The sequence below is a fragment of the Sarcophilus harrisii genome, chromosome 2, assembly GCF_902635505.1.
Source record: "Sarcophilus harrisii chromosome 2, mSarHar1.11, whole genome shotgun sequence".
Taxonomy (NCBI): domain Eukaryota; kingdom Metazoa; phylum Chordata; class Mammalia; order Dasyuromorphia; family Dasyuridae; genus Sarcophilus; species Sarcophilus harrisii.
In genome coordinates, this window is record NC_045427.1 from 141,051,324 (window position 1) to 141,123,412 (window position 72,089).

The following is a 72,089-nucleotide window of genomic DNA, read 5'->3' on the forward strand; positions in this document are numbered from 1 at the left end:
CCTCTTCCCTCTAATTACATTTGTAAGGGAAAATGCAAAGCAGTATGATAAAAAAAAAAGAAACTGAATTCACATCTTAAAAATGTTTACTTCAATGGTTACACTTCACTGGTTCTGTAATCTTATTGATGTATTTATTCTCTCCATTATTGCAGATCATAATTCATCCACCCTTTCTCATATTGTTCTATTATGGTCTTTTTTTTTATAGCTCTTATATAGAGGATCTACTCAGTATGCTAGAAACTTTCCCCTAGGTTTTTTTTTTTAAAACATTCTATGACTATCAGTGCAACACTTGGGCTGTTTTGTTGATTTATTACCACCACTCTGGTGGACATTCTTTTCTATTTCAGATATAGTTCCTATCTCAGATATATAATCTTATATTAATACTAATCCACTAGATCGGCTTTTCAACTGAATGACATAGCCTGGACAATCAGCATTTTTCATGCAGTTAGTTTTTCCTGTATGGATTGTTATTTCAATCTTTTAAGTTTATGGTTCTTTTTGAGGTCTTTCAATATTTGGGGCTTGGTATATTCCATGTATAAGCATTAGCATCTTGAGGACTTCACTATCAATTGGAGGTGATTGATTGAACTTGGGGGAATGAGCTCTGTGACTTGAGATTCCTCAACTGCATAAGAAAGCAATTGGATGAGGTGACCTTCAAGGTCTCTTTTCGCTATTAATTTATAAACTCATGGTAATGCTGCTTTTTCATTTGAACTCTACATAAGACATCCATTATGACATTGGAGCCCATATATGTCGTCACTTGTTTAATTTTTGAACAATAATCTGAGGATCATTGAATTAAGTTATTTACTTTCATTACTTCTTGTAATTCTTAGATGATTGTAACATGTATGAGATGCCTTATTTGAGGTAAGACTTTAACGTTGCATATTGTTTTATCAAATCATTTGATTTATCATTTTTTTTAATCAACAAGCAATAAATACCATAATCTGTTTCACATTTCATTATAACCACTAAGATATGGTCAGTTGTAGAAAATTGTAAATGCTAGATTGTTTCTTTTTCAATTTTATCATCAGGTATACCATCAATATATGTATAGAAGGACCTTCTCCTGAAGGTCCTTAGTGGTTCATTGTTCCTTAGCTTCACAATATTTTTGCTCATTTCATCACATCTTTTATTGTGTAGAGTATATGTGTACAGTATATGTATCTCATTTTTATAGAGATGAGAAAGGCATATAGTTTGGTAGTTACAGCTTGTCCTCTTGATTATCTTTTTTGGTAAAAATATATTTTTTTCAACTCTTTTGCTCCCTATCAAGAAATTGATTCCTAATAATAGTAACCGATATTTATATAGCTCTTTAAGGTCTAAAGAAGCACTTTATAAACCTAATTTCATTTGAGCCTTACTTAACCCTATGAGAAAAGTATGACAGATGAGAAAGGTATGAGAGATAATCTCTTTTTATAAATAAATAAAATGAATCTCAGGTAAAGTTATTTGTCCATAGTTTCATAGTAATTGTAAAAGGTGGTATTTGAATCCAAGATTCTCAACTCCAAATCTAGCTCTCTGCCATGTCACACTGTTTCGCTTGAGGATTTCTAAGATTGTGGGGTTCACAATTATGGAGAGGCCTTGGTGGAATTCCTCTCTGCGTACCTGGTCTGATCCAGCTGCTCACCCCAATTTTGTGGCTTTTAAAATGTCATTTCAAGTTCTGGGATTGAAGTATTAAATCTTAAATGTGTTTCTTCTTGCCATAGATCATAGAAAGGCTAAGCTAGGATAACTAAGTGCTATGTTTTTCTAAATGCATGTATATTTCTAAATGTGCCTCTGGTATTTAGAGTGGTTATGTCTTCTCTTTTATGGATCTATGGTACTAAATTGTTATATGGTACAGGACTGAAATTCTTATAAACACATAGAAGTATATCTTATATGGTTAGAAGGACTGATGAGGTTACTTTTGAGTATCTGGCTTAAAAAACTTATAAATATTGTAATGAAAAATAGATTCAAATAAGAATTTTTAAAGAGATTGTATGTGAAACTATACACTTTATTATTTTAAATATATTTTAAAAGGGTATACCAATTTTCAGAAGGTGATTTAAAAAATATCATTTCCTTTCTCCTTCTGAACTTTATTTCCTCTTTTGTGTACTTTTCTGCATTTAATGACATGTTTACCAAGTACCTGTAATGTGCAAAGCACTGTGATAGATGCTAGGAATATACACAATTGATGTAATTTCTGGTTATAAGAAATATACATTCTTTTGCATGTGTGTGCGTGTGTTTATATAATACTGATTCATGTATAAAAGAAAATCAGGACAGAACATTAACAACTAGGAAGGCATCCTGTAGGAAATGGCACTTGAGCTGAGTTTTTAAAGAAAAAGAATTCTGAAAGCTAGACCAAGGAGTACATTCCAAACATGATGCTGAAAGGGTAGGTAGGGGGCATGTTGTAGAGGTCCTTAGTTTAGAAATATTTTATCCTAGAGACAACAGGTTAGCCACTGAAAGTTTTTGAGCCAAGTAGTGACATGATTGGACCTAAGAAAAGATTATTTTGGTAGCCTACAGAATTTCTCTTGAAAGAGAGGATCTATTTTGCTTTTTGTTTTGTATCCCTTGCACTTACCCCTATGCCTGATAGTAGTGCTTATTAAAGGCTTGCTTGGCTGACTCTTTTCCTCTGCCTCAGTCTCTATATTCAATCAGTTAACAAGTCTTACCAGTTTAACTTCCATTACATTTTAAACATCAGTCCTTTCCTCTGCACACTCGCACTATTACCTCATCTTCCATCACCTTTGTCCTGTTCTAATGGAACAGAATTTGGGAGATAAATGAGGTTAGGTATTCCGTATTTCAAGAGAAATTCTAATAGGTCAAGTATGATTCCAAGGTTATCAGCATGGATTATTTGGAAGGAAAGTGGTATCTTCCTGAGAAATAATGAAGTTTAGAGGATTGTTTGGGTGTTGGTAAGGATGAAAGATGAGATTGAGATGCTTATGAGTCATACAAAAGGAGGTATCCAGCAATTAGTTGCAATTAGAAATTAAAGATTCAAATATCTGAGATTCATGTATAAGGCTGTGAGTTGAACTCAATAGGAGTTGATTTGCTCTCCGAGAGACTAGGGAGAACAAGAGCAGAGTTCCATCCAAGAATCAGGAAATGGATGATCCACTAAAAGAAATTGAGGTAAGAGAACTGTGTCTAAAAGAGGGGGCAACTGTTTTAATGCTGCCAAAAACTCAAGAATGACAAAGACTTAGCATTTAATAGAGCTCTAGAAGATGGAACTACACCATATTTCTCAGGACCTTGTTATTTTGCTTGATTATATAAACCTTCAAACCTGTTTGGTAACTCTTGCCCCTGGGGTCCTACCCTTCCTCTGACTGGAAGTGAAGGGCAGGCAGTGGAGAGCTCCTTTCACAACCTCCAAGGAGGATGTACCAAGGCAGCCATCCCTTTGTTTCCCCTACTGCTGCACTCCTTCCCTTATCCCCTTCCAACTTCCTTTTATGTGTTTTCTTCTACCATTATATTATAAACTCTTAGAGGGTAGATAGATTTTTTTTGCCTGCCTTTATAGTTCCCCAATGACAGTGCCTGTCATTTCATAGGCCCTTAATGTCTATATTACATTACAGTGTACATTATAATCTTAACTGTAAGAAGTGGGTGGTGAGGGATGGAGAAAGCGAAAATAGATAAACTTTCTAGTTTTGAAGTCGGTAAAAGAGAATGATAAAGGATATTAATTTCAGGGCAAGATTCTGAAGAAGAGAAAGAGGACAATGGGTACAGAGAGACTGGATTTTGTAATGGGTCTCTTCCTCCTTGTGAGGATGTATGAAAATTCTTTGAGGTAGAGTTGGGGAAAAATAGGAGCTTAGGATAGATGGCTTCTATTTCCTTTCTAAAATAGAAGGGGATGAAGTTTGCTCAGAGAGCAATTTAAAGAGTTGTTGGGGTCCTTAGAAAAGATTTAGAACAGCCATTAAGGAAGGAGAGGCAAGGAAAGGTAAAAGTTTTGCTGTGCAGCAATGAGGACCCAAGGAACAGCTTGGTGGATAAACTGCTGGACTTGGAGTAAGACGTGAGTTTGAATCTGGCCTGAGACATTTACTATTTGGATGACCCTTTTTGCCTCAGTTTCCTCATTTACAAAATGATGGAGAAAGAAATGGCAAACAACTCTAGTATTTTTGCCAGGAAAACCCCAAATGGGGTCATGGAGCTGGATATGACTGAAACTGAACAAGAACCTGATAAAAATAAGGTAACACAAATTTCCATAGGATTTGTCATTTCCTCCAGCTGTGTTCCACTGCTTGGAAATATTAGTAGAATAAATGGTAGGGATGACTAAGAGCTGAGAACCAGTAGAGCATCAACTTAATAATTGTTACCAGTGTCATTATTTACATAGCTATAGTCAGCCTATTGTTTTGTTTTTTTTTCTTTGCATCACTTCACATTTTCTCCTATTTGTCTAGATATTTAGCACTTATAATGGCACAATCATATTCAATTACAATTACAAACCACAATTTGTTAAAATAATTTCCAAGTTGTTGGCCATAATCTAATTTGTTTCCCCCACTGAACCTGAGATTTAGAATGAATCTCATAAACTGAGACCATATCTCCTACCTGACAAAAAAATCTCTTCAGTATCTCTGGCAAGTGGGCATCCAGCCTTTGCTTAAAAACATAGGAGAATTTTCCAATTCTTAAATTCTGAGGGAATTTTCCAGTTTTGGGTAGCTCTGATCTTAAATAACTTTTAATTCTATCAAGCCTAAATTGGTCTAAAGATCTACCCCATTACTACTAATGCTATTACTACCAATGTAGATCTCAGTCTCCTATGTCAATATCCTTACAATCTTTGTAATGATATTCCTGGATCAAAGGATATAATTTTTTTTTTAATTGTATGTCAGAGAATCATGGAATTTCAGATTTGGGAGGCACCTCATTGGTAATCTATTTGAATCCATAAGTACTTTTTTTTTTTTTAATATAGTATGTTTTAGTGTTTTCAGAGTTTCTGCTTGAAAATATCCAAGGAGAATAAGTCTTGAGGTAGTCTATTCCGCTCTGAATCAAACTTTTGTCATTAATAAGTTTCATTTTCGTATTGTGGAAATTGATCTTTTTGAAGCTTCTCCCTACTGCTTCTGGTTCTGTCCTTTGGAGATAATGGAACAAGTCTGTACCCTTTTCTAGATAACAGTCCTTCATATATTTGAAGCTAACTAATATATTGCTCTCTTTTCTTCTCCATGCTATACATTCCCAGCTTTTGCAACAACTCATGTGACATGATATTGAAGCTCTTCAGCATTTATACTACTTTCAAAAAATGGTTACACCATTTCCCAACTCCAGCAGCAGTGTAATGGTCCGCCTGTTTCTTCCAAGTCCCTGAAGCATTGGATTTTACTATTATAATTTATTATTGACAATGTAATGTTTTTAAAGTTATATTTCAAAGTAATTTTAATTTTTATTTACCTGGTTGAGTTTGTGATGAATTTTTCAGGTGGCTGATTATGTCGCTTTCCCTTCCTGTCAAATTGACCATTTATATTCTCCAATTAATAAATTTTATTCACATAAACTTGTCATCTCTTCTCTGGGTATAAGTTTTCTATTCTATAAAAAGAGGGGATTTAACTAGATGACTTCTTGCTTAAAAGCTTATGATCCTGCCAGATTTCAGATGCCAGACTTTTATTAGAAACATTTAAAATTTTTCTCTAGTCTTCTTAAAATCTAGATCGCACTTTGTTGAGAATGTCTTTTTTTATAATCAAATTTATGTTTTGTCTCCCAAAACTTGAGGTTAAAATTTTTCCACATCTCTGTAATGGTGATATATACACATATTCCACAATTAATTATTTTATGGACTTCATTCTATATTAATTTTTCTATTGGAAATGTATATGATGGGAGATATGTATTTACTCTTCTTTTTGCTACTGCTAACCAAAAGCAGTATACTATTCTGAAAACTATTGTTTTCAAGGCTTCTGATAGTCCTAATAATTTGGGAAGTTTTTGTAAATTGATGTTTTGTAGAGGGAAACTAAGGAAATATATTCTCTTTTGACTGCTCACTCTTCCATTTTCTCAGAGGTCTCCTTTCAAGTATTTGTGCACACCATAGGTTATGAGTTATAGGAGACTTTGCCAGGAGACTTTGGGGGAGAAAATGCAGAATTACATCTTATGGGGATACCTTGAGTCAGATTCACAACAAAGTATATGTAAAAAAAACCTAAAAGGGACAGCAATTTATATGGATCTGTGTTGGGTAATTGGCATAGTGGGTAAAGTGCTGGGCCCAGTCAGGAAGATTTGAATTCAAATTCAGCCTCAGGCATTTATTAGCTATGTGACCCTCAAGAAGTCACTTAATCTCTGTCTGCCTCAGTTTTCTCATGTGTAAAATGGAAATAACAGCAACTCACTAGGTTGTGAGGATCAAATGAGAAATTTGTAAAGTGCTTAGCATAGTGCCTGACATGAAGTATGTCCTTAATAAATGCCTATTTCCTACTCCTCCAGCCATTTGTTTAAGACCATTTTAAAATGTCTGTGGGGGTCTGTTTTCCCACATGGACTTTTTGGGAGTCAACAGAATGATAGATCTGATGGAAATTTTCCTTAAATTATTACATTCCTACATTACTCTTTGGCATAACGTCGTTGATGTTGGATGACAGATGCCTTGCTACTGAAAACTTTCCCACACACACTACATAAATAGGGTTTCTCTCCAGTATGAGTTCTTTGATGCCTAGTAAGGGATGAACAGTCAAAGAAGGCTTTCCCACATTCATCACATTCATAAGGCTTCTCTCCAGTATGAATTCTCTGATGTACAGTAAGGGATGAATGTATAGAGAAGGCTTTCCCACATTCATCACATTCATAGGGTTTTTCTCCAGTATGAATTCTCTCATGTACAGTAAGAGATGACTGGTTAGAGAAGGCTTTCCCACATTCATCACATTCATAGGGCTTTTCTCCAGTATGAATTCTCTCATGTTCGGTAAGAGATGAAGGGTTAAAGAAAGCTTTCCCACATTCATAACATTTATAGGGACTTTCTCCAGTATGAGTCATGTGATGCCTCATAAGTCCACTTCTACGGCTAAAGGCCTTCCCACATTCGTCACATTCATAGGGTTTCTCTCCAGTATGTGTTAGCTGATGTCGAGTTAGGTTACTTTTTAAGCTGAAGGCCTTTCCACATTCATCACATTCATAGGGTTTCTCTCCAGTATGAATTCTGTCATGTTCAGTAAGAGATGAATGTTTAGAGAAGGCTTTCCCACATTCATTACATTTATAGCGCTTCTCTCCCTTATGAATCCTCTGATGTCGGGTAAGGGATGGGCGGTCAAAGAATTTTTTTCCACATTCTTTACATTCATGGTCTCTTTCTTTAATGGGGCTTTCTGGGAGACTGACTGACAACTGCTTGAAGGTATTCTTATGGGAAAAGGATTTTTCCCATTTTCCCCTGTCAGAGTTTTCCTGATGCTTCTCCAATCTACTCTCAGACAGAAGAATTTCTCCAAATGTAGGGTCTAGAGGAACTAATATCCTTGGTGATTCTGCTTCTTCAGCAATGTTCTCATTTTGAGTTGATTGTTGGGTTTCAGGCCTATTCTCCCAGTCTGGAACCAAGAAAAAAAAAAAAAAGTGTTATTTAAAAAAAAAATTGCTGTATTGGGAAGAAGACAATGAAACAGAAAATAATGCCCACTAGTTATTCATAGTATTGTCACCTCTAAAAAGTTTTCTACTCTGGCAAAAGGTTAAGAAATGGGAGCTGAATAGCAAATAGAAGAGATAGGGTGGCTATATCATCAAATAAAATGAACAGAGAATTATAAAATGCCTATAGGAATGTGACAAGAGTCACTAGAGTGTTGTTTTAAGTGCAGGGGATGGCGATAAATACGAATAAAAGTAAAAAAACAGAAGGTAGAGAAAATGACCTTGTAAGTAAGGAAAGAAGAAAGCATGAAGAGAAGAAATGGCAGGTAGGTAAGAATACACATAAAGAAGGATAGCCCTTGCCTCCAAAGCTGAAAGAGAGCTTTCTCTCATTAAACTGTTGTGCTGTTTCTCCCACTGAGTTTTACAGATCTAGTTTTTACTTACCTGGAGAAGAATTTTTTAGAACCTCTCTCTCTTTGGCTTTCTGCAGAGTGAACATCCATGGCTCTTTTCCTTGCTCCAATTTGAAGATCACATCTGGTTTAGATATAGGAAATCCTATTTGGGGAAGAAGAAAATAACACAGCTGTTTCTTATGGGGACAAAGAACTGTCCCAGATTCTTCAACAGAATTCACTTGCACTAACTTACTAGTACTTCACTACTTGTCTTTCTGTAAACATAATTATTGATGCTTTTTGTATCAACAAAACCACCACATGAAAATGCCTACAACGTTCTGTACCTGTAGTCTCCTATCTAGCCCCTATGGAGGAGGGATATATATTTCTTTGTATTTTGAGAATAAGAATGTTTTAGGTAGTTAATTTAAATTCAGTGACCTTTTAACGTAATTTTCATTTATGTAACTGAATTCTTTGTGCATACTATTTTCTAGGTTCTATTTTTTTCATTATCATTTCATGTACGCTGTTTTAGTTTCTATGAATTCCTCATATCATTTCTTAGAGAGTACATTCAATTACATTCATATACCACATTTTGTTCAACCATTCCCCATTCAGTGGACACCCACCTTATTTCAGGTTGTTTTTTTACAGAAAGTCCTGTTAGGAATACTTTTACATGGCATCTTTCTGTCACTGATTACTTTGGGATTATATATCCAGTCCTGGAATCACCAAGTCAGTGTTGAAAAGGCTGTGGGAAGTCAGAGACACTAGTTGGTGGAGATGTAAATTAAACTGTTTTTGAAAACAATTTGGAATTATAGGAGGAAAAGTCACTAAGATCAGCTTTTCTTGGTACTGTTGGTTCCATTCATAACCTCACTAAACAGTGTTTCTGATTTTCCCAAACCCTCGTACCACCGACAATTTCTGGTTTTTTTTTTTTTTTTAATCTCCTTTACTAATTTGATGGCTGTAAATTGAAACTTCAGAGGTATTATTCTCATTTATAATAGAGGCATGTTTTCTACATGGTGGTTGTTCATCTATATTTCTTCCAAAAACTGTTCAAATCCCTTGATACACTTGTAAGTTTTTTCATTCATATTACATGTCTGGATCACTTTTCCCCTTATGGAAACCAGCCCAGAACTTTGCTATTCAGCTGTAGAGGGTGTAATTAGGTAGTTATTCCAACCCCTACCTCCACCCCGCAGCTGGTACCAATAAAATAGGGTACATTATGACCCAAAACATTGCCCAACCCTGCCCTGCCTATCCCTCCTCTCCTCCAATATGAACATTCATTCTGACACAGAGAATTAATACAAGGTAATAAAATCACAACTTTCATATATATACTGATTTGCTTAAGTCTTTCATCTTCCCCAGAAATGTCCAGTCCTGATGCAGACATAATGTCTCCTCTTTCCATACAAAGACTCATTCTCTCTAGCCACTTTTGTAAACCTGGGGCCTTTAGACAGATTCTCTCCTAAACTTTTCCATATTCTCTCATTCAAGTTCTGCTGTTTATCTTATAAATGGAGAAAAAAAATAACTTGCTTGATCTGCCAGTGGATGGCAGAACAGGTTCTATAACTATTGGCCAACTGCCACCTATGGGTCAGGCAATCAAGCTAAAGCAGTCCTGGGGGAGAGATGAGGTAGCATGTGCTAGCACTGCAACTCTATTTTCTTCATCCACTAGTCCAGTAACTATACCAGATATTAACACCACATCCTCATGAACTAAGTATTTTTTTTGGCTGAAGTAATTGAAGTAAGTGACTTGCTCTGGGTCACACAGCTAGGAAGTGCTAAGTATCTGAGACCAGATTTGAAGTCAGGTCCTCCTGACTTCAGGGCTGGTGCTCTCTCTACTGTGCCATCTAGCTGCCCTATGAACTAGTTTTTTTTTTTTTTTTTTTTTTTTTCCCTTTTAAATATTTTTTTTTTTTTTTTTTTTTTTTTTCATTTTAAAAAGCAATGTATTTTACATCTTCTTTTAACAAGAAAAAAATAATAAAAATGTAATGATGTCATGTTTAAGGGTTCCATTTTAAAATGTAACAGGAAATATTTTCCTGTTTTTCTCCAGACCATTAACTCCCCCATATTGTACAGGTGCTATATTTCTGACTACTCAATGGAGATTTTCTTTTTTAAATAACTTTTTATTGACAGAACCCATGCCAGGGTAATTTTTTTACAACATTATCCCTTGCACTCACTTCTGTTCCGATTTTTCCCTTCCCTCCCTCCACCCCCTCCCCCAGATGGCAAGCAGTCCTATACATGTTAAATAGTGAACTAGTTTTTAACAAGATACTTGGACTATTTATCAGTGTTAGGGAAAAGTCTGACTACTCTTTTACAGATCAGAGTAGTTAACAACTGTAGTACAGCACAATTGTCTTTCTGTCTTAAACAAGCATTTTTTTCTCCCCTTTGCTAATGTCTAGAGTAGAGTTTAAGGAACCTTGTATTCTTGAGTCCCAGAAAGGAAACAAAACACATTACACATGTCCTGTGATTTATTTTTAATTTTTTTTAGTATTTAGACAGTATCTCCATCTTTTTACCTAACATGAGAACACCTATTTCATCTGTCAACTCTTCCCTCACTTTCCTTCTTTACTTTTGCTCTCTCCTCTGCCCTATTCTTTATTTTCTTCTTGTTTATTCATCATCATTATTCATCCAGGACTTTTTCTTTTCTTTTTTTTTTTTTTTTTTTTTTAATACTTAGTCCTCTGTGTTTTCTTTTTTCTTTGCTTCTTCTCCACTACTCTCCACTACTTCTCCACTACTCCACTACTCCACTATTCACCAAGATACCTTTCTTTTAAAACAACAACCCCCTACCTTGCATCAGTTCATGCTTTCAACCCAGATCTTTATAGGGACTCTATCTAACAATGCTTTTCCTTGAAATATAATTTTTTTCTGTCCTAAAAAGCTTTTGGGCAGGCATTGGAAATTTTAAGAATTGTAGATTCAGATTCTTGTTGTAGGGACATTATTTAGTCCCATCTCTTTAAGAGCTCAGTCTGGGAAAAGGGTACTACCCAAATCTCCTATCAAAGTAAAGGTAGTGCTGTCCACAAGTAGATGCTCACACTGGAAGCTTGGTTCTGGTCTAGATTAGCACAGGCACATCATGGGGACCTCCCTTGTTCTCGCTAGTGGTAGCTTCTCTTGCATCTATTCATCAGGATATCATGTGTTACCTAGAGTATGGCCTCAGCAACAATGATGGGCTGGGTAACTCAAGTTTCTCTATTAAAAAAATTCAAATGCTCAAATAATTAAATAAATGCAAATTAAGATAATTGTGAAATACAACCTTAACCCTATTACTTAATAATGATGTTTGTTGGTATGCCTTACAATGCTCTTGCTAAAATACCAACCTATACCTGCTGGGCCTCATTTCAAGAGCTCCAGACTTAATTTTTCATCCTTTAACCTCTTGGTTGGCTCCAGCTCCTCTAGAGATATTCATAGGAAGTCATTTAAATAGTTTAATTTAAATAGTTTCCCTTAGACAAGTCTGCAGCTCCACCATTTACCCCAAAACCCAAAACAAACACTCCTCCCCACCCCATCAAGTAGCTGATGTTAATATAATTATATCTTTTATCTGCCTATGCCAAACACTCTAAAGTGAGCAGAAAAGGGGAAATTGCCTTCCTAGGAAATGCTAATTCCACCCTGGACACATATACACAGACTCACCAGCACTTTACTACTAGGGTTTGAGATCAGTTTGTGTTATGTCCTGCCCAACCTTCTGTTCCTCAGCCTTCTCCTTTCTATGTGGAGATTACAAGGAAATCAGAATACTTTCATATATAAAATCTGATTAGGGTTTCCATTGCAGCCCTGGACTATTGACTAGCATCCATGAATCAGAGAGATGGCAAAATCCAGAACAATGTCTAAATCATTGCTGTCTCTGCTGTCTGTTGCTGGGAAGAGAGTTTCTCAAATACTTATATCCTAAGCTTTTCAATGAATTAGGGTGAGAGTTTCTTGCATTCTTAAGTCCGAATTCTTACCTTGCTTCAAAGCACAGAATTACTCTCTCCTAACTAAGTTAGGAGACTAACCAAGACTAGTACCCCAAAGTCCTTTATTCTATATGTACTAAGTAACTGCTCCAAGTATTGTCTTTACAAGCCAGGATTTAATATCCCATAAGATACCTGCACTGGGTTACCAACTTCAGGAAATTTATAGGCTGGAGAATTAACTTACAATCATAGAAAATTGCTTCCATGAGCAATTTATGTGCCTTACATTGGAGTTTTCAATCCTAGTATTTTTGTTCTATAAGAGAAGAGAAAAAGAGAATCTTGGTCTCACATTTAGGTTTCAAACATTCACTTTCCAAAGTTCAAGATGGTGGAAGAGTAGCTAAAGAGCTATTCATCTGAAAAAAAGATCTGAAAGATTTAGTAGCCTGAAAACTCAGGATAAACCAATAATGCGATCTAGCCACCATGAAAAATAATCTGAAGTTAATAATAATAATAATAAGTTGATAATAATAATAATAATAGATAATCTTGCTGTTTTTTGTCCTAGTCAGGCCACATCTGGAAGGATATAATTCAGGAAGGATAGGAGGACAACCAAGATAGTAAAAGGCCTTGCATTTACATCATATGGCTGATTAAAAGAAATAAGGATCTTTGCTTGAAGAAGAACATATTTGGGCATTGGGGAAAGGGAGTGGAGAGAAGGAATACTGATGTGGTAGCTGATGTCAAGTTTTTGATGGGCTTCCCCATGGAAGAGAGCATGGCTGCATGCACAGATGGAAGGAGGCAAAAAAAGCAAATTTAGGCTCAAGATAAGAAAAACCTTCCTAACAAGAGCTCTCCCAAAACACACTGGAAAACCATGGAAAGTGGTTAGCCTTCCTCAGTGAAGATCTTCAAGCAAAAGATGAATGACAAAATGTGGCAAGAATTTTCTGAGTAGCTTCCAACTCTGAGATTCTGTGAATCAAATAATGTTAGAGCTGAAGAGAACTAAGAGACCATTTAATTCAACTCTCATCACTGGAAAGAAAGCTTAAGGTAGGAGAAGGGTCACATGGTTAATGATTAATAGGATGACACTTGACCTCATGCCTCCTGACTCTTTCCCCTATACTAAGCTGCCTCCTATCCAAAAAGGATATGAGAGGAAAGCCCAGAAGTTATGGTAACTTCTGAAGAAGACTCAGGCTTATCTTTCTAGAGAGCAGATGTGAGCTTAGCTCTTAGCTTAGGTGAAAGACCTTTAGAAGAAGAGGACAAGGGAGTTACAGAATCAGGTACAGCATAGCAATGCTTCTTAGCTTCATCTTAAGATATACATCATTTTCACCCATTAAGAAGAAGAAATTCTTTTTCCATGGATAAAAAAGATCTGAGATCTCTGATCCAAATCCTGAATCAAAATTCAGGTAAAAAATTCAGTCCATTTTTTTTTTTTTTTTTTTAAAGTTTACAGTTTACAATTTTCTTTGATACACTGACAACTACTATACTGCTGATGCCGGCCCAAGGCAACCCAGTTTCTCCTGTACCTTACATGGCTTATTTCTTTTTAGGTACCACTTGTCTTTACTTTCTTCACTCTATTTGCCATACTTATTATCACTTAGGCCATATTATTTTTCTGCTTAGTCTGGTTTCTAGATTAGTATATGTCCATTCTATTTGAGATCTAAGCTCTATTTGGAAATTACTTTGCTATTTCAATTACTTTTGTTCCCTTCATCTGGTCCCAGAGCAAACATTAGGACCTCATGATCACTTCACAGTTCCACAGAAAGCAGTTTCTACAAATATCTGTTACATGATGATCCTTTAGATACACAGTTACAATGAAATATAAATAATTCCAAACCTAGCTCTGCATTCACTACTACGTTATTTAGCAGGGAAGAAAATTTTCTTAATTTAAGATAAATTCTGAATCATAGGGAGGAGACTTTCTTACCCAATGAAATGAGGTTTCTATAGTTCTCCAGCATCACATCCTTGTACAGGTTCCTCTGAGCAGGGTTCAATTGTCCCCACTCCTCCTGGGTGAAGTTTACAGCCACATCCTTGAATGTCACTGATTCCTGAAACAAGAACACATTTTTCTTTATTCTTCCTATCTAATGAGGAAGAGTGAAAATAAAAGTATTTGAAAGGATTGATGGGATGGATAGAGTAGTTCTGATGATAATTAACAACTCTGAGTAAAAGAGAAGCTGAAGCATTTGACCTGAGGTAGGCAGGTATCTTGTCTATGTTAATATGATTATTACTAAACTCCAATGAGGATGGCACTAGTCAAGCAAAGCCCATCTTTCATCCACAAGGAGGGCAGAGAGAAGTTCCATGATAGTGAAGGGAAAAGTATCCACACTTTGGAAACTGAAATTTCATTTAGAAAAAAAGAAAAAGTCAGCTTACCTGGGCTTTGGTTATCAGGGACAAAGTAGCCATTCGCTCCTCTTTTGTAGTTCTCTCTCTTAGAAAAAGGCAGAGTTTTGAAAATGCAGGCCTGGAGAAAGAGAAAAGGGACAATGATCATGCCTTGGAGCTCCCAGATTCACCAGGTTAGAAATATCTAAATAACTGAAGTATGTGATTTCCCAACCTCCTGAAACTCTACAAAGGAGGTCGATGGTAGCCCAGGTATAGCAGTCTTGCTGCTTCCAAGATCAAAGAGAGAAGAAAAGAACCCCTATGTGCAAAAATATTTAGGGTAGCTCTTGTGTAGTGGTAAAGAACAGGAAACCAAGGAACTGTCATCAATCAATTGGGAAACAGCTGGACAAATGATGGAAATAAAATGTTATGTGTCATAAGATATGATGAAAGGGCCAAAAGTAAAGGAACTTTGGGAGAGAAAGATGAACTGATTCAGCAGAGTGGTTAGAGGATAATCCAGTAACAAAACAAATACTGTAAAAACAAACACTGATGTGGTGCCCAACTACAATTCCAGAGGACTGATAACAAAGACTGCTACGCACCTCTGGACAGATAGATTCAAGATACCAAATGAATTATATATTTCTTGTTCAATCATTGGAATTTGTTTTGACTGGATAATTCTTACATGGGTTTTGTTTTCTTCAATGTGACGGGAAGGAAGTGAAAAAAGGAAAATAATAATAATCAATTGAAAAACAAATAAAAATTTAAGAATAAAGAAGAGCATTATACATTGCCTTCACAAAGTGCCTGACACACTGACAATAGCTGTCTCATAGAACATCACTAGATGGATCTCTTTTTGTCAGGAAACATAATGAGAATTTTTTACCTGCTCCTTTAATGAGGAAAAATATTCTCATTCTCTTTCCTGAATCATTGAGTTAACAAAAATCACTACTCTGACATCCTTAAAGTAGTTTAATGGGTATAAGAAATTGGTATAAGGAAACCAGTATGGAGAGAGAACTGCGATTAGTATTTGTATGGCCTTTGGCACTTCACTTTATCATTCATCTATAATAATACAATGAAAAAGCAAAAATGGTGTATTAGACAGAGTTTGGACTTGAAGTAAGGAAAACCTCACATTTAAAGCTTACTATATGATTCTAGGCAAGTTAATTAGCAGCTTTGCAGTGCAATGCCTATGGGCCTGCAGTCAGGAAGACTCATCTTCCTGAGTTCAAATGTAGCCTCAAGATATTTACTAGCTATGTAGCCCTGAGCAAATCACTTAACCCTGTTTGCTTCAAATTTCCTCATCTGAAAAATGAACTGGAGAAAAAAAATCTTTTCCAGAAAATCTCCGAAATGAGTCACAAAAAATTGGATGTGACTGAAATATACAACAACAAAGTTAATTAAGAAGCATGTATTAAGTACTTACTACATATCAGGTCCTAAAGTTTTAGGGCTATGAAATCAAAAACAAAACAATGCCAACCCTCAAACTGAACTTATAGTTCACTGAGGGAAACAAAATACATGCAGAGAAGTACACATAAGAATACTGTTCAGTTCTTTTAGTCATATCTGATTCTTCTTGAGTCTGGGCTCAGCACTCTATCCATTGTGCCACATGCTAATCCAGCACCCTATCTATGGCACTACTTGTTACTTTAGATACTGCCAACTATTCTTAAGTGGGAATATTAATATTTGACTCTAAAAATGATAACAATTCTACAAATCCGCTTCATTATTTTTTAAAGAATATACTCTCCCTGTTAAAGAGAATTCTATTTTTGTTGTAGTCATATGTTAATAAGTCAATCAACAATCATTTATTAACCTGCCAGGCATTATGCTAAATTCTGGAGCTATAAAGAAAAGCAAATGACAGTTCCCTGATTCTGAGAACTCACAGTCTAAAAGGAGAGATAACAGATAACCAAATGTGTACAAATAAGCTAATTAAACAGGACTGCTATTGTTTGTCCTGCATTCTTGAAGAGGACTATGACATGAGGGAGGGGATGCCATGACATGTAAGTGAATTGGATTTAAGTGAGGAAGGGCTGTACAAGGTACCCTGTCTCACTTTTCCCTCCAGAGCCATCTGGGTCTAGTGGCCAGATGTAGATCAGATCTACTGGAGATGGCCCTGAATGCAGTAGGACACCTTGGCCTTTTTAAGCAAAGGTCTTTAACAGGTCTCAGTTTGACTGAGGGAACACACATTCAGTGATCAAGGGTAGGTAGCAATTGAGGCAAAGAATCTCCTCTTTCACCTAGTCAAAAAAAAAAAAAGCTATATAAATACAGGATAAAGAGGAAATAATCAATACATCAAGAGTACTGGAATTAGGAAAGACTTCTGGTAGAAGGTGAGATTTTATCTGGGTCTTCAGGAAAGCCAGGAGGCAGGGATGAAAAGGGAATGCAATCTAGCCAGCCAAAGAAAATGTCTGAGTCAGTAGAGAGAGTGTTTTGTTTTAGGAACAGTAAGACCAGTGACATTGAAGTGAAAAATATGAGTAAGATGTAAATTGTAAAGACCAGAAAGGCTGGGGGAGCTGGGTTATGAAAGGTTTGAGAAGTTAAAAAGAGAATTTTATATTTGATCTTGGAGGTGAGAGGGAGCCACTGGAACTTAATCCGCAGAGAGATGATATGGTTGGATTGATGGCTGAATAGAAGTTGGACTAGAATGTGAATAAACTTGTGGTCTGCAGACCAAAAAGGTACTGCCACCACCCTGGTGAAGGCCCTCATTATCTCCTCACACTTAAATTATCATAATAGCTTTCCGGTTGGTCTGCCTGCCACAAGTCTCTCCATACAAGTCTACACACACACAGTTGTGCATATTCACCTATCTACATCCTATTTATATAATAAACCAGTGAAAACTTTTCTCTCCGGTCAGCCAATCTGTTCTTCCCAACTCAGATTTTTTGTTTGTTTGAAGATGGGTCATTTTGACAATATTTGAGGTCAATCTTTTACCATATGGAGACAACATATTGTTCTCTCCGTAATATGCTACCACCCAAGTTCCTGGGTAAAATGTTCCAGAAATGATCTTGCATTGGCTACAACAGTCCTGCTTCTGTAAAAACCTTAAGCCTGCCTCAACCAGAAACAGAGCTCCAGGGATGGGTTCAGCAAAATTCCTGAAAGGGATCCTTCCTTCTCGATACTGGAATTCCCTGAAAGCCTACTGACAGTGGAAAGAAGTTGACCTTGGAAAAAAGATGAAAAATTACCTTCCCTACTTTCTCTGCAAAGGTAGAGGCCTGCGGGTGTGGAACACCATCAGGTTAAGGTGTTGGTTAGACTTTATTTTGCATTTCTTACAAGGATGGTTTGCTGGATCAGGAAGGTAGGAATGAAAATGATATAAACCGAAATTTATCAATCCTTCTCTTTGGGAGCTCACAGTGTATCCGCAAAGCCAGGCTTTAAAGTTTGGGGGAACAAATCACTGACTGAAAGAAGCGGCCTCTCTGCCTTCTGGAGGGTGGAGGATTTCTCCCTAGCAGAGAGCCGGGCTGCTGACGCCTTCGGGCCGGATCGCGGTGAGTTGTGCAGCGCGGGGCACTGGCAGCCACCGGGGAAAGTGCTGGAGGGACAGGAATCACCCCGGGCTACCCGGAGGTTCCGAACTCTTCCAAGGGGAGCCACCGAAGCTTCTTGAGTGGCACACAAGACGCGGGGCTGGGCTTCTGATGAGGAGCCAAGGAGGGACCGTATCCCGTGCAGCAGCGGACCTGCTCCGATGACCTCGGTCCGATTCCCGCCGCGGCCCCGCGACAGACTGAGCGACTCGGGGCAGCGCTCGCCTTCTCCGTGTCTCGCTTTCCCCATGTATCAAACGTGGCTCCTCGAGCCCCGGATCTGCCCAGTGGCCGCAGACCCCGATTCCCGCAGTCCCCGACCCCCCCGGACCGGCCTTTACCTCCGACCCCAGACGGTGCGTACCAACGGCTATTCCCCGGGTCCGATCCTGGGTTACGAAGTCACAGATGGTAGGGCCCGAAGAAGACGCCGAGCTTTCTTTGCCGGCTAGTTTAGCCCCTCGAGCCCCGATAGCCTGGACCAGCCTCGAGAGGAGGATTCTGGGGGGTTGAGTTTGGGCGCAAGAGTCGGCGCGGCTCTGTACCCTCTGGGAAATGTAGTTCGAAGTTTCCAGCTGCTCCGTGGTAGGGGGCGGATTTTCAGACGGGGGCGGGGGAAGGGGAGGAGCGCTTCTCGGTGGCCATGGTAACGAACTCCTCCGCAACTCCGAAAAAAAGAATTTGGTAGCTCTCGGTGTCACTTCTTTCCTCTCTGTTGAGGATAGGAGTTGTGCGGTTCCGTTTTTTTATCTGGCTATGGACCCGGAAAGTAGATAAGGTTTTTTCAAGGCTGCAGTAGCTGAGCGGGGATCCAGAGACGGGCTGATTTCTGTCCCTATATTAGGCTCTGAGGAGAGGAAGAGAAGGTCTGGGAGCTGCCCCCGCCTGTCTTTGGGTGTGGTCTGCATCTGAAGCACATGGAGGGCTTCATCCTCTCCTACTCCGGGCCTAGATGTGGGATATGCATCTGACTCCGGGGAGCCTTAAGGCTGCGGGCATGGCCGGGGTTTCTGCCCCCTGAGTCCTACAAGCGCAAGTGGGCCAAGTCTGAGCCCTGTAAACACACCTGGAGCATCACAAGGCCCTCAGGAGGGCAGATGCTATAATCAGTTCTTTAGAAGGAAGCACAAAACTCGGCTTAGTGTTAAAGAATTCTGGATGGAATTAGAACAGCTGGCTATTAGCAAAAGATTGGCCATCCCCTAATGGTTTCAAAAGAGCCAAGCTTGTCAGTTTATTCAAATCATTCAAGTCAGAGCTTAACTCTATGGTTTGTAATCCTAATTTCTCTGCAGTAGGCAATTGAAAGGGGGAATGTTCACTTCTTCCCCACCCGTTTACTCTGGGATTTTGCAGCCCAGTAAGAAATAACATTTATTGGTGGAGCTGTGAACGAATCCAACCATTCTGGAGAGCAATCTGGAATTATGCCCAAAAAGTTATCAAACTGTGCATACCCTTTGATCCAGCAGTGTCTCTACTGGGCTTATACCCCAAGGAGATACTAAAGAAGGGAAAGGGACCTGTATGTGCCAAAATGTTTGTGGCAGCCCTGTTTGTAGTGGCTAGAAGCTGGAAACTGAGTGGATGCCCATCAATTGGAGAATGGTTGGGTAAATTGTGGTATATGAATGTTATGGAATATTACTGTTCTGTAAGAAATGACCAGCAGGATGAATACAGAGAGGCTTTGGAGAGAATTAATGAACTGATGCTAAGTGAAATGAGCAGAACCAAGAGATCATTATATACGCAACAACGATACTGTATGAAGATGTAATCTGATGGAAGTGGATTTCTTGACAAAGAGACCTAATTCAGATTCAATTGATCAATGATGGACAGAAGCAGCTACACCCAAAGAAAAAACACTGGGAAATGAATGTAAACTGTTTGCATTTTTGTTTTTCTTCCCGGGTTATTTTTACCTTCTGAATCCAATTCTCCCTGTGCAACAAGAGAACTGTTTGGATCTGCACACATATATTGTATCTAGGATATACTAGGACATATTCAACATATATAGGACTGCTTGCCATCTAGGGGAGGGGGTGGAGGGTGGGAGGGAAAAAATGGAACAGAAGTGAGTGCAAGGGATAATGTTGTAAAAAAAATTACCCTGGCATGGATTCTGTCAATAAAAAGTTACTATAATAATAATAATAAAAAAGAAATAACATTTAAAGTGTAGCTACGTAGGTAGGTGGCACAATAGATAGATCATTGCTCCTGGAGTGCGGAGGACTTGAATTAAAATCCCACGTCAGACACTTCACCCTAGATGTCTGACCTCTGGGCAAGTCACTTACACCCGATTACCTCTCAAAGAAAAAAAAAAAATACATTTAGAAAAGAGTTCAGTGGCATCTAGATCCAGAAATTGAAAGGCAGGAAGTAGTTCCAAGAAATAGAAGCCTGATATCTGTAACAGTAGAGAAGGGAGCCAATGCTCATTCAAGGAAGCATTTTGTGAGGGATGTAGAAGACCTGAGGGATGTAGAAGACCCTTACCCAAAATGACTACTCAGAGATCACTCAGTAGAAGGCAGAAAAGTTGTTTATTGAAAACCTCCGGAGGATGAGCCGTCCCATCACGAGATAAGAAAGAGAAAGCTCGTGGTAGGAGGGCTAAAGAAGTAGTAAAGATACATAGCTTTTATACAAGAAATTACATCACAAGTAAGAGAGCATTGAGAAGGGGAGGGGGAAGCATCTAATTGGTTGTTGCTATTTGGGGAGATTGGAATGGAAGGTTTCTGTTTCCCCGAAATCTCCTGATTTCAAGGAAACAGAAAGTCAGGCCTTCAGGCTTAATCAAGCAGACAGTGGTCTAGCTAATAGACTAAATATCGATAAATGTCAAATAACAATAAATGTCATCAGCTCAAGTTAGGTAAATATGTTTTTAGCTGGCCAAGGCTCAAGTAGATATGAGCCTGCACATATTATACAGGTCATAGGGGAAATACAGAAATAATAAAATACAGAAAAAGAATTCATACATTCCTGTAAGTTCTTCACCTTATCTCTCTCTATATTCCATACAATTTAGTCTTCACAGTTGGAGGATGTGCTGTGGAGATCAGGCCCAGTAGCTCCAGCTGAGCAATCTGCCTTACCAGAGATGTTGTCATTGTGGATGATGAGTTTGAGGTTCAGCACCAAATAATGAAACTGAGGAGAGCAAATGGTACCAAATGTTAGGGTTAGAGTCGTATGAAGAACTCACAATAGCCTCTAGGGCAAAAGGTATATTTATGTATGATAAGAGGTTACAGACAAAATGAAGAGGTAAATTGGACATCAGGCTAGTAAATATGAAATAGATTTGAGAGAGCATATAGTTAGCAAGGAAAGTGGTTTTAATAATTAACAATGGAAAAAGACAAGTTTCCCAGTGGAACTCATAATTAACCAGGAGAAAGGGAATACTCCATGAGGTGGGAGAACATCAGGGACAGGCAGGCTAAATCCTAAAAGTGATTTAGTACCCTAAAAGAGTTATAACAAGGAGAAAGATACCATGAGGTAAGGGATGAGAGGGAAGACATCATGAGGCAGGGGGAGGGGTGAGGAAAAATATACCAGAGGCAGAATGCCTCGGGAGGGCTAACCCAAAAGGGATTCAGCAAAAATGGTATAAGCCACGGACAGATTTACAGGGGAAAATTAACCTTGGGGGTTTGACATAACTTGACTTTCTGATTGGAAAACAGTAAGGTGGGGGTCACTCAAGACCTCCACAGGGGAGGGATTATCAGGTTGCGCTGTTCCCCCTGAGTGCCCTTTCCTGCTTGCCTCAGCAAGTTAATCTTATCAGCACTTCAGGCTTTCTCCCCTACCCCTGCCTAATGACCGAGGACCTCATCCATTGTATTTGACTTCTTCCTTCTTGGAATCTTGCAATAGTCTCTGCTTGTTTGGCATCTTAAATTTTGATTTATTTTTAATTTTTTAAAATTTTAATTAATTTTTAATCCATTATTTTTTATATTGTGAATAACTATCCTGAGAAGGGGCCACTATCACAGTGGTCCATGACACAACAAGTGCCCAGCTTTGAATCGTCATCGCCATCGACATTTATTATCATCTATCATAATCACGATCGCTAGTAACTGGAGCAGCCCACACGTGGCTGAATAAGATTTGACTAGAAAGCACGGTCCGTATCCCTATCCACGTGGCTCTCCGTCCTCTTCAAGACTATCTTTCAAAAGCCCCGGGGTAGCCCGAGCCAGGAGGTCCGCCTGCGTCGCTTCCGGTTCGCTCTTTCTCGTCAATTACTTCGGTCCTTCCCCCGGCTCCCACCGCGGGGTCCTAACCTGAGCAATATACTTGTAGCTGCCCTAAAATAAGCCAGACATTCCCAGCGACTGTCCCAGCGAGCCCGGCGCTTTTATTACCGTGCGGGAGGGTAGAGAGGGGAGTCATCGAGAGCGAAGAGCCCCCAGAGAGTGAGCAAAGGTCTTTTCCTTCATTCCCCGCGCCCCCATTTTTTCAGGCATTTACTAGGCTACTAGGGGCGGGGCCTGATGGACACCAGGCCGGCCGTGCAGACATGGCGGTGGCCGCGGTAGTGCGAGCCGGGAGTCGGCTTCCCGTGTCTTGGGCTGCGGGAACAGGTGAGGCTCATAAAAACTGGGCGCTGGGCGAGGGCAAGGCGGGGGCAGGCGGGCCACGCGTGCACGGGCTCCCTCGTGGAGGAAGGGAAGACCCGGCATGAGGGGCGGCCTTCTGGGGATACAAGGTCGCGGTCTGGTACCCGCAGAGACCCCGAGCTGCCGGGGCGGCGGACGCTGGCGGGCCTGAGCCTGCCGCGCTCTGCCCGCTCTCTGGGCGCCCTGGCCCGGGGACCGAGGGACGCAGGACCCTGCCCGGGGCCGCCAGAATGACCTTGGCCGCGGCGGCGGGGGCAGAAGGCGCTGCTGCTGCTAATCTCCGAAAAATCACTTGATAATGACAGTGACATTGAAACGGGTGTCCGCACCGCTTAGTACGCTGTCCCGTTCGCTTTTCCCTGCGACCCAGCGGGCGGGTGCTCCTTTGTGCCGATGAGAAGGCAGGCTCAGACTCTGAAGGATAGCGCCCTCCAGCGTCTCCCGGCTGGTCCTCGGTGGCCTTCCAACGCGAGGCCTCCAGCGTCTCCCGGCTGGTCCTCGGTGGCCTTCCAACGCGAGGCTTACTTATTCTAAGCCCCGAGCCTCGGTCCGGCACACGCTTCTGAAATGAGTCATCTCTGTTTTTATTTTGGGTAATAATAATGATCACAAGTCACGTTACACTGTAACTAACGTTACTGCGGCGGTGCCAAGCGCTTTGCGCATTTCAGTTATTTCATATAAAGTGGTATCTCATAATTATGTCATTTGATCATTAACAGTCCTGGGCGGTAGATGTTATTACCCCTATTTTACAAATGAGGAAATTGAAGCAGAATGATTTGCCCAGAGCTGCACAGTTTGGAAGTGTTAGGCCCATGACTGACTATTGCTGCACTTATTACAGAGTATCCTTTTCACTTTTTGAAAGACCACAACAACAAAGTCTTGTTTTGTCCATTTATATCTTAAAGCCTAACTTCCTCTTGATTGCTTCAATTTCTTGGACTAGGACTCGGTCTTTGAAATGATGATCTTGTTAGCTGTCCTTATCAAAAGTAGGGAATCTGCACCTCGGAAGGAAAAATGAAATTGTGAATTAAAATGTCAGAGAGATTTTTAGTATTTTTTAGCCAATTTGTCCGCTTACTGATACATAGGACAGGGATCAACACCCTTTGAAAAATGATTTCAAGGGTTTTAGCCCTTATTCTGTTTTTCATGGAAGCAGCTTGAGGGGTGGAAAGTAGGGAGTAAAAAGAGAGTCTTAAAAGGAGAGATGGAAGAAGCCGGCATTAGGGAGTTGCTTTTGTCAAGTATTTAACATATATGTTCTGCTGTAGGTTGTCAAACTGATAGAAGGGTTATGTTTCTACAGTTTTCAGGTGGATGTGGATGGAAGAAGAATAACAGATAATTCCATTTATCCCTCATTGCTTTCAAAAATTCATTTTTGTAACAGTTGATTTGGAAAAATATTGTTCTACTGGTTTTCCTGATAAAGTTTGAATTTATGAATTAAGTAGTTTTGTGTTTATACTTATTAAGGTCGTAGATTTAGGGTTGGAAGGACCTAGAGATTATGTAAGCTAACTTAGGTCTGGAGGAGGTAAATGGATCAGTTATGTTTTGTGTGGATGGTAAGTAGTAGAAAGGGGATTTGAATTGAGGACTCCTGACTCCAGTTGGACTTTGTGGTCCAATCTTATTAAAAGAATGTTCCTCCCACACAACATTCCATTTCCCATCTTTGTACAAGCTGTCCACCATATCTAGAAAGGACTTCATCTTCCTCTTTAAAATTTTTTTTGAATTCAGCTTAGGTGGTATCTTTGACAGCTAGCCTTTCTGCTCTTCCTAATACTCTCTACCCCCCCTTCCATCACCAATATTGCCTTGTATTTGTTTTGTATATACTTACATATGTATTGTACTTGTCTTGTTTATCATTCTTGAGGGCAGGGACCATTTCATTTTTGTGTTTGTATTTTTATCGAGTACACAAGGTCTGAAACATAGGACCTTCACTCATGCATTTTGAATGATTGGTAATTATTTCCTCCTTCAAAAGGTAGTTTAGGACTAGAGAGAAAAATTGATGTGGATAAACAAGATTCTCATCGACTAACTGAAAGATAACATACAAACTGTGGAAACAAGGACAGGATGGTGGATTAAATGCACATGGCACAGTCTTGTGTGACTTCTTAATGAGCTGAAATTGACCAAGAAGGCAAAGGATGGCAGGACAGTTCTTTGAAAAAAGCAAACTATCCTGAGGAAAAGAAGATAGGACTGTCACTTAAGGTAGAGAGGACTTTGACAAAAAAATTTATTAATTCTTAATTTATTTCTCTTTTCTTTGCCAAATCCTTTGAACTGAAAAACTGGAAAAATGTTACCAAGTTACTTCCCAAGATAATTAGAAATATAATGAGAGCACGTTAGACATTTAATAAATATTAAATATCTACTGTGTGGCAGGCTCAGGAGATACAAAGATAAAAGTGATATTTCATCCTCTCAAGGAACTTAATTTCTATTGGGAAAGATATCATGTAACATTCATATACCATATCTTAGCCATTCTCCAGTTGATGGGCATCCACTCAGTTTCCAGTTTCTTGCCTCTATGAAAAGGGAGGGCACAAATATTTTTGTACATGTGGGTTCCTTTCCCTCCTTTAAGATCTCTTTGGGATATAAGCCCAGTAGAAACACTGCTAGGTCAAAGGGTATGCACAGTTTAATAACTTTTTGAACATAGTTCCAAATTGCTCTCCAGAATGGTTGAATGTGTTGAGGACTTTTATTTTTAACTAAAATTTTTTTTTTTAATTTCTTTTTCAGGCTCTTTATGGACAAGACAGCTTTACCTAACTACTTTACCTGCAATTTCCAGTTTTGCATCAAGGGTCCCCCCTTGCCATGGTGAGAGGCTCAGTATTTTTATTCTGAGCTTTGAGAATTTTTGTTTAATTTTTTAATTTAAGTTGTGAATAAATGGAAACAGTGTTTCATAATAGAAGAAATTCATCACTATTTGTGAACAGATATATTATTTTGGTTTTAGCTATTAATATCATAGATTCTTTGCTTTAAAGGGGATCTTAAGTCAATTTAAGTCCTATATTAAACCAAAATATCCTTACAACTCTTACCCATTGATCCTTTTTCACATAATATTCCTTTAGATGTTTGAAAGATTTTGAGCATCTCTTTTTCTTTAATATAGTTGAAGTTCCTAGATTCCTATAATTTCTTTAGTGTGTTAAAAGTTGTTCATATGGTGCTCATCACCAAAATTGCTCTCTCTAGTCTTAGTTTGTCAGTGACTCTCATGAAATGTGATACACAGAACTAAAATAACAATCTAAATATGGACTGACCAGTTCAGAGCATAGGGGAGCATTGCCTCTATTCATCTGGCCCTTATGTTTCTAACCTCTGAAGAACTTTGGAATGGATTGCATGTCATAGAAGATGCAGGCAAAAGGCTGCCCAGAGTGGCTTTATGAACAAAGCAGAATTGTAGCAGTTTAAAAGAAACATGAGATGTACAAGTGTAGAGAATCTACCCCCAAATATTCACCTGGACTATTTGTGCTTAACTTCTGGTGGAGCATTCTGAGATCATGTCTGATCCACCATAGTCAGATACATTGTAATTTGACTCTAATATAATCATTCTTGAAGGACAACAAGCATTGTTTTTTTGTTTTTTTTCTTTTTAATAGATTTTCATTTTTCAAAATATATGCAAAGATAATTTTCATCATTCATCCTTGCAAAACCTTGTGTTCCATAATTTTTTCCCCTTCCTCCCCACCTACCTCCTCCTTTAGATAGCAAATAATCCAATATAGGTTAAACATGCTTAATTCTTCTAAACATTTCCACATTTATCATACTGCCCAAGAAAAATCAGATCTGAGAAAAAAAAAAAGCAAGCAAACAGCAATAAAAAAGGTGAGAATACTATCTTGTGCTCTATCTTTAGTTCCCACAGTCCTCTCTCTGGATGCAGATGGCTCACTCTATCCCAAGTCTATTGGAATTGGCCTGAATCACCCTATTGAACAACTGGGTTTCTAGCTTTTCTGCCAACACTGGTCCTGCTCTGGTTTAGGCCTTTAGAACCTCCTCTTAGGATTGCTGCAGCAACCTGCTGGTGGGTGTACCTCGAGTCTCTCCCCACTGCAGTCCCACCTTCCATTTATCTGCTAAAGTCATCCTAAATTGCAGCTTTGATCATGTCACCACCACACCCCCATATTCCCAATCAGTATAACCCAATGGCTTCTTGTATCCTCCAGGAACAAATACAAAATGCTCTGTGTGGCATTCAAAGTCCTTCATAATTTACCCCTCTCCTACCTTTCCAGTCTTCTTGTTCCCTCACATGTTTTCTTAGATCCAGTGACACTAGCCTCCTGACTGTTCCATAAAGGAGACATTCCATCTTTCTTGGCTCCAGATATTTTTCATTGACTTTCCTCATGCCTGGAATGTTTTCCCTTTCTGCTCTGACTACTGACCTCCCTGACTTCCTTTAAGTCCCAATTAAAATCCTCTCTTTTACTGGGAGCCTATCTGCATTCCAGTGTCTTCCTTCTGTCAATTATTTCTAATTTATCTTGTATATAGCTTGCTTTGTAAATATTTGTTTTCATAGTCGCATTAGATTGTTTCACCTTAGATTGTAAGCTTCTTGAGGGCAGGACCTATCTTTTACCTCTTTTAATATGTTCACTCAACAAAGTACCTGGCACATATTAGATACACTTAATATATGTATATTGATTGGTTGTATTTTTTCAAATTTTTGATTTTTTTGTAATATTTTTGTCTTAAGGAGTTATTGATTTATGTATGATCCATTCTGATTTTCAGGGAGTCTCTTGTGTGAGTGCTTTCACTTTCTGTTCTAAGCTATTTATTCTTCTAGTTCTTTCCTCCAGATTTCTTAGTTCATTTACAATTTTTTTTTTTGTCTCTTGCTTCTTATGGATACTCTTATGAATAAATAATCCCCTTTTTTCTTTGTGGTTTTGTAGCTGTTTTACAGTTTCCCTACTTATCTGGGGTTGACTCTTGGGCATCTTTAGATCTATAATATTTCTTTATGTGTTTAATATATCCTAGTTTTTATATCTTTAATCTCAGTCCTTGATTTGGTACTTTGTACAAGGAATTATTTATCCCCTTCTGTTCCCTTAAATGATAAGGTCCCATTTGGTCTTAATTTTTATTATCTGGAGAACTGCCATTGGCTTCCACTTTGGTTGGTTTGTTTGTATTCAGAAAGCTGACAGATTTCCAGCTTTCCTCAGTCATACTAGTTCTGAGTGTTTTGGTCAGAACCTTCTAGAGTAACTCAGGTCAGAGTGCTGTGGACTTTGATTCCCCTGAGCTTTGCTAGTCTTAAGGTTTTTGTCACAGTTCCTATCCCTTTGATCAGAGGAATCAGGTTCTTTGAGTGATATTCTTTGCCTAGGTACAAAATGTTACAGGCTTCATATTATTTAGAGGTTTCTTGGACTTAATACCAGCAGACTTCTCACTTGCTTATTTTCTCTGACGTGGATTTTCAGGCAGAATTCCTTTCCCAGTGTCAGAAGTCTTCTAGCTGTCTTTTTTTATGTAGTCGTGGACTACAGAAAAATGCTTATTCTTTGGAATTATTGATATTCATCCCAGTGCTTTTTTTATATCTTTACTGTGGTTTATTTACTGCATTTGCAACATGCAGGATCTTAACTGGGAATCCCTTCATATAACTTGAGGTTTGAAGAGTCTCACAGATTTAAAAAATGATGGCTTGCTTCAGACTGAGAGCCTAGTGCTTATTTTCATGTCTTCTCCATACATTTTTCACAAATACTTGGTTACATTACCATCATCCTTGAAAATTATTATTTAAGCCGTTATTTGTGTATACTGTGGTTATAACAAAAGAATTATGTAGATAATAGGTTTTTTTTTTAAGGTCATCCAGATTTTACATTTTTCTTTGGCAGTGATTGTGGAATGCCTTGATAAAGGTTTTGTTCTTTCTGCAGGGAATTTTGCATTGCAACAAGCCAGGAGTTACCATCATTATACCAACTTGGCCCATGCTCTCCAGACTCAGTGTTGTATTTCTATTCCTAGTGGATTGATAGGACAACAACATAGACAGTACAGTTTCTTCACCAAATGTAAGTAAACAATATGTCAAAACTGAGAATTTAATAAGAGTAAGAAAATTAAAGATATGGATGTGTGTGTGGGGGGGGTCCTAATTCTTCTTTAATTGCCTAGCTTTGAGGCTATTTATTTAAACATATACTCATGTTCCATTTGGATGAGAAAGATTTCATTGATAAAAATTCACATGGCTAGGTTGTTGGTAAATATGTGAAAGGAACTTGGGAAACCTTAAGCACAGCTTTGGTATTGTCAACTTCAGATCACTTATTTTCTCTAGAAACATAAAGGCAGAGTCTCAAGGTCCTAAGATAAGGGTAAGAGAGTTTAGATATGCTGGAAAATTTGGAGCACCAAGGCTTTAGTCAAAATCTACCATGTCCCTTTTCATTGTTAGAGCTATAGAGGAGGGTGGATATCCTTGTTCTGCTTCCAATTTTTGTAAAAACCAGGAGATAATGTGATAGTTAACTTGAAAATATAAACAAGAAGGGTTGGGTTAGGAAAGAAAAAGAAAAATGTTCACTTATCATTAACCCTGCACGAATCGGGTTCTGTGTGTAGGGGGAAAGGTGAAAAAATTTTGGAACAAATATCATTACCATGGATTTGATTTTACTTATAGTTCTGGTGGAGTTCTGCATTATTGAATTATTTAGGGCACAGCAATGAGCAGTAATTGTTAGGAAGTAATTGTTTCTTTTTCTTAATTCATTTACCTTAGATGCACCATTACCTGTAATGGAGGACATGAAAAATTACACATTTACTTGGGAGTAATGAAAATAGGGTCAAGAGAACAAAGAGCTGGGAAAGAGGCTGATGTTTTGTGTTAGTAATAGGGAAGGGGGTGTGCTGAGGCTCTGGTCAACTTCTCCAGCTCATAGACTGACTTCAGACTGTGCCTTCTCATCCAGTCTATTTTGGATTGTTTAATGGCTTCATTCCAGGATTCTTACATGGTAGACAGCCACTTTATCATATGAGTTGTTATTTGTGTTTGTTAAGATGCAGGGCAAAAAGTAATCAATGATAATGTCATTTCGTTTTCTGCACCCTAAATTGGTCAGTTTTTTTTTTTTTTTTAATAGAAATTTGTGTTTTAAAGTTGTATTTAAAGGCAAGAAAATAAAAGAGCAAACCAAAAAACTCTCTAAAGACAGTGGTCTTAACACTGTCCAACAGAATTAGCTTCAGTTAAAGCATGCAAGGCACATACAAGACTACTTAATTAAGGATCATAAGGTCAGAGTTAGAGCTGGAAGGGATCTCAGAGCCATGTAACATTTTTTCCTTTTTTTTTTTTTTTTTTTTGAGGTAATTAGGGTTAAATGACTTGCCTAGGGTTACACAGCTAGGAAGTGTTAAGTGTCTGACGTCAGATTTGAACTCAGATCTTCCTAACTTCAGGGCTGGTGCTCTATCCACTGTGCCACTTAGTTGCCCCCCACTTTTTTTTTTTTTAAACTGATAAGGAAACTAAGGCCTTGGGAGGGTAAGGGACTTGTTAAATTCACATGGGTGTAAGGGTCAGAAGTGTAATTTGAATCCTGATTCTAGAACTAATGTACCTTCAGCCTTGTTTCACATAGGAAAAAATGGCAGCCTTTGCCCTCATGAACCTTAGTCTAGTACAGGGAGGCATACAGATTCAGTTCCAGACTACTCCAATAAAGTGAATATTGCAATAAAGAGAATCACATGAATTTTTGGTTTCCCGGTACATATAAAAGTTATATAATATACTGTAATCTATTAAGCATGCAGCAGTATTGTCTAAGAAAACAATGTACATGCCTAGACTAAAAAATAATTTGTTGCTAAAAATTGTTAACCATTATCTGAACCTCCAGCAAATTATTACCTTTTGCTGGCAAAGTGTCTTACCTTGAAAATGACGTAAAAAGGATTACTATAACTGAATGACATTAACTGCAGGGGTTATTAAGAACCAGGAATATGCTAGGATAAAATTGAAGCAACAAAAAATGAGAGGTATTCCTAATCAAAGAATAAGCCCAGGCTTTTCTGGAATTGTCCAGATGGTTTCTGTCTGATATTAGAATTCTGGATTCATTTTTAATCGATTTTCTGAGGAAATAACTTGACTAAGTAGATTGGTTCTTATGGTGCCACAAGTTCTGTGTTCAAGTTAATCTCTTGGGAGAGACAGCATTAATCACAGATTACTAGAAAGATCTTTCTTTGTTTTTATATGAGATTGGGATTGGGGCTGTATTGATGCAGGAAATTTAAGGAAAATAAAGACCTGTTGGTTTTTTGACTTCAAAAATAATGCACAAAGAATGCCTTGCCATAGTGGGTGCTAGGAAAACTAAAAACTTGTAGGGCAGTAATTTTAATGATTGAATACTTGTGCCTCCTTTATATGTTTTTTTGGGGTGGGGAAGGGTGAAGATCATATAGTTTATTTTGACATAGGATACTTTCTGTAAGACATCTAATAAACCTTCTTAGAAAGTGTCTTCTAGCCCAGGTAAGCAAAAAAGTATATACTATAATTTGTTTAGACCTTCCCTAGTTGATGGGCATATAATTTTGTTTCCAGTTTTTTGCTTCCACAAAAAGTGTTGCTTTAAATGTTTTGGTATATATGGGAACTTTCTTTTTTTTTTTTTACTGATGGCCTCTTTAGAATTTAAGTCTAGCCATGGAATCTCTGGGTCAAAGGGTCACTTTATTTGCTTGTTTCCAAATTGTTTTTCCTTCCTTCCTTCTGCCTCTCTCTCTTCCTTTCTTCCTCTTCCTTTCCTTCCTTTCTTTCCTTTCCTTCCTTCCTTCTTTCCTTCTTTCCTTTCCTTCTTTCCTTCTTTCCCTTCCTCCCTTCTTTCTTCCTTCCTTGTTCCCTTTCCTTCCTCATTCTCTCCTTTCCTTCCCTTTCCTTCCTCCATCCCTCCATCCCTTTCTCCCTCCCTCCCTCCATTTTTTTATCCTTTCTCTCCTTACTTCCCTTCTTTCTTTCTTCCCTCTTTCCTTTCCTTTCTCCTCTCCTCTCCTTCCTTCCTCTCTTCTTTCTTCCTTCCTCTCTCCTCCTTCCCTCCCTCCTTTCTTCTTTCTTTTCTTCCTCCCTTCCTCCTTCCCTTCCTTCCTCTCTCCTTTTATCTTTTTGTGGACATTTAATGATCACAGAAGACATTTGCATGATACAAAAAAGGACAGATGGGGCAGCTAGATGGCTCAGTGGATAGATTACTGGCCCTGGAGCCACGAGGACCTAAGTTCCAATCCTGTTTCAGACACTTAACATTTATTAGCTATGTGACCTTGGGCAAGTCATGTAACCACAGTGCCTAGTCAAAAACAAAAAGATCTAATATAAAAAAGATAATATACAAAGATGTGTTTCTCACCTTTATCTTCCCCTTCAGCTAGCTGCACTAATCTTGTCATAATCCTCTACATCAGCCCTTTCTTCATGTGCCTCAGAAAACTCTTTCCTACATCCCTAATATCAATGAACAAAAACATGTCTGACATACATTGGGTCAAATGTGGTTCAGGTAAGAGGCCTCAGTAGCATCCAAGGGTCAGTGGTCCATGTGCATTCCCTCCCCCATCGCCCACTGTTTACCTTGGTCAAGTCACCGTCAAGAACTACAAGTGGAGATTAATAATTGATGCCAAACTTGAGGTCAGTTGGATGCTTTTGCGCTTTGTCTTGATAGCACATCACCATGGTGTCACAAGAAGCCAGCTACTTGTTCACCACAGTCAAAAGGCAGACTTCACCGTATTGTTGACCAACTTAAGGGAAGTCTTAGTAATCTCTGAGCTAATCAGATAGACTTTCCCAGCAGCTGTCATTGGGGCACACATAGACGGAGGGAAGTGATGTGGGGTTTGGGTATCAAGTTGGTCTGAAATTCTGCCAGCTCAATAAACAGGACCTCATCAAATTGGAAAAAGACAGTAATAGAGGAGACAGTTTGGCTTAATTGGATTGGGCATTCAGTGTCCAGGTTTCGAGTATAGATATCCGTGGCCTCTTTGGGTACCATGAAGAAGGCCCAATCACAGTTCTCCAAGGAGGATGCAAATGGTTAGAATGGAGTTATAAGATTCAGCTCCAGTTGTAGAAACCTGATGCACTGGGTAAATGAAGGTCCCCAGCTTTGCTTTTTTAACATAATAAATGGACATTAGTAAAGTTGGGATCAGTCCTGCCACCAAAGCTGTGAAAAAACAAGAAACCTTGCAGAACCATACACACTAATCAAGGTTCAGAGTCCTGACTACGAGCAGATTGATGATTTCCTTGTCAGTAGTTTAGTGCCCACTGCTGTAGTTCCCTTCCTTCCTGGTAATGAACTAACACATCCTAAATCTCTTTTTTTTTTTTTTTTATTTTTTTTTTATTTAATAGCCTTTTATTTACAGGATATATACATGGGTAACTTTACAGCATTAACAATTGCCAAACCTCTTGTTCCAATTTTTCACCTCTTACCCCCCCCCCCCCCCCCACCCCCTCCCCTAAATGGCAGGATGACCAGTAGATGTTAAATATACTAAATCTCTTCTTAGGCTTTTGATTTTAAGTTAAAAAACAGAGTAATTGAATAGCAATTTATGATGTCCCATTAATTTCCTTCACTGTGGTGACTCAGATTTTTCAAGTTTATCTCTTCCATAGTTTCTATGGTAATTGCAGCAGGGAATATCGAAGGAGCCAGGTAATGATATAGTATGGCATAGCCCAGAGATACTTAGGTTATATAGTTATGGTGACAGTGCCTAGAGATTAATGGAGGAATAAGAGGCAGGGCAGATGGTAGACCTGGTCTCATTAGAAGAAATGGAGTTGATTCCCATGCTGTCCACACTCTATGAGCAATCAAATAGCCAGACAAAAGGGGCAGGCAGAAGGTGATAGGGAGCCCCTGAGATGGGCAACTCTTCCAGCTGCTCAGGAATCCTTGATGGGTTCTGGGACAGCTGTGCCAGGGAGGGGCAAAGCTGGGGTTGTGCACTCAATGTTCTGGGTAACTGCAATTCAACAGAAAATCCTGGATTTTAATCCTTCTTGCTGTCTTAACAAAAACCAGTTATTTTATGTATACTTTAAGTATATATTTTTATGCTTTTAGATGCACATCTTCCCTAATAGAAAGCAAGGCCAAACTATTTTACTTTTTATCTTTGTTTCTTCAACATCTAGCAGAGTGCCTAGCTTATAGTAGGCTAGATTTAATCAATGCTTATTATCTGATCACATTACCTGGAGGTCCCTTTTAGCCTTTTAGCTTTCTACACTGTGATCCATAATTTGTGAAACCTGTTTTTTTGCAGTGACAGCAGAGGAGCTATGGAAAGGTGCCTTAGCTGAGTCTGGTGCTGGAGCAAGAAAAGGAAGAGGAAAAAGAAGCAAAAGAAAAAGGAAGAAGGATCTAAACAGGGGCCAGATTATTGGTGAAGGTACATTTGTTTATGGTGGAAATTTAGCTATCTTTTCATTGCTGTTGGCTAATCATTTAGATCTTAAAGAAACCAAATTGGGACCACTGTCACTCAGGGAGATGTCATTTCCCTCGTTTCAGTTCTCTGAAAAAGCTAGAGGGTTTGAGTGTTGGACTTCTTTGAAGGGGTTGCCTGAACTGTTTGAAGAAAGATGGGGCTGGGAACAGAGTTTGTTATGGGATTGTGGGGTGTTTTTATCCTTGTTTCTCTGTTTTTGTAATATAATGTGAGCTGTTTAAGATGGGAGCTCTCTTTGCCAATTTGGCATGTAGTATAGTTGCTTGAAACATGGAATAGAAAAACCACTGTCAAGCATAAGGAAAGAGAGTGACATTGCTCATCAGGCCCAGGCATCTTGGGGCTGTTGCAAAAAGAGAGAGAACCTTGATTTTGGGTTTCATCTGATGTCTGTTTTATTCCCCCAATTTCCTTTCCTAACTGGTCTCCCTAGGCCATTTGCAGTCTGACTACTAATTTTATCACTCAGCTGAAACAGCTTTTTCTAAAGTTAGCAGTGATTCCTGGATGGCTTGTTTGGATGGTCTCTTTCTCAGTCTTAACCTCTTCTTTTCTGCTATCATTGATCCCTCTCTTCTGAATACTCTCTCTATTGGGTTTTCATGACATTATTCTCTTTGGATTGTCTTTTGCCAGTCTGATTGCTCACTTTCCATCTTTTTTGCTGACTTGTTTTTGTTCCTAAACATTCATAGGCCCTTTTTCCTTCTACATGTTTTAGTAACTTAGATCCAGTCCCATTTTCTCTTTGAGCTTCAGTACTACGTCACCAATTGTCTGTTAGAACTGTATGATCTGGAGACATTTTAATCTTGACCATCAAAACTCAACTTATTTTCTTTCTCCCTAGACTGTTCCCTCTTCCAAACTTCTCTATTCTATTCTCCCAGGTTCATAACCTTTATATTATTTTGGACTCCTTACCCTCCCTAATTTCATGTAGCCAATCAGTTGTCAAATCTCACCATTTCTGCTTTCATACCAACTCTCACATCTAACGCTAAATCTCTATACTTGCATACTTCTTTCTCCCCAGAGTCTCTCTGCCTCACTTCAGTCCATCCTACATGCTTGCTGCCAAAATCATTTTTCTTAAGTGCAGATATGATCATGTTGGTTCCCCGCTCAATTCCAGTGACTTCCTATTGCATTTAGGTTAAAATATAAGTTCTTGTGTTTAGCTTTTAAAGCTCTCTTTGTCTTTCTAGTCTCACTGGCTGTTGCTCTCCTTCTGCTCTCTGCGATCCAGTCAGATTGGCTTTCTTGCTGTTCTTCTACAAAACACTCTTATTTCATTTCTCTGTCTTTGCACTGACTGTCCTACCTGTCTGTGCTATACAGCCTCTCTATTCCTGCCTCACAGGATTCCATGATTACTTGAACATGCAGCTTAAGGACCATCTTCTACAAAGCTTTTCCTGATTCCACCAGCTGCAGTGCCTTCCCTCCTAGCTACCATGTATTTAACTACCTTGTCTTTATCCACATTTATTTTTTTTATTTTTATTTTTTTTAATTTAATAGCCTTTTATTTACTGGATATATACATGGGTAACTTTACAGCATTAACAATTGCCAAACCTCTTGTTCCAATTTTTCACCTCTTACCCCCCCCCCCACCCCCTCCCCTAAATGGCAGGATGACCAGTAGATGTTAAATATATTAAAATTTTATCCACATTTATTACCTTTTTATTTATGTTATGTTTATAGATATGTGTTGTCTTCTCCATTAAAACATAAGTTCCTTCTGAGTATGAATTGTTACATTTTTTTGTTTGCGTCCTTGACTCCTTCCATGATGTCTGGCACATAGTAGGAGCATAATAAATATTTCATTGATTGATTAACTGATTTATTATAGCAATTCAAAAGAATTGATTTTTAGTTATAATGCAAATAATTTTCTTTTCTATCTTAAGGACGTTCTGGTTTTCTTTGGCCTGGTTTGAATGCCCCTATTTTAAAACAAGGGGTAATTCAAGGAGTTGTCCAAAGAAGCAAAGAAGAACAGGAGAAGATACATGCTGAAATGATCCAGCAGAGAGATGAGTGGGACAAAAAGAAGAAAAAGAAGTTTAAACGGGGGAGAGGTTGGAGTGGAAATTCTTGGGGAGGAATCAGTTTAGGACCCCCAGATCCTGGTCCTAATGGAGGTAATGATATCTCTTTTTGTTTTTGTCATAGAATATGTTTACCTTTATGAAACAAGGATTGTATTTACTTTTGAAATTTAAAAATCCATTAGTTTTTTTCATTTTAAGAAAATAATTATGTTGTTGAACCTTACACACTAGTATTTTGTATTCTTGAAGATACTTGGCCAGTTTTGAATACCTTTTAAAATAGACCTTGTATTAAATAGATTTCTTCCCTTCACTTTGTGTATGTATTCACAGAATTTTAGGATTGGAAGATTTTTCAAAAAAAGTCTGTTCTAACATTCTCATTTTAATGATGAGGAAACTGAGGCCTAGGGAAGTAAGATTATTTGCCCAAGATCATAAATTTAGTAAATAGAACAGTAAAATGGATGTGTTTTGCTATTTTAGTTTATGGTCAGTATTAACCAGTCCCTGAAAAGGATAACTTATAAAATCTTAACTTTTCTCTTAAAATTTAGAAAGGCTTTTGTGGAGATGACTCAGGTCTCTTTAAAATGACAACAAAAACTAGCCACTGAAATTTTTATCCTGATAGATTGTCCTGAATATACCTGTTTGGACCAGGGGTCCTCAAACTTTTTAAATAGGGAGCCAGTTCACTGTCCCTCAGACTGTTGGAGGGCCGGACTATAGTAAAAACAAAAACTTTGTTTTGTGGGCCTTTAAATAAAGAAACTTCATAGCCTTGGGTGAAGGGGATAATCGTCCTCAGCTGCTGTATCTGGCCCGTGGGCCATAGTTTGAGGACCCCTGGTTTAGACTAAGGCACACGTGAGGAAGAGCTAAAAAATAAAGTGGGAGAGAGATGGATGCTCATCATATCCCATAGAACAATATTATTCCATCATAATCACATACCACAATTTATTCAGCCATTCCTCAATTGATGGGCATCCCCTCAATTTCCAAATTTTTACCCTATGAAGAGAGCTGCTATAAATGTTTTTTGTACATATGGGTCCTTTTCCTTTTTTAAAATTTCTTATTGGGAATCATGCCTATTAGTGATGTTGTAAGGTCAAAGGATATGCATGTTTGGGCATATCATATCTTTGGGTATAGATCATATTTTTTGGTCATTTATCAATTGCGACATGGCTCTTATTTTTTATAAATTTGACTCAGTTCCCTTCTCTGTTTGAGAAATGAGGTTAGACCAACATTCATAAACTAAACATTATTCAGTATGTCATTGTATGAATATAGAAAAGAAAGATGGCTCTTGGTTAAACACAGTGTTGACATGAAAAGGTGTTGTTCACTGGTTGGAGAAAAAGGTCTTTTATTAATTATGACATACATAAGGGAGTTAGTGTCTGAATATAGCTTCTTTAACTAAATCAAAGAAATCTCTTGGTGGGACCAGACAGGAAGGAGACTGTCCCACCAGATTCAGTATGCAGAAACTGAGGGACCCTGGCTATTGCAGCTGCTCTTACTAAGGCCATTTAACAGCTGAGCAAGACAACAAGCCAAGAAACAGGGATGTTTTTAAAAAAGGAGGGGAGGATCTCTGTGTTACACAAATAGGGCAAGGAAAGTAATGGTGCAATAATGGGGTGGTTAGGGATGTTAAGGCAAGGAAGGCGAGGAAACTGAATGGAAGCTGCTTACTTTAGGAAACTCACTGAAGTAGGTCTTGGGGATTCATATGGGAAGGTAATTTTGTTCACTTTTCCCACACTTTGTATTTTATCTTATATATTTAAAAATATAATTCTGTGAAAGAGAATTCATGCTTCCTCAAGCTGCCTGCTCAAAGGCACAATCAGATGAGGCTAAATGGTTATGTAGAAGAAGTGGATTGTAACAGATAGAATGTTGAACTCAGACTGGATTTGAATCATGCCTCAGACTGTTAGAAACTGATCCCAAGGAAATCACTTTGGTCCTTGGTTTGTTTATCTGTAAAATGAGAGAAGTTGGATTGGATGACCTCTAAGGTCTCTTTCTGTTCCAATCTTTGATTTCTGTACATATGAGACCTTTCAAGAGGGGAATTGTCTTGAAAAGTTTAAACAGTCTCCCTTGGAGAAGGGTCTAACCTTGAAAGGAAAAAGAAATTAGCAAATAGTAAAGATAAATGAACTTCTTGATGATCTCTAAATTTGGTTCCTGCTTCATGGACATTTTTCAGGATTGGTTCCTAGTAGGAATAATGATTTAGAATGAGAACTATATAAGCAGATTTATATAAATGTCTTCTTTTATCTCACCAGAAACTTATGAAGATTTTGATACTAGAATACTTGAGGTAAGTTTTTATTTGTCAAGTATTTTTAAAGCTCCAAATGTGTACCAAGCACTGGGCCTTATAAGCATCAAGGATGCAGTGACCCAATTTTTACCTTCAAGAAGAGTTGGGGGAAATAATACTTGCATATATAAGTAAATACACAATATGTACAAGATTATTTGGGGGCTAGAACACTAATTCCAGAAGGATTAGGAAAGACCTTGTGGAGGAACTTGGGACCTGATGGGGTTTGAAGAAAATAGGATTTTAAGAGGCAGCAGTGAAGGGAGGCTGCTTTCCAAGCTGGATGGTGGCTCTGGGTGGCAGGGACATAAAATGGGATGTTTGAGGCCAGTTGTCCTGAGTTGCCGAATGCATGAAGTAATATACTGTGTAATAAGTGCCTAGTGTAGGCTGAGGTTATTATGTACAGTCTTTAAAGCTGGAGGAGTTTGAATTTAATCTTAGCAGCAATGGGTCGTATGACCTGATCAGCTATGCTCTTGGATCATCTGGGTGGCAGCTCTGTTGAGGATAGGAAGAGACAGTATAAGAGAATAAGCATTTACATATTGCCTACTGTGTGCCAGGCACCTTGGTCAGATCTTTATGATATCATGTCACTTGATCCTCACAACCACCATGCAAGGTTGGTGCTGCTATAGTCAGAATTTTGCGATTAAAAAAATGGAAGTGCATAGTAGTAAGTACCTGAAGCCATAGGCACAGTCAATACTCTGACTCCAGGACCAGCACTGGGTGGATTGGAGGGGGCAGAGGTTGGATGGAAGGGGATTAGTTGGGTGACTTTTGTACATTCTACGCAAGAGGTGGCCGTGTGAGGGGAGGGAAAGGAACACATGGTGGAGATACAGTGAGAATAAATTCAGTAGGACATGGCACTTAGATTTGATGGGAAAGGAGTGGGGGGAAAGTGAAGAGTTGAGAATGATACTGAGCTTGTAAATCTGGATAACAGGAAGGATAGATGTCTTCAACCTAAATAGGGAAATTCAAGAGAAGGATTGCTTTTGAAGGAAGCATAATGAATTCTATTTTAAACACATTGCATTTGTGATGCCTGTGGGACATGATAGGGGAGATACCCAGTAAACAGTTCGTGGTTGATTAGAATTCAGGAGAGACTGGGCAAGTCACATATGTGGGAAAGATCATTGAACCCACAGTAAATGATCAAGGATGGCACATCCATCTCTGTGCTCAATACCTTCGTAGCCCTGGCAAGTGACACAACCTTCTTAGGTCTCAGGTTCATCTTTTATAAAGTGACAGCTTTGGATAATTGGTCTCTAAGGTAACTTCTAGATCTATGGTCTTGTCCTAAGGGTTAAAGAGAAAAAGAAAAAGGGTCCAAAATAGAGCTTTGAGAGGTTCTAGACAGGCCAGAACATTACACTGGTTCCAATAAAATTCATTTTCATTCTCTCTAATAAACAGATAGATAGATCTGTCTGTCTACAGCAGGGGAAATTTTATTTTTTTTTTTCCTGCAAGGGCCATTTGGATATTTCTAAAATAATTTGCAGGCCACACAAAATTGTGAACTTACAGAGCTCAAGAAATGAGAGATTATTGTATTTAGCTTTCAGCTCAGTATTGCCTGCAGTTTCCTTAGTATTCCCCAGTGCTTATCCAGAGAGAGAATGTCTTAAAAGAATGAAATAATGCCCACTTACAAGGACCTTGTAATTGGGCAGATAATTTCAATTGGAGAGATTATTACAAGTGTGTGTATGTGTGTATATAAATACATACATACAATAAATAGATCATAAATACAAATAGTACAGAGCAATTTGGGAGGAAGGGCACTAATAGGGAGGGTCAGAAAAAGTTTTGTATAAAAATGTTTTAAGTGGGTATTAAAGAGACAGATTCTGTGAATCAGAAATGAGGAGCAAGTATATTCTAGACATGGAGGATGACTTTTGCAAAAGCACCGAAATAGGAGATAGTAACTATGTGATGATTAGAGAAATAGAGGAGGGATTATGAGACGATAGTGTATCTAAAAACTTGAGCCCTTCCTGCCTCATGTCTCTGCCCACTCTAATTCATCCTGCTCAGTTCTTGTCCTTCTCAAAGCACAAGCCCTGAACATGGTATATCCCCAAGCACAGTGTTCATGAAGCCTTTTGTTTTCAGGTAAGAAGTGTTTTTAACATGACAGCAAAAGAAGGAAGGAAGAAGTCCGTACGGGCCCTTGTTGTAGTTGGGAATGGAAAAGGAGCTGCAGGTGAGTATGGTCTGATGATGCCATATCAGAACGTGCTGGGAAATGGCCATTTGTGAGCAGCACTCTGGAAGGCCTGGTAGTTTATCAGATGATGTTGGTTTTTAACTGTTTCAGTCCTTCATCACTATCTGTTTATGTCCCTTATAAGAGCAATGAAAGTCCTGAAAATATGCTTTGTATTTTTAAATACTAAGGCAACTTATTTTACCACATCACATATTTCTTCTTTACTTTTCTTTTTTTTTTTTAATTTTTTATTTATTTTTTTAAATAGCCTTTTATTTACAGGTTATATGTATGGGTAACTTTACAGCATTAACAATTGCCAAACCTCTTGTTCCAATTTTTCACCTCTTACCCCTCACCCCCTCCCCCAGATGGCAGGATGACCAGTAGGTGTTAAATATATTAAAATATAAATTAGATACAAAATAAGTATACATGACCAAACCATTATTTTGCTGTACAAAAAGAATCAGACTCTGAAATATTGTACAATTAGCTTGTGAAGGAAATCAGTATTTCTTCTTTTCTAAAAAAAAAAAAAAAAAAAATTCTCACTTTTTACATAATTGTAGTATAGAGTGATGCTATTTTAAAATTTATAAAAATTAAAGGTTTCCATTTACATGTTGATCAAAAATTGATTTTAAAATACTTTTTTCTATGTGTGACTTTAAAATTTTCCTTATCATATTTTCTCCTCTCCATTACTTATTTTTCACAAACAAAAAGATTTATCTTTATCTCATATTACTGCTTTTCAGACACCATAGCAAAATGCAAATTAACTCAAAGACATTTCATTTCATTTTCTGGTTAACCTAGGGTTGAATTCCATATGGGAATTCTGACTAATCATGGTTTTTTTGAATATATGTATCTTTTTTGAACATTTATGATCTTTTTCGGATATGTCAGATATCTGATCTTTCATCTGATCTTTCAGCTTAAGGATATCTTTTGATTAATGGAAAATAATTTTGTGCCTCAACCCCACTGTTGTAATCTATTTTAATTTAGTTTTGAAATTTAAGAAGTATTCAGCATTTGCATAATCTGACACCCATAGAGGCCCAGGAATCCCTCATTTTCTATATTGTTCCATTGGAGTAGAACAATGAGATATTTGGGTTAAAATATGTTTCATTATCATGACATAATTTGACCGGTAGAATGAAGTAAAAGCTATTTATTTGTGCTGAGAATATCTTTTTATTAATGTTTTTTGCTTTTTCTATTGTACAGGTTTTGCTGTGGGAAAAGCCCCTGATCGGGTCAATGCTTTTAGAAAAGTATGTAGATTTCTCCTTTTTTTGAATACTTAAGGAATTAGAGTCACATTAGACATTCTAATGACCATAAAATTTTATGCAAGATGTATCTGGTGGACTTAATAGAAAGGTCATTATGTTTATCACATAAATAGCTGTTTTCAAAATTTTATGATAAGCACATTTAAAGAGATGAAATCACTTTTATAAAAATGACTTTGAGTAAATATAAATTGTAACAAAATTTAATTTTTTTTCTTGTTCTTTTTTAGGCAAAGAATAAAGCAATTCATTATTTGCATTACATAGAAAGATATGAAGACCATACAAGTATGTACTGCTAACCCTTGGTACCTAGGCATTATAATTTTTATTCTAAAGATTATGCAGGATTATATGCAATTATTAGATAAGATTTCTTGTTTAATATTACTGTTGAGGTAGAATCCACTCTTAGTTAATATAATTGGAATGATTAGTATTATATATTTATTGAATGCCTTCCATGTACTTAGTTAGTATTTACTATATCTTGGCCAGCTGCTCATGATTGTTGAATGAGAAGTTAGAATTTGGGCTCTTTGAAGGCAAGGACTTATATCCTTAGTACCAGTGCCTGGCACATAGTACATGCCTAATAAATGCTTGTTGATTGACTGATTTTTCATCATCTATATATCCTTTTCATTGTCAAACTCCCAGAAAAAGCTGTATACTTTAGTTGCTCCTATTTCCTCTCTTCCTACTCATTTCTTAATCCTTTGCAATATAGTTTCCAGCCTCATCACTCAATTGAAACGATTCTCTAAAGCCTAGTTTCTTAATCCATGGTTCCTGATCCCATATGGGGTCTCATAATTGAATATAAGGGTTACAAAATTATGATTATCAGTAAATGATTGATTTGTATACTTATTTTATATGCCTACTTAGCTGGGGGTCACTTAAAAATTTCCTGGGATGAAAAGTAGTCATGAGGGGGAAAAGTTTAAGCAGCCCTGCTTTAACACTATTAGTGATCTCTTAATCTGTTTTATACACTCCTGACTCTGTTAGCTTAGTCCCTTGCCAAATCGATTCCTCCACTTACATTCCCATCCTCTATTCCAGGCAATACGCAGAAGTGTAGACAACACTTCTTGTCTACAGTGTTGCAGGAGCCTCCTACGCATCACCCCTACCTTATGTCTTCTCTCTATACTGCATCCTCCACATAGGGAAGTTCTAAAAACCCATTTGGTTACATTATTCATATTCAGAAAGCTTCTGTGACTCCCTCTTAACAGTATGCAAAATCCTTCTGGCTCCCACCTATCTTTTCAGCATCATTATATATAACTTCCCTTCATGTTTTCTGGAGTTGAACCAATCTGATTTTCTTGCTGCTATTCATAGACAGTGTTCTGTCTCCCACCTCCATGTCTTTGTGGTGATTGCTTTTTATTCCTCGAATGCTTCCTCCATACTTCAGCCTCTTAAGCTTTGGGAGAGTATTTGGTTCAGAGTCAAATAGTGAGAACCACTTGTACAGGATTCTTTTTAAGTCAAAGCTTTATTTCATCAAAATGGGCAGGCCAAATAGCATAGGTAACTCATTGGCAGTTGGGATCAAGGAGAAGAAAGCTTGTATACCATAATTTTGGCTCTAAGCCATATTAGGATTACTAAGGCTGCTAAAAGCAGAATCTTTTTCAGACAGTAGCTCAGCCACAGGGTCTGTTAAAGGCAGTTAGTCAAAACAGGAACTTGATTATTTGGGTTACCTGGGTTCAAGGAACAGTTTACTGGGCAAGTGTTCCTTCTGTGGGCTTAGCAAATGTAAACACAGTTATGTTAGTTAGAAAAAAATGCTTATGTTAATAATTTCCATAAAGTAACCTAGGACTCAGGGTTAGGGGCCAGCATGTTCCCTACATTAATATTTGTAAAATGCTTAGCACTGGCACATAGTGGATGCTTGATAACTGCTTGGTCTCCTTCCTAATCCTTTCCCTCTAGAACTCCCAGTTAATTTTAAGGCTTAGTTCAAGTGCTACCTTTTGCAGCAGGCCTTTTCGGATCCTTCCAGCTGCTTAGTGCCTTCTCATTCCTCATTTTCCCCTCTACTCTTTCCTTCAAAGATACCTTGTATTTGTAGTGATTATTTTTGGATTTTGTGCTTAGATATGTGCCTGTTTTCCCTGATAGAATGTAATTTGCTTCAGGTCAGGGACTCTATTGTTTTTTTAGGGGGTTTTTGTCTTTGTATTTGCTGTGTATAGCACAGTACCTGGCACTTAGGAACATTGTTTAACATACTAAGGATTTAAAAAATACTTGTTGGTTGATTGATTCATACATCATCAATCTATTATGAGGGTGCTATCCTTTTGTCCAACTTTTTGTGAACTCATTTAGGGTGTTCTAGGCAGATATTGGTGTAGTTTGTCATTTTCCTCTCTGGCTCATTTCACAAATAAGAAAACTGATGCAAACAGAGTTAAGGGACTTGCCCAGGGTCACACAACTCATTTTCCTGAGTCCAGGCCTCAGATACTGTGTGACACAAGTCACTTAATCCTCTTTGCCTCAATTTTTTCATCTGTAAAATGAGTTGGAGAAGGAAATGGCAAACAATGCATTGTAGTATCTTTGCCAAGAAAATCCCAAATGAAGTCACAATGAGTCAGAAATTACTGAAGCAACTAAAGAACACAAAGAAAAGTCAACTTTTTGGGATTATCTGAAAGGGTAATGTTTTTGGAAATCTTTTAGTAAGGTTCTTGAATTTGTAAATATTCAATTTTGTTTTGGGTAAAAAAACATATCCTGTGGGTAGCTGTTACCAATTGGAGTTAAATTTGTGAACTTTCACAGATTGTTTTGTGGAAACTTTGGAGTTTTCAGAGTTATGAGTTACTTTCTGAGCCATTACATCACTATAAAAATCCATTCTCATTCTCCTGTTCCTACTCTGACTGTATATCAACACTGAATGTTGATTTTTTTTTTTAAAGGAAAAAAATCAATTAATACAGAAAAGAATTAGGTAAACTGGTAGATTTTGCACTTCTGCTTCTCCCTTTATTCCCACAGTGGTTTTCTGTGTGTGAGTAGCCACAGAAGGCCAGAAAAGTCACAAATTTGAGAGCTGAAGGCACCATAGAGGCTATCAGATCCTATATATGATAACTCTCATTCACTAAGAGCCAGGATTCAAACTCGGGTTCTTTGGCTCCAAATTCAGTCCTCTTCCTAATGGATCACTGTTTCCCAGTTATAGCAGCTCTTGGAGGAAACATGAGAAACTTTGTGCTTTGGGTTCCTTGTTGGCCATTGGCCCCAGCATGACTAGATGGAAAGGACACATCTTATTCTTTCTCCTGGATGCCCTTTAATCCTATGCCTCTCCTTTACATTGTTCTCAACTATAAGCAAATACGGCTTCTGTATCTGTGAGCAATTTCTTAAACAGACCCACCCTTACACCTCTAGTATTTCTCTTCTAACTTCTTCTCTAATTAACATTGAATAGTTGCCTCATAAATATTTATTCATTTTGTAAATGTGTAAGTCAATATTTATAAGGCTGTTATAATAATCATTTAATTTTTGTCTTTGTTATAGATGCTGTAGACCTGTATCTAATTCCTCATTCTTTTTTTATTCTAGTTTACCATGATATTTCTTTAACATTTAAGAAAACACATCTGAAGATGAAGAAGCAGCCCAGAGGTATTTAAGAAATGAATGACTTCAGAAAGTAAAATTAGAGATTCATGGAAATGAAGTAACTAGCCTGAGTTATACAATGATGCTTGTGGCCAATTTGGAATATATTTTGATAGAACCCAAATTTCATTTTTTTTTTTTTTTAATTCACACTCCTCTCGACTCATGCCCCCCAAAAACAACAACAAAAAACTCAACAGCACATTTTAAATTAAAAATAAGAAGGATAATTTCAAGCTGTGGACTTGTGTGTAGAGCCATTATCATCAATCATCAATTGAGAAAATATTAAAGATGTAATTCTAAGTTTACTTCTGAGAATATGTGTTACAGAAGTAGAGACAAGAGTTAAATGGATAGATGGGCTTGGAAGAGTAAGATGTAAGAGGTTTTTTTTTCCCCCTGAGGCAGTTGGGGTTAAGTGACTTGCCCAGGGTCACACAGCCAGGAAGTATTAAGTCTCTGAGATCATATTTGAACTCAGGTCCTCCTGACTTCAGGGCTAGTGCTTTATCCACTGGGCCACCTAGCTGCTCCTAAGATGTAAGAGTTCTATCCTCAACCTCACTGCTTTTCATAGAGTGATTATATTGTGACTTAGAATGACCCCAAGTTCTCAAAGACTGTGAGAGTGGAGGCCATTGCTTCAGAGGCTACAAGTGACAGACTCTGGATCTGTCATATAAAAACTAAAGATCATTGCCATATTAGTCACAGAATGGTTCATGTTTTGTATAGCACTTTTCAAAGAGGTATGACTGGTATCTGGAAAAGAAAAAATTTTTTCATTGTAATATGTAAATCTTGAGGGCTTTTTTGGTGAGCATTAATAAAATGGTATTTTATGAATTATATAACTTGGAAGTGTTTTATTAAAGAAATGGAAAATAATTAAAGTATAACATGGTTTATTGCCTTAATTACATTTTAAAATTCCAATTAAAAAAACAAACATATCTAACAAAAACTATTATTTTTGTCATTTTAAAAACTATTTTTATATCTGGACTTCAAGATTTAGTCCTTTATATATTTGAATGTTAGAGTTTCATTTGTAGCCTAAAATATTCCATTTTTGAAACTTTACTGTCTTTTCTATTTTAATCATAAATCTGGAGTTTCAAAGTACATACCTTAGAGGACAGATGAGGACACTGAGGCTCAGAGGAATTAAGTGATTTTCAGCCTCAGAGCACACAGGGAGTAAATAGAATCAGGATTTGAACCTAGTCCTCTTTGCTCTAAATCCATTGCCTTTGACTCTGTTTTGATGCCTTTTCCCAAAGCCATTTTTAGGAATTGAAAAAAAAATGTTATGTTTGTATGCATGTATGTATATATGTATATTTATATGTGTGTGTCTATGCATATGTATACACACAAATGTATATATGTAAAAAAAATTTTTAAAGAACTGCTTTGTAAAGTAGTCACATTCTAAGGGGCAAGTTCATATTTATGCTGAGAAGAAGTAAGAAAGGTTGGTTTCCTTTACTTTATAATTCCATACATACACTATTTTTTTTTTTAATAATTATTATGTAAAACACATTTTAAGGGGCAAGTTCATATTTATGCCTGAGAGGGAGTGAAGAAAGTTCCATTTATATACACAGTTCTGAATTTGAACAAATTTTAAACAAAATGAGTATCTGCACATACATGATATAATAGAAGAATAATATTTTATATGAAGTGATATGTTTTTTTCACAGTCACTTTATTATTGTCATTTCCCCTTTTTGTCCTATAAAAGCTCAGAGTTTATTTGCATTTCTCTCATTATTTGCGATTTGTATATTTTTTCATATGCTTGTGGGTGGCTTAATTTTCTTCCTTTGATAATTGCCTGTTTATAGCCTTTGACCTTACTAAACCATGGCTCTTGTTCTTGGATACTTGATTTAATTCCTTATATATTGTGACTATCAAACTTTTATTAGAGAAATTTGCTGCAAAGGTTTTTTCCTTTCTAATTCTAACTTCATTACTTTTGTAAAAACTTTGTGATTTTATGTAGAGACATATCATTTTCTTATTTCTTGTTTTCCAGGTTATGGTCTTCATTGTCATCGAGCCATTATTACAATTTGTAGACTAATTGGAATTAAAGATTTGTATGCAAAAGTTACTGGATCTGTCAATTTAATTAATATAACCAGAGGGGTCTTTCATGCATTATCAAGACAGGTAGGTACATATGATATTAAGATCATCTGAAAATTTTGGATTGTATTCATTGTTTTCATTATAATTCAGTGAGATCATAATGTTCAGCTGTCATTGGCATTCATGAAGTTAATACTAATTCACATGTTATACTTCAGTAGTTGTTTCTCTTGTTCACTTGTCTAAGTTGGCCAAAGATTTTAAATAAGATGGTAGTCAATTCTTCTGTTATGAGAGATGACTTTTTGGTAGGTAGAGGGGCAGTTCTAGGTGATGTAAAAACAAAACCTAACAATACATATTTATTTTGACACTAAAATGACAGTTTTTTTTGCACGTAGCTCAAAGCTGTATATGTTACTCTGTGTAGTCCTGGCCAGCAGATTGTTTATAAACGCAGTGAAGGTTGACTGTGATTCAGCTTTGGAACAAATCACTTAAGTTCTAAGGACTTTGTTTCATCATCTGTAAAGTGAGGGGGTTGGATTAGGTAAATTTTTTTTTTAGGGATCCCTTCCAGGACAAAGTGCTACTTTTTAAGAAGGTATTTCTAATTTTGATTACAAGGCTCAGCTTGGTCTCATGGATGGAAGGCTGACTTTGAAGTTAGGAAGACTTGCCTTCAAGTCCCATTTTCTGATACATACAATGTAGCCCTGGCCCAGTTACTTAGTAACTTTCCTTTCCCTCCTCTCCTCCCCCGTCCCCAGCTTTGTTCTGTTCTGCAAGGACAATTGTACATAGGGGAAAAAGAGAGTTTCCTCTTTGGGAAGTCCCTCTACCATGGCTGAACCAAAATAAAAAACATTCTTGTATGTTTAGTTATTTTAAAATAATCTTGTGTTTTCACCCTAAATCTATATACCTGGGTATCAAATAGTTATTCACATGCATTCAGATAGGCCCAAATAGATATTCCATGGAATAATTGCAGAATACTTTTCTGTAGTCAGTCTGCCCTTTGTGGGAAGTTTCTTTTCTTTTGGGGTAAGCTACGGTTATTTGTTCCCCTAGGAAAAATCGTATCCTTTTCAGATCCTTTTATCCAAGCTTTCTATGCCTCTTATTTTAGTATAATTTGCAAATGCAAGAAAAGGAAGCTAGCTTTATTTTAAATAATAAAACTGGTCCTGTTATCTATTTGTTAGCTTATATTTTTACAGTTTTTTGGGGAGCCCTGTTCGATTGATTCTTAGCAGGTGTAAGTGAAGTCTTTGGATGTCTGCAGCAAACCTTGTAAAAAGAATCTCTGCTCTTAAAAAAATCATTATCTTAAATATGGAAATATGTTTAGAAAAATTGTACATTTTTAATGTATTGAATTACTTGCTGTCTAGGGGATGAGGGGCAGGGAGGAAGGAAAATTTGGAACGCAAAAGTTTTGCAAGGATGAGTGTTGAAAACTATCTTTGCATGTATTTTGAAAATAAAAAGCTATTTAAAAATTCATTATCTTCTGAGAGATATAGACATACACACAGAGAATATAATTAAAATTTTCTTTTTTGTTGTTATAAATTTTAACAAATTATCAACAAATATAAACAACACCGCCTTCCCAGTAGTGGTGACATCACCAGATTGACCTTTCACTGTGTAATTTTTTAAAATGCTGCTTGAACTCCAACTGTGAGAGACTCAGCCAAGGACTTGCCACTTTTGGTAGCTTCGCATATAAACCATAAGTATTAGTGCTGCTCTATTTTTTCTTTGATTTCTAGAATGCAGTTATCTGTATCTTTTGAAGAAGCCAAATTTCCATTAAACATTTAATAGCAATAGCTGACTCAAACACTTTAATGTTTTTAAGCCCTTTGCATGCATTCTCATTTGAACCCAATCTTAATTATCCTCATTTTACAGATTAAGAAACTGAGACTTGGGACTCAGAATCACATACTATTCTTATTTTCTTAGCTAGGATTTGATTCCACATTTTCCTCTCTCTACATCCAACATGTCTATATAGAGTGATTTCAGATTTATAGAGCACCCCCATGCGATTTGATCTTCACAAAGATATGGTGAGGTGGAAAGTGCAATTATTGTTCCCATTTTTCAGATAAGGAAATTACTTTTGGAAATGCAGCTAACAGGTAGCAGAATTGGATTTCAAATCTAAGACTTCTGCCTTAACACCCAGAGAACTTTCTATCTACTACAGTATGTTGCCAGTCAGGAAAATATGAATCCTGTTTCAGATATTTAGTAGCTAAGTAAGTTGCTTAACATTAACTCTTAGCTTGATTTCTCATCTGTAAATGGGAATAAAATAGCACCTATGTACATGGGTTTGTGAGAATTAAATGAGGTAAAAAATGTTTGTAAAGGGCTTTGCAAACTTAAGGAATCACACAAATGTTAGCTAGTATTATTAACAATAAAACCTGTCTTAGCTTTCCCATGATAGTAGTTGCACTGTTTGTATCTGTTGAATGGAAAACCCCATGATGACAGTTGATTTAATTCTGTTCTGTAAATATTTATTGAGCTCTTGCTAAGAATGAATGAAGGAGAAAGCAAGGTTCAAAATCCTTTGCTAAATGCTCTAGTTACAAACAGAAGAGCATACTGATCCTCGCTCTTGACGAGCTCACATTCTAATGGGAGAGACAACATATGGAGATTTCTGCTGCAATTACAAAGGTCTCCATGGTTTTTTTTTTTTTTTTTTTTAATTGGCATAGCAGATGACAATGCAGCTTACAAAAACATCCATTTTTGATAATGAACCATTTGATAGGGACAAGGACTTATATGGTAAGAGTTTTATTTTTGTTGTTAACTCTTCAGTAACTATGACTGTGCTCTCTGAAATTTTGATTTTATTTATTTTATTTTTAATTTATTTTATTTATTTTTTTTGCTGAGGCAATTAGGGTTAAGTGACTTTGGGGTCACACAGCTAGGAAGTGTTGAGTGTCTTGAGACCAGATTTGAACTCAGATCCTCTTGACCCCAGAGCTGGTGCTCAATCCACTGCGCCACCTCACTGCCCCTTTGTCTTGGTAATGGAGGGGGAGAAGTCTACATACCAAATCCAGCAGAATTTGGTCTGATTGTGGTCAGATGCATGCCAATACCCAGAGCACTCACTACCCTACTCCTTTCCTAGTCTTTATTGTCTCCCTCTTTGCCCATCTCACATGCATCTAGGACAGAAGGATGCCAAAAGTCAGGAAGGTTTTATTGTAGTGAAAAACATGGTACTTTAAAACATTGTAATGATTCTTGACTGCTGACCTTCATTTTGTTTGTGGGAACTTCCTTCATGTGAGTATTTATGTTCTTTTTTCTTGGGAAGTTAATCAACAGACATGAGTCTTTCAATACACAAAAACAAAAAAGAGGAGCATATATGAAATTTTAAATTTTATTATAGTCTTTTTTTAAGTATCTGAAATTTAATACTCCACTAGTAACAAAATTTACCTGTCATATTTTTGTCCTTCACAATTTCAGTTTTCTCAACTTTTACTTTCTCTTTCTTGTCTTATATAGGAAACTCATCAGCAGTTGGCAGAGAAAAAAAGTCTTCATGTTGTTGAGTTCCGGGAGGAATGTGGTCCTCTGCCTATAGTGGTCGCCTCTCCTCAAGGAGCAATTAGAAAAGATCCTGAGCCCGAAGATGACGTGCCCGATACCAAATTAGACTGGGATGAAGTCAGGAAGAGTCAAGGACTGAAAAAATCAGTTTGGACAAACTTAAAGAGAGCTGCAACCTGAGCTTTTGTCTCCCTCTTATAGCCAAATTGGGGCATAAAAGGGGTCAACCAAAAAGACTCAAATAAGTTGTGACATGAAATTCAACTTTTCAGTAAGGAAAAAGTGATTGTCTCAGGTGGGGATAGCACAGCTGTGATTGGAATGAATGCAACTCTTTGATACTACTTCATATGGAATTCTCAGTGTATTCTTTAATTTGCTGGAAAAAAGAGTTCTAAATTCTGGATATTCTCATAAGTGCTGCAATTAGGAGCACCCCTTTTTAAAGCATGTGAGATCTCCGAGTTCAGTGTAACACTGTAATTAACTATCCAAATAAACCTGATTCTGATTTTTACAAAATTCAGTTGAAAACTCCCTCAAGCTCTGTCATTTCACCATAAATAAGGGAGATAGTAAAGATGGTTAATTTTGACACTAAGCTGGCACTATAAAAATGGAAATGCAAAGATTGGAGAAGGGAAGCATTTCTGGAGAAGGGGCAAAATTAAACATATCCAGAGGCAGATGTTTCGCAAACTAAACAAACTAGCAAGAGATCTTTCTGGTGTATCACGGATGTCAGTGTGATCGGGAAGTCCACTTGGCCTGCAATATTTAGCTCCTTGCCAGAGTCACTTAGCCAGGTGGCTAGGTGCAGCTAGGTGTGTTGGAATCTTGTCTCAAGCACTAGTTTATATAATCCTAAACAAGTCACTAAATCTCTCAGTCTGTTTCCTTATTTATAAAATGGGGGTCAGCTATTTCACGGGGTTGTTGTGAGGATCAAATGAGTAATGTAAAATGCACTTTGCAAATTTGGAAAGCACTATATAAATGCTGACATCATCATCATCATCATTATTGTTATAGACAACAGGACTGAGTAGAGCACAGCCTCAGCCCTATTTCAGCTCAGAGTGGTCCACAGGAGATCTTCCAAAGGTGCTGCTAAGGTACAGAGGAAGGGAGGTAGATGAGTTGATCACACTTGTTCCTGTAACACAGGGGAAGGAAGTGCCATGAGTGAAAATGAAATGACTGGGCAGAGGGCTAACCACTGTTTGTTATCTCTCCAAGTTATGATTGTCTTATCATACTATAGCATCATAGAAATCCTATGCCTACTTTGCCAATATGGTACCTGGAAATTAGGTATAGTTTCAGTAGCTGCATAAAAGGAAAACATGAATAATCTGCTATTTTATTACTCAGAAGAGAAAATGTATCAGCTAGGTAACAGCTGGTCAGCATTTGGGGATGTCTGACCTCCTCTCCATAGGGGCGGCTTCGCTGGATGATGGTTAGGGGGTCTGGATTGGAAGCAGGGCCAGTGATCTTGCATGGGGGAGAATGATGTGCTGGTATTTCTGGAACTCCTGAGCTTATCTGCCTATAGGTGTCCATTTATTCAGCAATTGGTGTTCGTAGATGTAGATTACTGATGGATGAACTGAGTGAACTACCGATTGAAGCATGTCTAGTTTTTTTGACTTTTGTGTATGATTAAACCAAGATTGGCTTTCTTAGCTTATTGCCCTGAGAAGGTCAACAGAATTTTCCTGTGAGATTCTTCACCTTTTCTGTGTAGTTCTTGGTTATTTCTTAAGCAAGGCAGGACAGCTAATCTATTGGGTCAGGGAGAAAGAATCTGAACAGTGGTCCTGAAGAGAGCATCATACTCTTTAATGCTGTCTATTCACCTCCCAATAAGGTAGAAACTGACAAGTTTTCTGGGCTGGTTTTCTAGGATAGAATTATACTACTGTTTTCTTGAGTTGTGTTCATTTTTTAATTGTTATTTAAAAATTTTCAAATAACGAATACTTTTACCAATTAATCTCTGTCTCTGTCTCCGCAACCTCACTGAGCAAATTAAAAAAAAAAAAAAAAAGCTTAAAAAGCAGTCCTTCAGGAAAGTAGATTCTAACATTAGCCATGCCAGAAAAGGTTCCTTTCAGTGTTTTTGATTATCACCTCTGTCAGGAGGTGAATATCATATTTCATTAGACTTGTGGTTTATCATTGCATTGAACAGCGTTCTAAAGCCTTTCACATTTGTTTTTCTATGTGATGTTATCATTGTATAAATTGTTCTTCATTCTGCTCACTCTGCTCTGTGTCTATTCGTAAAGGCTCTCCCAGCTTCCCTTGAAATTGTTTATTTCATTATTTATGGCACAATAGTCTGTGATTTCATGTAGCACAATTTATCCATTCCCCAATAGGAAGACTGAAGTCTCTTTAGTTTCCAATTTTGGACTAAAAATTGGATTTATAGCTGGGTTAGAAGATATGCTTTATTTGGCAACTTTCTGGGCATAGATTAATTGTATTTAAAGGAGAGAACAAGAGCTAGGTGAGTCAGCCTCTTCAGAGTAGAGAATCATGATAGGTTCCAGAGGGCTGATATTGCCAAGTATCTTTTCCAGTATGTTTGGGTTTTCTTGAATTGGGTGTGTCCCTAAAGAAGTCTTCTGTGCTCTGGGCTAGATAATGAACCATGTGAGGTCTGAGGCTTTAAGAACATTTTGGTGACCATTGTATGACAAGGTGCATCACACCATGACATCTCTTAATCATACCTCCTGAATCTTTTCCCCTGTTCTCTCTGACCTGCTAGTATCAGAGAGTAGGAAGCTAGTTTTCTCCTTATGACTTTACCATCTAACATCCCACTGAAATTTCCTATGTATTGTTTTCCCTATTAGAATGAGAGCAGGGGTTTAATGAGTCTGGGACTTTGGTTTTCTTTTGTTTGTTTTCATTTTAATTCTTTTTTGTCCTAAACTTAACAAATACGGATATTTCATTATAAAAAAACAAAAAAAAGGGTTATATATAGGAAACTGTGAACTTTGTTATGTACAGTTTGGTTTTTTTAAGTATATTACATTTAACAAAATTGTAGTAACAATTTTGCGCTAATAGTAGTGGTAGTAACAAAATTGCACTATTTGTTTTTTGAAAGTTTTTTTTTTCCCCCTTTTAAGTGCTTCTGTGCTTTTAAAATGTTTCATTTTTTTTTTCATTTCAGTCATTTTTTTGAATCATTCCTTCTTTCCCTTCCCTTCCTCCCAAATAATTGGTAATAAATACAGTCAAATTTTGCTTTAGTATTCCCAGGAGGTTTTTTTGGCTAATTAAGGAGATTACTGAAAGGAGAATGACCTTCACCTTTCCTCAGATGAGAAATCAAAATCTATTGGATAGAGGTGTTAATAGCTTTTCCATTAAGTTTCAACAAATGAGTGCTAACTCAATTTCTCTTGGAAGAACATCCTGATATTCAAGCATCCTAATTCAGGAAAAGAAGGCCTCGTTTAATAAGAATTACATGGTAATTGCATGTGTGTGTGTGTGTGTGTACATACAGAAATCTATATGCACATACATAATACATACATACACACTTATATTCATTATAGGCAGCTAGATGATGCAGTGGATAGAGTGCTGGACCTGGAGTTAGAAAGACTCATCTTCCTAAGTCTAAATCTGACTTCAGATACTAACTGTGTGACCCTGAGTAAGTTACTTAATCCTGTTTGCTTCAGTTTTCTTATCCGTAAAGTGAGTCAGAGAAGAAATGGCAAACCCCTCCTGCATGTTTACCAAGAAAACCCCAAATAGGTCACAAAAAGTCCCAACGGGATTGAAAAAGGACTGGATGACAATTTAGATAAATAGGAACTTAAGCAATTGGGCTTTTGGCAGTTGGACAATCACACATTAGATATTTAGATGTTCATAATTAGGCACCAGCTATCCAGATAGCAATTAGGTAATTAAATATTTAGGCAAAACACTAGTTTTAAAGTGGTCTGAATTGGTTTGAACCAGTCTAAATTGGTTTGAATTGGTATAAACTATTGAATTGGTCTATGTATATATGTATATTTGTACGTATATATGTGTGTATTGTTTATATGTACTGTACAGTCACAATAAGAATTTTTCTTGATTGCATATTTGGTACAATGAATTTCTTTCTCTTTGTAATGGAATGGAGTTAGGAGGGAGAGAACAGATTTCTGTTAATTTTTTTTAAAAAGATGAGAGGCTCAGATGTGAAATGTTTCATGCAGTTGCAGATAAATTATTGTATTATTAATTTTTCTTAACTGTTTCACTTTGTTATAAGAGACTTCATGAAATGGGAATAACCTGTAAGAATAAAATAAAGGCTAAAAAAATCAATAAATCTTTCAAAAAAAGAAAACAAAAGAAAATGCATGGAATTAGAGATGGAATGTCTTTTGAGAGAAACAGCAAGGCGACCAGTGTCCCTGGTATCTTGGTTGGCTTGGTAGAAAGAGATTTAATCATCAAACAGGAAGATCAGTTTGACAAATGACTTGGTTGGAGAGGGGAAAGACTTGAGGCAGGAAGACCAATCAGAATACTATTGAAATAATCCAGGCATGAAATGAAAAGAGTGAGTCAGTGTAAGTCCATGAAGGGAAGAGGATTCTATACTTTGTAATAATCTCTTGTAGGAAGAAGGAAGTTATTTTAATATCTATTTGAGATGTCCAACAGCTAGCTGAAGTCAAGAGATAAGAAGAAGAAAAAAGGCTGGATAAGTAGATCTAAGAACCATCAGCATATACATTATGGAATATTATTGTTCTATAAGAAATAATCAGCAGAATGATTTCAAAGAGGCCTAGAGAGACTTACATGAACTGATGCTGAGTGAAATGAGCAGAACCAAGAGATTATACACAGCAACAAGATTATACGATGATGAATTCTGATGAATGTGGCTCTCTTCAACAATGAGATGATTCAAACTAGTTCCAATGATCTTGTGAAGAGAACCATCTGCACCCAGTGAGAGGACTGTGGGAACTGAGGGTGGATCACAATATAGCATTTTCAGTCTTTTTGTTGTTTGCTTGCCTTTTGTTTTCTTATTTTTTTCCTTTTTGATTTTATTTTTCTTGTGCAGCAAGACAATTGTATACGTATGTATACATATATTGAATTTAATATATTTTAATATGTTTAACAGATTACTTGCCATACAGGGGAGAGGGTGGGGGAAGGAGGGGAAAATTTGGAACTCAAGTTTTGCGAGGGTCAATATTGAAAAATTATGCATATGTTTTGAAGATAAAAATTTATTAAAAAAAGGAGAAGAAATGGATAGAAAATGAAATCAGTACAGAACTGGAAGCATGTCTTAAATTATAAAATGGCAGTGTTGTCCAGAGAAGGTCCAACTCTCATTTCTCCCACTTTAAAGTCAAACCATTCTATGACTTTCCTTTCTTTTCCCGAACAGAAAAATCAATTCTCTATATATCTTAGAGACTTTAGGATCAAATCCAAGATCTAATAGTTTCTAAGTGGGAATTGGGGAAATTCTTTTATGGGTTTTGTGACTCAGTTTCCCCATATTTAATTTAATATTGGAACTCATAATCATGAGAAATAATGAATAGAGGACTTGTATTGAAGTAAAGAAAGCCTGAAAAATACCTAACATAGCACCCTCAGGTGACTCAGAGGGCTGGGTGAGAGTATAGATTATGCTATATTGCATAGACCAATGGAGGACTATGAGTCATGGGATCAATGGGTTAGAGTTCTGATATAGGAAGGAGAGAGTTTGAAAACTAGTTGAGGCAGCTAGATGGCACAGTGGATAGAGCACCAGCCCTGAAGTCAGGAGAACCCGAGTTCAAATCTGACCTCAGACACAACACTGCCTGGCTGTGTGATCTTAGGCAAGTCACTTAACTCCAATTGCCTCAGCCAAAAAGAAAGAAAAAAGAAATAGAAACAATTGAAATATTGAGGAGCTGCATTACCCAGGACCTAGCAGTTTCTATATTAAAGGATAGAAACACTATTACTAATCATGTACCTTTACCAGAGTAAAAGGACAGGAATGTGCTAGAGTCAGTTCAAATGGGCTCTAAGAGCCCATTTGAGTCAGTGTGAGCAAATTAAACTTAAAAGTATGTTGTGCATTGTCAGAGCTGATGATCATTCATCTATCAGCAAACCCTTGGAAACAACCCATATGTACAAAATATTTGTAGCATCACATTTTACTGAAGCAAAGAACTGGAAAGAAAGTGGGTGCTCATTGATTGGGAAATACCTGAAGTAATTATGATATGTGAATGTGATAAATACTATTGTATCTGAGAAGTGACAGGCAGAATTGAGAAAGGCTTGGAAAAACTTGCATGAACTGATGCAAATAACAACCAGGAAAACATTTTATATGATGAACACAATAATGTAAAAAAAAAAAATAAGACAGACTTCATTCAATGAAGACTGATGGTGAAGAGTACCTTCTGCCTCTTAATCCAAAGAGACATTTTGAGGCATGTCCAGTGTGTTGCTCTATTTTGCTTAATGATTCTTATTTCAAATATCGTGGGGGACTATCCAATAGACCTAGTCCTTATGAGTCTATCAGAATACTTGGTTGATGCAGTCCCTACCTGGACTTTGGAGCATATGTAGACAATCCCTTAACTCATTCTTGTCTTAATCACATAGTGAAGAAGAACCTCTTTGGCTGCAGAACCCAGACTGGGGGAATTCAGAGGATTCTAGTCAACTAAAACCTCATATTTCTATGTGGTCCATATTCTAACCCAGCCATGTTCCAGTAAAAGATCAGAGACAATGTTGTAAGGACAAAGACCTTGCATGTATCTCATCTGAAGTTAACATGTAGCTCATGAGTCTCAATTCTTTGCTTTAGCATTTAAAAAAATGTTCTTTTGATTGAGATAAAGGGGACTGGAGGTTGTAAATTCTGAGAGGCCAAGTAAGCTATCTGAAGTCTAGAAGCAGGGTCATTCTGGACTTTGTTGCCAGGCCAGCACTGAAACCTTGAGATAAAGAATGGCATTTGGGACATAGTTCCTAGATAGCTGAGACAGGGACTTAACTAAGTATTGATATTTGATTTTTTAAAATAAGTATTTGAATGTGGATTTGGTGGGAATTAATGCTATATAGAAGCTTTAAGTGTGAACCCACTCTGTCCAGAGAGATTCAAGTGGTATAGGGGAGAGTGAACCACACTAGTTCTATTTTTATTACATCTTCAAAGCAAGTATTCCTTTGCAAAAGTTAATATTTATTTGTAAATTGCTGGGGAAAGAGTCAATAGTGGCTAACTGTGGGAATAAAGCAGAAATGGGCCTAAGCCCTCAACTTCTCAGGGCTACCCTAGGACCCCCAGAGGGTCAAGTAGCTGGCCTGGCTCTGAGAAAGTGAAGCTAGATTATTTGCTACACAAGAAAGGATCCCATTCTAAGTACTTTTCTCAGATCAACCCTGAAGTAATCCAAGTATTATTGTGATCATTGTGAAGCTGAGATGAAGTGAATGGGCACAAAAGATTTTGAGCAAGAAGGGACCTTAAAGTTAATGTGGATCAACTCCCTACTTAATTTTTTTAAAAACAAAGATGGAAAACAGTCCCAAAGAGTAGGAAAAATGCATCCGAGAGCACAAGGTCATACAGATAGAAAATGGAGTTAAGACATCAGTCTCAAGGTCTTTTAAATCTGAAATTATTTGCTTTTTATTGCATCAGGCTTTATCTCTGGAATGTAATTATACTTCATGCATCGTGGGGATTAGGATTGGAAACAGGGGTTTTTGTAGTTTAATTCAATTGGTAAATATTAAATGCTTACTATGTGCAAGTAATAAGTACTGAGAACACAAAGATACACAAAAATGGAATAGTCCCTGCCCCTAGGAGCTTATAGTCTTGTTCATTCCTGTCCAACTCTTTGTGGCCCCATTAGGGGTTTTCTTGGCAAAGATACTGGAGTGGTTTGCCATTTTCTTTAGCTCAGTTTCCTATCAGTTTCTGAGGCAGAATTAAATGATTTGCCCAGGGTCATACAGTAAGGATTTGAGGTGAATTTGAACTCATAAAGATGAGTCTTCCTGACTCAAGGTATGACACGCTATCCACTGAGCTCTTTGATCTTATAGTCTACAGAGTTTTATTAGTTAATATAGTCATTGTCGCCAGGTACCATTTGCCAAATCCCATTTGACCCACGAATGCCATGTGTGATTTTCAGAATAGCACATTAGTGAGAAGCTCTGTTTTCTTTATCTACATTCAATTGAGCTGACCTGGTCAAATTGTAACTAATTTCTACTGCATCTTCCCCAACAAGTCCTCATCAAGACCTCCAGTAGAGGGAACCCTCACTCTCCTGAAGCAACCCATTGCATTTTGGGCTAACATCGTTAGGAAGTTTCACACTTAATAAAAAGCCTAAATTTCTCTTTCTGAATCTTCTATCCATTGCCTTGATTCTACAACTGAGGAGAAGCCTACTCCCTCCTTTTAAATACTTAAAGAGAGCTTTCAGGTTCCACTTCCCTCCCTTTTCTCCGGGCTAAACTTTCCCAGTTCCTTCAAACTGATGTTTGTAATTGATGAGAGAAATTTATTTTCATAGCCTATTTCAAATCACCTGAGAACTAGAAGAAGGTGATAGGGAAGATATGTGGGCATCCTCCAATGTGATCTCCCTCCTTTAGAGCTCCTTCGAGATCATGGCTAGACATTCAGTCAGGTCAGAATCCTGTAATATTGATGTCAATGGCCAGTTATCTCTTTTCCTCCTTTACCCTTATAAAGCATTTAAAGAATTGTATTTCCGGGGCTGTGTTCCCTAATGCCACTGGGTTTATCTGCACATCCTAATTCATCCATAAGTCTGTCAGGAGTGTGCTGGAGTCAGTTCCTACTGGCTTTTATTAAAATTTTTGGTGAGCATTTACACCTTTTGTATTTCAAATGCTACAAATCTGGGCTTGATTTGTTGTTTTATTGATTGTCGACTTAACAAAGTGATGGAGAAAATATTAATCATGTAGGTTTAATTTAAAAGGGTATCCTTTGTATACTTTTTGGAGATTAGCTGTTAAATATTTACCTGCACACCTCTGCCTGTTACTGACAAACTGCTCTCTGCAATTATACTTTCTTAGTCTAAAATGGTGATAAAGGTACATATATTTAAAATCCTCATGCTTTAGAGTTCAATTCCAGGAACCTCTGAGCATATTCTAAGAAAAGGTCAGGATATAAGAGTTATAGGCACTCCCAAACCCTTTTTTCCTCAGCTCCCCAATTTTATATACCTCTGAACAACAGAAATAAGCTTTATTGCTTCTCTACTTGAGTGAAAGGGTAAACTATAATCCTGAAATACCAAGGGGCAGTTGAAGCAGAACAAAAGGTGTTAACTTCCTATTTTGATGCTGCCTAGCTAGCTTTTCCTGTTCTAGGCAGTTAAGAAACAGAACAGATAGAACACTGATTGGAAATGTTGAGAAGATCTGAATCAAATCTGGTATCATACACTTATTAGCTCTGTGACTCTGGGTAAGTCACTTAACCTTTTTTGCCTCAGAGTTTCTCATCTGTAAAATAAGCTGGAGAGGAAAATAACAAATCACTCCCATATCTTTGCCAAGAAAACCTCAAATGGGGTCTTTAAGAGTCAAACATACATGGCTGAAATGAGTGAATAACAAATTTTAGAATCACTCTAATTGTTAGAAAGTTTTTCCTTACATTAAATAGAAATATTCTCCCTTCACCTTTCATCACAATAATGGCTAGTAGTTATATCAAGCTTTAAAGTTAGTAAAGTGTTTTATATGGAATATCATATGATGGAAAAAAAAACTGAGAATGAGTTAAATGACTTGTCTAGGACTATAGAGCAAGCAAGTAGCTGAGGCAGGATTTGAATTCAGATCTTTCTCACTCCAAGTCCAATCCTCTATCCTTTGCACCCTTATTCCTAGTTCTGTCCTCTGGAGACATATGGAATAAGTTTAATCCCTCTTGCACATGGCACTCCTTTAAGTGCTTAATTGCGTGGTTGTGTGGCAAGGTAAGCAATCCCAGTCCCATCAGTCTTTTTCTGGTATGATTTTGAGACCTATTTCCTTTATTTGGTTACCATCTAACTCATTAATATACTTTCTAAAATGTGTTTCTCAGAACTGAATCCATTACTACAGATGTGTTTGACCAAGCCAGGGCACATTGGGACTACTTATTGCCTTCTTTATCATGAACATCATTACTCCACTAATGAAACCCAAGATCTCCTTGGCTTCTATTTCACAATACTGTCTCATTGAGCTTTTGGTCCCTAAAATGCAAAATCTTTGTTCAGATGAACTACTGCTATCCATTTTGTACTGGGATTGAGAGTCAGAAGGACCATTAGTGTCATCAGAATCAACAGAGGGATCAATAATGAGCTTCAAAGACAAGTAGAGAAGGTAGAAGCAAGGACAAGTAATACAAGACAGAGCATTCTAAGAATTCTACCAGTTATATGACATCACTGGTGTCATCAAAGCCCACAGAGGGACCTGAGGTCCAGAGATTTGGATTCATAGTTTCTATAATAACAAGCTTGGTTCTCTTTCTAGTGTAACATATCCCTTCCTTGAGGTCCAGTCTCACAAATACAGCATGGTACCTTGGAAAGTTCTGAATTTAGAGTAAAGAATTTGGGTTCAAATCTCCATACTACCACTTACTAGTTGTATGATCTTGAGCAAATCACCTTCCCTCTTAGGGGCCTCGGTTTCCCCATCTGTAAAATGAAAGTTTAGGGCTAGATGACATCTTAGGTGTTTTCTGACTTTTGCTCTATCATTGTAAGATCACTAGGGTATAATGGTAGAATCGGGTTCTCTAACATATTCCATGGTATCGTATTGCTTTCTTTACTTGCATATTCTTTATTTGATTTAAAAAAAAAAAGTTGACTTTACATTTATCCCTATTAAATTTAATCTTACTATATTTGGCTCAATATTCTAGCCTGTCACAATCTTTTAGGATCCCGACTGGTAGTTATGTGAAGTATACCTTTTAACTTCCTTTCACTTATAAATTTGATAAATATACTCTCTATGAATTGATGCTATTCATTGATAAAACTATTAAACAGCACAGGGCAAAACATAACTCTCTGGGATATTCCACTGGAGACCTTCTAAGGTGATAAGAAGCTATTAATTTATCCAGTTAGCCAGTTCTGAAACCAACGAACTGTCCTCTTGTCTAGCCCATATATCCTTTTTTCTTGTCCACAAGAACATCAGGAGAGAATGTTTCACGTGCTTTGCTAAAATTCAAATAAACTGCATCTACAGCATTCCCCTGACCTACCCTTTAAAAAGACTTGTTTTTGATGAAATCAAGGTGGTTCTTTGTGATCACTGCTGCCCTTTCTAGATGTTCACTAACATCCCTTTAATAATGATATAAACATTTATCAGGAACCAAAGTTAAACTCTAGTTGTCCAGTTTGTAGACCACTTTCTTCTTTGTATTGAATATCCAGAGAATATTTGCCTTTTCCAGCCCCAAGGCAGCTCTTCTATTCTATATAATATTTCAAACATCACTGACAGTGACTCAGCAATCACAATTACTGATTCTTTGGATAACCTAGGATTAAATTTATCTGGATCTGGTACCTTATACTCCTCCATGGCAGCTAGGTACTCATTATTTTCTTACTAATCTTGCATTTCAACTGTAAGCTAATTTTTTCTCTTTTTTTAGTTTAAATATCATTATTCTTTGTAGAAAGAATATCTCCATTGTCTATTATTAATATTTCATTCGTTCTTTCTTTGATATCTCTGTAGTCTCTGATATAATCTGGACAACTTTCTTTCTTGTCTTCTCTTTCCTCATCAGCCTCAGCTCATTGAGTTTTGGCATTCCTTTATTACCTGTCCTTACTTCTACCTTCTCTACTTGTCTCTGTAGCTCTTTATAAACTAGGGATCCTTATACCAATTCCCATTTTGAATGTTGAGTCAAGTAACTAAGAAAAGCTATCTATAGCTCATTCTCTGAGCAATAGGTTTACCCTCAAGGAATTTAAGGTCCATTTCCAATGCTTTTGAATCAATTCTGGTGCATTTTTTCTTCAATATCAATCACTAGTTACACTTTGTATCCCCCTTATATCATTATTATCCTCCAGTAATTAGAATTCTAGAGTCATCTAACCAATTAACAGAAATTGGCTTTTATTAGTAATATTTGATGAAGAAACATGTTAAGAAAAGAAGATATATGTATATGTGTAATTTCCCCCTACAATAGGGACATATTCTCCCCTTTACAATTTTGCTTCTTGGGGACAGTAGATTTAAACTTAAAGAAAGTTATATAAAGCAGTTGCCCTATCCAGTTTACTTCTAAATGTAACACAGCTCAAGGATGAGTCCTTATCATTTCATCTTGTCTGTTATCAGTCCATTGCTGGGTCAAGCAGTTCACCCAGGACTTTGCTCTTCAGTGACTTGAGTTAAAACTCCAGCTACTGAGCTTCTGGTGGCTTTCTCTCCCAATCTTTTGAAGCTCACCCAGTTGAAGCCTTGTATGACACATTTCCCCTAAAAGCCAGAAATAGCAAAAGCAAAGAGGCAAAGAACAGGACTACACGTTTACCAGGGGATATTAAGACCCTATTGCTGTCTCTGTCTCTGTCTGTCTCTGTCTCTCTATTTATGTCTTGATCTTTCTCTCTCCCTCCCTCTGTCTCTATCTCTCTGTCTCTGTCTCTCTCTGTCTCTGTCTTTCCCTCCTCACTCTCTGTGTCTCTCTGACTCTGTCTCTGTCTATCTCTGTCTCTATTTCTGTCTTGATCTTTCTCCCTCTGTCTCTCTGTCTCTGTCTATTTATGTTTCTTTGTCTTTCTGTTTCTATCTCTCTCTCTCTTTGTCTGTGTCTTTTCCTCCTCATGCTGTGTCTCTCTGTCTCTTTCTCTCTCTCTCTGTCTCTTTGTCTCTCTGTCTCTGTTTCTATCTCTCTTTGTCTGTCTGTGTCTGTCTTTGTCTTTTTGTCTCTCTGTCTTTTTGTCTCTCTGTCTCTCTCTCCCCCCCACTCTCTTTCTGTTTTTCTATCTCTCTGTGTGCCTCTGTCTGTCTCTCTGTCTGTCTCTTTGTCTGTCTCTCTGTGTGTCTCTGTCTGTCTCCCCCACTCATCCCCCTACCCTATCAAGAGGTTTACAGAATGTCTTCCCTCAATCACAACCAGGAAGGAAAGAGAGGATGAATCATCCCTTTTTAGCCATTCTCAGTTTCAGTTCAGTGGTAAATCTAAAGGCTCATCTTCTTCATGTGTGTTGTTGTTGGTCTTCATTTTTGAAGAGGATCAATGAAATCATGGGTGGTCTTAACTCACATGAGAATAGGATTCAAGTGAGCCAGAGCTATGCATAGCGGTCAGCTTCTCTCTTCCAGGGTCATTGCAGTCCAGTGGGAGGACACAAATTAAGACAACTGGTGATGGCCTGGATGGCCTCAGCATCTGCACCAGGCTCCAGGGCCTGCTTCAGCCATTTTCATGGCCATTGGAACAAATTGCTCTATCCACCCATTCCACCAGGGGATGTCTTCCCATGCTTAGGGTGGATGTCCCTCTAACTCATTGATGGATTTGTGTCCTGTTGGTTATCCTCAGCTTGGTATAGCTCACCTCCCTAGATGGTTTTATCTGGGTGTGGCTGCAACACATGGTACAATTTCTTGGATCCATCAATGAAAATTGGGTCAAGGTGGATATCAAAGATGGATGAGCAGTGCTACTAGTCCTCTCTGAACACTCTATCCCATATGTTCATGTGTTATGCATGCTTGGAAAAGTACCCATGCGTGTTCCATGTCCACCTGGAGCTTGTTTTACTGAGGGGTGCTAGAGATTCTCAGAAAGAATAGACTCATTCATTAGCTTGTTGCCCCATTGCCTCTTTTTATTGATGAATTGATTGATCAATGAATTTCTTCTTTATTTATTTATTTTTTTAACTATAACTTTTTATTGACAGAGCCCATGCCTGGGTGATTTTTTTTTTTTACAACATTATCCCTTGCACTCACTTCTGTTCCAACTTGTCCCTTCCCTCCCTCCACCCCCTCCCCCAGATGGCAAGCAGTTCTATACAAGTTAAATATGTCACAGTATATCCTAGATACAATATATGTGTGCAGAACCGAACAGTTCTCTTGTTGAACAGGAAGAATTGGATTCAGAAGGTAAAAATAACCCGGGAAGAAGAACAAAAATGCAAGCAGTTTACATTCATTTCCCAGCGTTCTTTCTTTGGGTGTAGCTGCTTCTGTCCATCCTTGATCAACTGAAACTGAGTTAGATTTCTTTGTCGAAGAAGTCCACTTCCATCAGAATACATCCTCATATAGTATAGTTGTTGAAGTATATAATGATCTCCTGGTTCTGCTCATTTCACTCAGCATCAGTTCATGTAAGTCTCTCCAAGCCTCTCTGTATTCATCCTGTTGGTCATTTCTTACAAAACAAATATATTCCATAACATTCATATATCACAGTTTACCCAACCATTCTCCAATTGATGGGCATCCATTCATTTTCCAGCTTCTAGCCACTACAAACAGGTCTGCCACAAATATTCTTGCATGTACAGGTCCCTTTCCCTCCTTTAAGATCTCTTTGGGATATAAGCCCAGTAGTAACACTGCTGGATCAAAGGGTATGCACAGTTTGATAACTTTTTGAGTATAGTTCCAAATTGCTCTCCAGAATGGCTGGATGTATTCACAGTTCCATCAACAATGTATCAGTGTCCCAGTTTTCCCACATCCCCTCCAACATTCTGCATTATCTTTCCCTGTCATTCTAGCCAATCTGACAGGTGTGTAGTGGTATCTCAGAGTTGTCTTAATTTGCATTTCTCTGATTAATAATGACTTGGAGCATCTTTTCATATGGTTAGAAAGTTTTAATTTCTTTGTCTGAGAATTGTCTGTTCCTATCCTTTGATCATTTATCAATTGGAGAATGGCTTGATTTCTTATAAATTAGAGTCAATTCTGTATATGTTTTGGAAATGAGTCCTTTATCAGAACCTTTGACTGTAAAAATGTTTTCCCAGTTTATTGTTTCCCTTCTAATCTTGTCTGCATTAGTTTTGTTTGTTCAAAAACTTTTCAATTTGATATAATCAAAATTTTCTATTTTGTGATCAGTAATGATCTCTAGTTCTTCTTTGGTCATAAATTGCTTCCTCTTCCACAGGTCTGAGAGGTAAACTATCCTATGCTCTTCCAATTTATTTATAATCTCATTCTTTATGCCTAGGTCATGAACCCATTTTGACCTTATCTTGGTGTACGGTGTTAGGTGTGGGTCAATGCCTAGTTTCTGCCATACTAATTTCCAATTTTCCCTGAAATTTTTGTCAAATAATGCGTTCTTATCCCCAAAACTGGGGTCTTTGGGTTTGTCAAACACTAGATTATTAAAGTTATTGGCTGTTTTGTCCTTTGAACCTCACCTATTCCATTGATCAACTAGTCTATTTCTTAGCCAATACCAGATGGCTTTTAGTAACCACTGCTTTATAATATAATTTTAGATTTGGTACAGCGAGGCCACCTTCATTTGATTTTTTTTTCATTAATTCCCTTGAATGAATTTCCTCTTTAAATACGCTCCCTTTTTTTCTGTTTCAGAATTATTTTTCATTTTGTCTTTGGCATATCATCTCTGAGAGTTTCCTGTCTTTTCCAGGCTGATTTTTCCTATGGAATTTTAGATCCTGGGCTTTTTTTCTTAATCCTTTGAGATATGCTATTCTAAAACATAGGGTGCATATCAAACTATCCCTAACTTTCTTGTTGTTCTCTCATACATTAAAAGATGAAATCGTAACTTTCTTTCAAAGCTCCCATGATTTCCACTTCAGCAACCAATTGCTCTTTAGTAATGAGATTTGGGCCCAGAATAACAACCCTCTTTTGTTAATCCACTTTTTTGAAGGATGAAAATATTAAGGCAAGTCAAGAATGAATCCTTGATAAAGGATTCTTAAGACCAGATGTCTTAAGTCTTCCATCACCTTTATGGTATGTCTCTATTTCAAGTTTTGACCCATTTTTGATTTCTTGTCCCTTTCTATTGAAGAAGTTTATAATACATATCAATAACAATGATTTTGGCTTTATTGAGCATTTACACAAAGGGTCTCATCATGCTTTTCTCTCTCTGATTTTTGGATTTCCTTATATGAGTATACCTTAATATGCAAGAATACCCTGCCATTTATTTTGTGTTTTTTAATAGAATCATATCCTAGTCATAGATCTCATCCTACTAAATCTCAGTGATGCCTAAGAGGGACAAATTGCCTTTTTACATTAGCATTTCTAGTTCATTTTGTTATTTATACTTTGTCAATTTGTATATAGTCAATCTTTAGGCTATAAGTTTTATTGCTGGTTTCTTTCCTAGATTTTGAATTTGGTGAATTTTTACTACTAGTTCTTTCTAAATTATAGTTATTCTCCATGGTATCTAGCTTAGAGTATATATGTTTTTTAAATAAAATTTTATTTTTCCCAATTGCATGTAAAAATAATTTTTTGACATTTTGACATTTATTTTAAAAAATGTTGAGTGCCAAACTCTCTCCCCTCTTCCTTTCCTTCCCCCTCCCTGAGATAGTAAGCAATTTGACATATATTATACATATGCCATCATGCAAATCATTTCTTTATTAGACATGTTGTGAAAGAAGACAAAGATTATTAAATAAACACAAAAAATAAAGTGAAAAATAGTATTTGATTTGCATTCATACTCCATTGGTTTTTTCCCTCAGGGGATAAATAGTATTTTCCATATTTTCTTTTTGAATTGCCTTGGCTCATCATATTGCAGAGAATAATTAAGACATTCATAATTGGTCATTGTATCATAGTGTGTATAATGTTCTCCTGGTTCTGTTTATTTCACTCAGTATCCGTTCATGTAAGTCTTTCCAGGCTTTTCTGGAATCTGCCTGCTCATCTTTTCTTATACAACAATAATATTCCATTACGATTATATACCATAATTTGTTCAACCATGTCCCACTGATATATATGCCTTCAATTTCCAATTCTTTGCCATCACAAAAAGAGCTGCTATAAATATTTTTGTACATATAGGTCCTTTTAAAAAAATCTTAGAGTATATGGACACCACATATATATATAGCATATAATATATATGTATGTATATAGGTATGAATATATATGTATATAGCTGTGCACATGTATGCACGCTCATACACACACACACATCCACATACCCCTTCCTTCTTTTTCAATTTAAAGCTCTTTTGATTAAATTTTCAGAATGCCAGGAAAGTACTGTTTTCCCATCCCTTGTGAATATAGATTCTATTCTATTATTTTGAGGCATAGTTTCTGTAATTCCACATGTCTTTTAGTAGGTCCTGTGAATTATATACTTTCTTGCTTTGTTTATGCTATTTCTTACTCTTGAGATATTCCCCCATATCTTGGTATGTTACAGTTTACTCATTCTTCAAAGCTTCTCTTAAGAATTGTCTCCTCTTCTGAAGCTTTCCTCACTCATTAATCTCATCAGCATTCCTTTTCTTTTCTTTTTTTTTTTTATGTGTAATGATGTGGAATTTTATTTTATTTTATTTTTAATAGCTTTTTATTTACAAAATATATGCATGGGTAATTTTTCAGCATCGATAATTGCAAAACCTTTTGTTCCAACTTTTTCCCTCCTTCCCTCCACCCCTTCCCCCAGATGGCAGATTGACCATGTTAAATATGTTTTTTTTTTTTTTTATGGATTGAAATTTTGGATGCATTTATTTTTTATTTTTTTTTTACATGACCAAAACATTATTTTGCTGTATAAAAAGAATCAGACTCTGAAATATTGTACAATTAGCTTGTGAAGGAAATCAAAAATGCAGGTGGGCATAAATATAGGGATTGGGAATTCAATGTAATGGTTTTTAGTTATCTCCCAGATGGCCAGGTCCATCAGAACTGGACCATGTTAAATATGTTGAAGTATAAGTTCAATACAATATATGTATATATGTCCAAACCATTATTTTGCTGTACAAAAAGAATCAGACTTTGAAATAGTGTACAATTAGCCTATGAAGGAAATCAAAAATTCAGGCGGACAAAAATAGAGGGATTGGGAATTCTATGTAGTGGTTCATAGTCATCTCCCAGAGTTCTTTCGCTGGGTGTAGCTGGTTCAATTCATTACTGCTCTATTGAAACTGATTTGGTTCATCTCATTGTTGAAGAGGGCCACGTCCATCAGAATTGATCATCATATAGTATTGTTGTTGAAGTATATAATGATCTCCTGGTCCATCAGCATTCCTTTTCAATCAGGTTGCCCACATTTGGACAAAGTATTTCAGCATGGAACAGGAGGAACACTGAAGTGGGAGTCAAGATATCTGGAATATTCTCTTAACTCTATCACTGACTCATTATGTGACCTTAGGCAAATCACTTCCCTTTTCTAATTTCATCTCCTTGTCTGCAAAATGAGAAATCATATTAGGGGACCTCTCAAATCTTTTCCCATCCTAAAATTTATTTTTTGGTAACTGAATAACTGATAACCAGAAAATCTGGTTCAACCTCCATTCACTACATGCCAAACATGAGCTCTTCCCTCTGCTCCCTTTCTGATTCTCCATCCCCCCAATATCTACCTCCTTTGCCAGCTGCTGTACTGCCTGAAATTCCACTCTTTACGTCTAAAAAAGCATAAAAAAAGTTTTTAAGTCTCTTTATGAGAAATGATACCTTAACTTTATTTAACAGTTGAAAAGGAATTATGATAATGAAAAGAGAGTAAAAACCCATAGGAAAAAGAGTCAGGAGCAAATAGTCTTTGCGTCTCAGTTAACAATAATCATCATCACTTAATGGCAAGTTTTTGTATAGATAGCATTTAAAGATTTCAAAAAGCATTTTTAATACATTATGTCTTGTGATCTTCACAACAGCCCCATGAGATAACTAATATTACCCTAATTTTTCAGAGAAGGAAACTGAGGCTTAAGTTATTTGCCCAGTGCCATCAGGATATATGAAATCCGGTCTCCCCAATTCTAAATTCATTGGTATTTTTTTTTTAAATGATACTACATTGCATCTTCCTTAAGTAACACTTCTCAGGAAGAAACCAAATTAAGTTTACCCCTTTTGTTGCCTGATTGGTCCAGAAGACCAATAATGTCCCTTGTTCCTTTATATACATCCTAGCTGGGTATGTAATTATAAGCAAGTCATTTTTTACCTCTTGGGTTGATGTAAGTGAATAGATCCCTCTAGTGGACCTGGAATTATGAAGAACAGAATTTAAATCCAACCTCAGACACTTATTAGCTATGTGACCCTGGGTAAGTCATTTTACTTCTGTCTGTCTCAATTTCCCCAGATGTAAAATGAGGATCGTATTAGTGCCTATGTCTTAGGTTTGTGGTGAAGATCACGTGAAATGATATTTGTATTGAGTATCTAGTAGGAGTTAAATAAATGCTTGTTTCTTCTCTCCCTTTCCCCTCTTGTCTATCAATAAAGTGAAGATAATTATCCTTGCATACTCCTCCCCCCCTTACAGAATTCTTGCAGGGAAAAGTGCCTTGTAAATCTTAGAGCACTATATATACGTGAGTTATTGTTGTAAATATGTATAAAATAAGGGGATTGGATTAGATTAGTATTTTAACAATTTTTGTGTTTTAGACTCTTTTAGTAGTCTGATGAAGCCTTTAGACCCCTTAGAAGGATCATGTTTTTAAATATCTGAAACAAAATACATAGAATTGCAAAGGAAACCAATTAAATTGCAATATATTTATCAAGATTTTTTCTTTAAAGCAACCAAGTTCACAGTCAAGTTAGCGATCCCTGGACCAGATGATTTCTGAAGTTCCTTCTAGTTCTGCCTTCAATCATTTGGGAAAACCTTTAGCCCACTTTAACAGGACTTGACTGCACAGATTAGTTTTTTGAGAGCGATAATCTCCCAAAAGTCACCTTTTACACATTATTGAGGTACCTGTGAGTCATCAAGCCACCCAGCAGGATGGGAACAGGCTCCTTGGTTAACCACTGGGCTCTGGCAGCAAACTCTTGAAACAGTGGAAAGAACAGCGGGCCATTGAG

At 37.3% G+C, this 72,089-nt stretch overlaps 2 protein-coding genes across 5 annotated transcripts; one reads left to right on the forward strand and one right to left on the reverse strand.

The window, feature by feature from the left end:
* Nucleotides 1-6,545: 6,545 nt before the first annotated feature.
* On the reverse strand, nucleotides 6,546-19,368 carry LOC100930147 (zinc finger protein 525). 4 transcript variants are annotated; one of them, XM_031950972.1, is made up of 5 exons: nucleotides 18,602-19,368; nucleotides 14,648-14,738; nucleotides 14,184-14,310; nucleotides 8,218-8,331; nucleotides 6,546-7,727 (listed from the first exon to the last, which is right to left on the reverse strand). In XM_031950972.1, the coding sequence occupies exons 2-5, from the start codon at nucleotides 14,678-14,680 to the stop codon at nucleotides 6,730-6,732; spliced, it is 1,272 nt and encodes a 423-aa protein (XP_031806832.1). In that variant the 5' UTR covers nucleotides 14,681-14,738; nucleotides 18,602-19,368; the 3' UTR covers nucleotides 6,546-6,729. The 4 variants fall into 4 exon arrangements, with proteins under 4 accessions (XP_031806832.1, XP_031806830.1, XP_031806831.1 ...); XM_031950970.1 differs by having other exon boundaries at nucleotides 18,579-19,368; XM_031950971.1 differs by lacking the exon at nucleotides 18,602-19,368 and adding an exon at nucleotides 17,887-18,534.
* Nucleotides 19,369-22,551: 3,183 nt separating this feature from the next.
* Nucleotides 22,552-52,403, forward strand: MRPS5 (mitochondrial ribosomal protein S5). Its single transcript, XM_003758107.4, has 12 exons — nucleotides 22,552-22,862; nucleotides 25,689-25,769; nucleotides 28,901-29,038; nucleotides 34,338-34,463; nucleotides 36,446-36,679; nucleotides 38,908-38,942; nucleotides 41,091-41,181; nucleotides 42,430-42,476; nucleotides 42,728-42,785; nucleotides 46,107-46,169; nucleotides 48,220-48,356; nucleotides 51,837-52,403. The coding sequence occupies exons 1-12, from the start codon at nucleotides 22,799-22,801 to the stop codon at nucleotides 52,059-52,061; spliced, it is 1,299 nt and encodes a 432-aa protein (XP_003758155.1). The 5' UTR covers nucleotides 22,552-22,798; the 3' UTR covers nucleotides 52,062-52,403.
* The last annotated feature ends 19,686 nt before the right edge of the window (nucleotides 52,404-72,089 follow it).

What these genes read in the sequence shown, in the direction of transcription:
- LOC100930147 (XM_031950972.1), bottom strand. Translation starts at nt 14,680, where the DNA reads ATGGCTACTTTGTCCCTGATAACCAAAGCCCAG. An exon ending in CCCTGATAACCAAAGCCCAG is followed by an intron (nt 14,311 to 14,647) that starts GTAAGCTGACTT and finishes TTCTTGTTTCAG; the next exon opens with GAATCAGTGACATTCAAGGA. An exon ending in TAGAAACCTCATTTCATTGG is followed by an intron (nt 8,332 to 14,183) that starts GTAAGAAAGTCT and finishes TTCCCCAAATAG; the next exon opens with GATTTCCTATATCTAAACCA.
- MRPS5 (XM_003758107.4), top strand. Translation starts at nt 22,799, where the DNA reads ATGGCGGTGGCCGCGGTAGTGCGAGCCGGGAGTCGGCTTCCCGTGTCT. An exon ending in GAATGGAAAAGGAGCTGCAG is followed by an intron (nt 41,182 to 42,429) that starts GTGAGTATGGTC and finishes TCTATTGTACAG; the next exon opens with GTTTTGCTGTGGGAAAAGCC. An exon ending in GGGTCAATGCTTTTAGAAAA is followed by an intron (nt 42,477 to 42,727) that starts GTATGTAGATTT and finishes GTTCTTTTTTAG; the next exon opens with GCAAAGAATAAAGCAATTCA.